This window comes from Trichosurus vulpecula, chromosome 6 (assembly GCF_011100635.1).
Source record: "Trichosurus vulpecula isolate mTriVul1 chromosome 6, mTriVul1.pri, whole genome shotgun sequence".
NCBI lineage: Eukaryota > Metazoa > Chordata > Mammalia > Diprotodontia > Phalangeridae > Trichosurus > Trichosurus vulpecula.
This window is the reverse complement of record NC_050578.1, coordinates 41,734,381-41,799,642: the sequence shown is the minus strand read 5'-3', so window position 1 is coordinate 41,799,642 and position 65,262 is coordinate 41,734,381. Positions and strand designations below refer to the sequence as shown.

General features: G+C 37.3%; 1 pseudogene; it reads left to right on the top strand.

Moving 5' to 3' along the window:
• The first annotated feature begins 23,689 nt into the window (after positions 1–23,689).
• Positions 23,690–38,819, top strand: LOC118854595 (annotated as a pseudogene).
• Positions 38,820–65,262: the final 26,443 nt, after the last annotated feature.

The window sequence follows — 65,262 nt, the reverse complement described above, 5'->3', positions numbered from 1 at the left end:
CCCACCGAAGCTGCTAGCTGGGTTGTTAAAACAATGTGGCCAATAGGAAACACTTTGTTAGAGGCTTAATTATGCTTTAGTTTCCCAGAGGCTATTGATCTTCAAATCTTACCTTTTTTTGAAATTCACTGAGAACCAGAAATTCAGCAAGAAGAGGCATTTTTAGTCAGGCAAAATATACCTCACAAAGTTACTGACTTAAAATTCATTCGTTTTACAAAAAGAAAAACCCCAATGATCCTTGCTCACACTATTAATACATAATGTAAACAATAGGTTTGATTATTTACTTTTCCAGCCAATCACTGAAGTAAAGAGCATACTAGAAAAGTTATAGGGTAAATTAGCACAGCGATGGTATCAACAAATGAAGGCTGATAATCTGACATTATGAGAAGAGAAAGAAAGGTTATAAAAAGCAGTCACAAGCACTGCAAAAACAGCAGTATTTAAAGCATTTTACAATCTTGTCCCTTCCTGTCTTTCTAGTCTTATAAATGACTCCCCTCTATGCACTCTGTGGTTCAGTCATATTGGCCTACTTGCCAGTCTTCAAACACAATGCTCTGTCTCCCATCTGAGTGTCTTTGCATAGGCTGTTCTCTAAGCCTAAAATCCTTTCCCTTCTCCCCTTTGCTTCTGAATTACAGGTTTCCTTCAAGATTCAGCTCAAATAACACCTTTCACAGAAGGCTTTTTTCCCCCAGTCTCTACTCCCACCCCTAGGTGTTAGCACCTTCAGTTATAAGGTTGATTTCTGTGTACTCTGTATGTACCTATTTATGTACATGTTGTCTATAATAGCTGTGCACTACAATGGGTAGAGAACTCACCTCAGAACCAGGAAGATGGCGCAATCCTTTCTGATACATATTGGCTTTTGTGTCTCCAAGCAAGTTACTTATCCTCTCATTGAACTAGACTGGGGAGGTGAGTGGGTGGGTAGTAGGGGGTGGATAAGCTATTGTCTAAGGGCCAATTCCAGGCTGGCCTTTTATGGAGCTCTGGCTAAGAAAGTTTTTTTTTAATATATTTTAAAATAAAGTGCCATCGCATTTAAATATAAAAAGAAAATCTTAACTCTTAGACACTATGGGCCCTAGTTACTGACTCCTATAGTCTAGGCAACTCTCTATGGCTATAAACTGCATAGAATTTGCCAGCTGACATACTTAGTAGAAATTTCCTTTACTGGAGTTCCCCAAAAAACAATGAAATCACAATTCCAATTCATATGCTCCGTTTTCTATGGTCTCCCCTCCCCCCCCCCAGTAAGTTACACGAAGGCAGAGACTACTTTTTCTTTTTCTTCCAATACCCAGTGCTTAGCATAGCACTTGGAGCATAGTAAGCACATAATAAATACTTGCTAATTGATTAGTTTACTGAGGGCGCTACTTTATCATAATACGGAATACTTCTGGATCTATGATTTCACCAACGGATGTGATGGTTTATTACGTGATTCTTGAATGTGCTCTCCCATAAAGCCTCTTAATATGATATACGAAAAATGTTAGAGGCCTTCTAGGTCTTCTTATGCACCAGTACAGAACTCAGGCTATCGTCTCCTGAAACATGACCGGCCTTCCTCCTCCTTCTCCACGCAAACATTTCCTGAACTGTTATTATATAGTAATTATTATATAAGTTAAACCACTTATATAGGATTTCATACACTACAATGCAATAATTGAAATTCATAGATTCATACTTCAGTCATTGATTAAAAAGGTTCAATAAAGTTTTAGAAAATATTGCGGTGCAATGGGAAGAACGCAGACTGTGGCATCAGAGGAGCCGGGTTCAAATCTCTCCTCTATACTTATTGTATCTTTGTGTCCATGAACCTCCCTGCATTTTACCTTTCTTTTCTGTAAAATGAGGAAGGGGAAAACTGCATGGCCTCTGAGGTTCCTTTCTGCTCTAATTTAATGACATATGACAAAACTGTCCAACCTTAGGTTCTTATTGAAATAATAGACAATATATTTTGATTTACCATTTCAGTGAGAGCTCTGCAGTAGCTCGGCTTCCTTCACTAAAGCATTTATGTAAATTTCTATGCTTGTAGGTGGGCCACGTAAATCACACTGGGGGCTGCATGTGGCCCATGGGGTGCATTTTGGACAGCCTTGACATATGATATTGAATATAGAAGATAGGGTAGAGTAGAATCCATTATAGAAATATTGCCATCAAAATGATTTAAAGCATAAATGATGGACCTTAAAAGAGCAAACTACAGTTATCCAGAATATTAGGGGGAATACTTTTCTCTCTATTGAAACAAGATCAATGAGACAGGGCAGTAAAATGGAAAGAAAAGAAGTATCTGGATAAATACAGAGACTCTGTCCTATCTAACCCCCAAAGGCCATCTAGTCTAGGATCCTAGTCATAATGGCTAAGTCCTGAACTTCATCACTCTTCGTGATTATAGTGAGTGTAAGTCTCGCATTCAAATTAGACTATGTTGAGGTCAGCACAGGCTAACCTCAGCATTAGTCTGACTATAATCTGTGACTGTCTTGGTTCTTGTGGAAAAAGCCAACTTAAATTTGAAAAGCTTGGTAAAGCCTTATTGGTGAGTGTGGCTGCCCACTCTTAGTCTGCCTCCTTCAGAGAGGTAGGGTCCCATTGCCAAAGACCTTGGTATCATCAGAGCCTTGTTGTTTCATTGGGAACTTTGCCATCACATGTGCAATGATGCTGTGCTTGGATGGGTGCTGCTATCTCCATTTGGAGAATAGCACATCAAAACGAAACTATGTCTATGTATTTCATACATAAACACTTGACAGAACACATAGAGAGAATGTTTCCTTTTACTATAGAACAAAAACCGCTGGGGAAAAAAATCCATTTCTGTAACGGCAGACATTTATTCTCTTGCTTCCATTACTAATGGTGGTAATGATTTAATTGTGTAGCTCCAGTAAGAACTATAGAAGACTGGCTAGTGTCTGAGTTTGTTCTGAAGTGTAGCCAGGCGGAAAAGTAACTGAGAATGAAATGCCATCTAAAGAGATAGTTCCTGAGCAAGGTGGTCATGGAAACCTGGCAGATTGAAAGCAAGAAAAAACCAAGGTCAGGCAAGGACTTCAATGTAACTAAATCAAGAATATATTTGTTCATTTTCTTTAATTTATTCACATTTTTTATTTCAAAGAAAGAAAAACAATATTCTAGTGTATTTCTATTTTTCCTACTAATATTACTTTTCATTTTGTGACATTTTTTTAATTTCAAAGAATATATTAAGAATTAGATAATTTCACTAATTTTCTTTTTATTTTAAACTGTTTCATTGAAAAGAAAGAAAAATATTAAAGCACATAAGTGAAAAAAACAATATATCTGTACATAAATATATACATACTACCTACAAGTATAGATGCATACATGTTTCTCTATGGCCCCTTACAAATTTGTTTGTGTTTTTAAAGCCATAAGAAAAGTCTATGTACACATATACATACATATATTTATATACACATATTTGTGTACCTCAATAATCTGAGTCTTCATCAGCATGAGTATGCTTTCCAATCACCTCTCCTTTATGGTGGGTGGTATTTCAGAGTTTCTATGATCAAAAACTTTCATCACTTTGTTGTCAACTTCCTGGTGGGTTTCACTGAATTTAGCTTGGCAGGTACTTCAATGACAAGCACATTATTTTCCTTGAAACATTAAAAAATAATTTTATGTATGTATGTATGCATATATGTATGTATATAATATACATATACATATATATATGTATATATACATACATATATATATATATATATAAAATTTTTCCCATCTTGGTAAGATATTCTAGAACGTGTACTCTATTGGCATAGACCCTGAAAACCTAGGGTCATTGATATATTACAAAAAGGCTTTATTGGAGGTATATTTTTGTAGAATTGTAGACAACGTGAATGCTATTTTATCGTTTCACTTAGGTCTTTTAATGTTTCTTTTCATTTTTTATATTTTCTGTGTTTTACTCAATAAATAAGTATTTTTTAAAGTTCCTGCTCTATTCCAGACACTGTGGCAGGTGCTACAGATACAAAGATAAATGTGAGATTATCCTTGCCATCACAGAATTTACTACTGAGCTGAAGGGGACCACAAGTGCATGTAGAGATATGCTGCGTATAAAATAAGTACAGGATAATTTTGGGGGGAAGGTGCAAACATTTGGGAGACTCAGTTGTGTTTGAGGAGAGCCTGGAAAGAATGTCAGGATTTTCAGAGCCAAAGGTGAGAAGTAAGTGCACTTTAGAAAGGGAGATGGCCAATGCAAAGACGTGGAGATTAGAGATTAAAGGCCGTGCAAGCAAGAAGGCCTATTAAGCTGAATTATAGTGTTTGTTGAGGGGAATAATGTTTATGTAATAAGGCTGGTTGGAAAGGTAGGTTGGAGCCAAGCTTTAAATGTAATTTTAGAATGCCATAATGGCCCATTATATTAAAATGCCATAATTTATTTAGCTATTCCCCAATTATTATACTTATAGGCTGCTTCCAGTTTTTCATTATATAAAAAACCTATGGATTTTTTTTGGTCCAGATGGTTCCTTCTAAAATGAAAATAACTGGTATTTATAATTAGTTTAAATTTGCAAGGAACTTAACATACATCATCTCCTCTGAGCCTCACAACCCTGTGAGTTAGGGCACTCCAGTCATCATTATTCCCATTTGACAAATTACAAAAAAATATTCAGAGAAGCCATGTGACTCCAAATAGTCGCAGAGTGGTAGAATATTTGTTTCACTGGAGCACTATCAACACTGATTTTTATCATATTTGTCCATTTTCCCAAATTTGATGGGTGCAAAGGGGCTGCTTCATGATTTGCATTTCTCTACTTATTAGAGAATTGAATAGCTTCTATATGATTAGTAACGTTTTTTTAAATTTCTCCCTTCAAAAAATTATTTGTTTCTAGGTGTGGTGGAGCATTTCTCCATTGGAGAGGTGGAGACTAGTAGATCTCAAGCTCAGAAGTTCTGAGCTAGAGTAGGGTTCAAGTCAATGCACTAAGTCCAGAACTAAAATGCCAGTCTCCAGGAGTGGTTGATATACCAAGCTGCCTCAGGAAAAGTGAATCGACCCAGATCAGAAACAGAGTGGGTCAAAATTTCCATGAAAATAAGGATTTGGATCAGCCTATGAGTAGACACTAGAGTAAACAATGGAGAGGCCCTGTCTATGTCTTTTGACCATTTTTCCATTGGGGAGCACATTATTTGACCATATGCATCAGTTCCTTAGGAAATCTGGATGTCAGACCTTTATTTGGGGAATATATATATATATATATATATATATATATATATATATATATATGCATATATATGCATCTGTATATACCCAATATATGTATATATCTATATGTGTTTTCATATATTTATTTTTGCTGTGAGGAGAAAATTCCTTTTTCATTTTTAATAGTCAGATACATTGCTTTTATCGTAAATGCCTTCCTCTTCTTTCTTAGGCAAGTTCTTTTCTTTCCTCTTTCCTCCATTCTATCTTTAATGATTAAAAAATAGGTCATTGACTCAGTTCCAGGTTATCATAGCATGAGATAGAGTTCTAAAGATATTTTTTTTCACCATGTTGCTATCCAATTTTCCCAGAAGCTTTAAAAACTGAATAATGGTTCCATTCCCAAGTGTTTTTACCCATGAATTTGTGAGGGACTATTTTCTTTTTAAAAAAAAATTTATTTCCAGTTTCCAACATTCACTTCCACAAGATTTTTAATTCCAAATTTTCTCCCCATCTCTTCCCTCCCCCCATCCCAGGACAGCATGCAATCCGATTACCACTTCCTCCAATCTACCCTCCCTTCTACCACCACCCTCCCTTATCCTCTACCCCTTCTATTTTCCTATAGGATAAGATAGATTTCTATACCCCATTGCCTGTATATCTTACTTCCCAGTTGCACGTAAAAACAATTTTTAACATTCATTTGTAAAGCTTTGAGTTCCACATTCTCTCCTTTCCTCCCTCCCACCCACCTTCATTGAGAAGGTAAGCAATTTGAAATATGGTATACATGTGTATTCATGCAAAACACTTCCATAACAATCAATTGTGAAAGAATAACGATATTTCCCTCTATCCTGTCCTGCCCTCCATTTAGTCTACTCTCTTTTGACCAGTCCCTCCTCAGAAGTGTTTGCTTCTGATTACCCCTTCCCCCAATCTACTATTCCTTCTATCATCCCCTCCCTCTTACCCCCTTCCCCCAATCTACTATTCCTTCTATCATCCCCTCCCTCTTACCCCCTTCCCCTCTGCTTTCCTGTAGGGTAAGATAGATTTCCATACCCAATTGAGTGTGTATGTTATTGCCTCCTTAAGCCAAATCCTATGAGAATAAGGTTCACTTATTCCTTCTCACCTCCCGCCTCTTCACCATTGTAAAACCTCTTTTTTGCCACTTTTATGTGAAATGATTTACTACATTCTACCTCTCCCTTTCTCTTTCTCCCAGTACATTCCTCTCAACACTTAATTTTATTTATTTTTAGATGTCATCCTTCATATTCAGCTCAACTTGTGCCCTCTGTCTATATAGGTATATGTGTGTGTTTGTATGTATTCTCTCCAACTACCCTAATACTGAGAAAGGTCTCATGAGTTACAAATATCATCTCTCCATGGAGGAATGTAAACAGTTCAACTTTAATAAGTCCCTTATGGTTTCTCTTTCCTGTTTACCTTTTCATGCTTCTCTTGATTCTTGTATTTAAAAGTCAAATTTTGTACTCAGCTCTGGTCTTTTCACCAAGAATGCTTGTAAGTCCTTTATTTCATTGAAATCCCATTTTTCCCCTTAAGTATTATACTCAATTTTGCTGAGTAGGTGATTCTTGGTTTTAATCCTAGCTTCTTTAACCTTTGGAATATTGTATTCAAGGCCAGAGGGATGAAAATAGTTTTAATAGACTTAAATGATATTACATTCTATTTTTGAGATTTCTATTCTATTTCTATTTCATTGATCTGTTTCTCTTCCTCATCTTGTATCCAGTTGTTCAGTTATATCCAACTCTTCATGAAGCTGTGGGCCATAATATGCCAGACCTTTCTGTTTTCTATTATCTCCCAAAGTCTGTCTGTCCATGGTGTTTTCTTGGCAAAGATCCTAGAGTTGTTCAACAATATCTTCTCCAATCGATCATTTTTCACAAGAGCTCTCCACTATGACCTGTCCATTTTGGGTAACCATGATGGCATAGCTCTTAGTTTCATGGACCTATGCAAACCCCTCTGCCACAATAAGGCAATGATCCAGGAGCGGGGCTTCGTAGGTTATTTGATACTTTTTGGTATTATTTTTAAAATGCTATTTCTATTTTCCATCAATTTCCCTTGATTTTTGTCATGTGAAATATAAATTTTGTGACCTTTATTTATCCCCTATTACTTGGCAAAAGTCTATCATTCCCTCAATTAATGTTGACATTGGATCTCATGGACATTCTAGCTATACAAAATCATTTGCAAATAGAGCTATTTTCACTATATTAATACTGGTAATTGCTATGATTTAGTTTTCATGCTTTATTGTTATAGTTGATATTTCTAAGACTTTATGAGGTAGATAACACTGGACTGCTTAATATCTAGTTTTAGTGGAAATACTGCTAACATGTCAATTAGCTTGTAGTTTCAAAATTGTTTTTTTTTCACTTTAAGTAAAGGCCGTTTATTACCTTTTCTGTACCTTTTAAAGCAAACAAATGTTTTTAACACAATTTTTTCTGTTTCTAGTAGCATAATAATGTATTTTCTCAATTATATTGGTAATTCTATTTTCATGAGGATAATATTTTTTATATTTATATTTTTATTCTATTAAAAATCTTGACCTTCCAGCTATAAATCATACTTTCTGGTAATGTATAAATGTGTATATGTACACACATTCATATACACAACTTATATATTATATGTGTGTACTTGTAAGTTTATGTATATTTGCTTGTACTATTCTAGTTTATTTGCATTTTAAGTACTTTTGCATTGTTAATAATCTGACAGATGATTTTCTTTTTCGTCATTATTTTTCTTCAACTTAGTGATTACAACTATATTTGCCTTATTAAAGGAACTAAGAAGACTTCTGTCTTTCTCTGTGTTTTACAAATCTTTCCCCTTTTAATTTTTTCCTTGTAGGTATACTTGGTGTAATATAATATTCAGCTCTATAATTTTTTCTTATTTTATTAAGCATGTTCTAATTATATGATCTTAATATATTTTAATAATAGTAATAACAACTAACAGTTATATAGTGCTTACTGTGTGCACGGCGTTGGGCCAAGTGCTTTATAATTATTACCTCATTTGGTTTTCCCAATAACTATGGAGGTAGGTGCTATTATTATTCTGGCTTTACAATTAAGGAAATTGAGGCAGACAGAGGTTGCATAGCTTGCCCAGGGTCACACAGTGACCTGGTGAGTGTATAATGTATTTGAATTTATATATTCCTAATTCCAGGTCCAGAGCTCTATCAACTGTGCAATTCAGCTGTCTATTACTATGCATTATTTTCTATTTCTAACTGCCATCTTATGTCACTGAAAATTATTGTGGTGCCAGGGTGTGGCAAAGTCAGAGACAGCCTGTCAAAGAAAACTAAGTTCCCCAAAGCAATGACTTCTCCAATTTACAAAAATAGCCTGTGTGAATAAAATATAAAGGTTTTAGTGGACTACAAGATCAAAATTCAATATGAGTTAATATGTTGTGACAGTAGCCCTCTAAAATTCTCCTGCCATTGAGAAAAGTGGCACATCTACTCCAGAGAGCTTGGGAGGATATTTTCTACTCCAGAAGATTATGTTCAGTCCTTGGTGCCATATTTCTGGAAAGGAGATTGACAAGCTAAAGCAGACCCTGAGGTTGAAGAGTTCCAGATGTTCTTTGAGGATCCTTACCATTAACCTCAATACCAAAACCTCTGAACTGAATTCTGTGATCCTTGTAGGTCATTTCTTAGCATAGGAAGGACTCTGGCTATCTTCGATATGCCAGCTTGGAGGATTAATAGTAAGAAGTATTATTAAACTGTCAAAAATGCCTAAGGGATAAATCATTTTTCTCTCTCAGTCCTTCTCTTGGGCATCAACTTTCTTAAGAAGATGAGTTCAGTAGATTTGAGAGAGATGATTATTTTTGGTCTTTCTCTTTTCTTTCTGATGATCTGTAGTTGTCATCTCTCTGTTCATCATTTGAAAGTCACCTCCTTTAAGAATTTTTTCATTATTTTTACAAAATTCTTTGTTCTATTCAATAACTCTCTGGTAAAGTGGACAGAGGAGAGAAATAAAGAAAGTTAGGTGATACAAAAACTTCTGCTTTTTTACAAGTTAAAATGCCAAAAAAAATATTTTAAAAAAGTTCTCCCCACTCTGTGATTCTATGATTCTGCATAAAATAAACTGGGTGGTAGCATAAAAGAAACTTGACTCCCTTTGCTATATCACTAGGAATTTGCCAAATTTGAGAGAACCCAATAAAGAAACATAAAAAAGGAAGGAAGGAAGAAAAAGAGGGAGGGATGAAAGAAGGAAGGTAGGAAGGAAGGAAAAAAGGAAGGAAGAAAAAGAGGGAGGAAGGAAGGAAGGAAAGAAAGAAGGAAGGAAGGAAAGAAAGAAGGAAGGAAGGAAGAAAAAGAGGGAGGGAGGAAGGAAGGAAGGAAGGAAGGAAAGAAGGAAGGAAGGAAGAAAAAGAGGGAGGGAGGGAGGAAGGAAGGAAGGATGGGAGGGAGGAAAAGAGGGAAGGAGGGAGGTAGGAAAGAGGGAGGGAGGAAGGCAGAAGAAAGGAAGGAAGGAAAGAAGGAAGGAAGGAAGGAAGGAAGAATAAGGAAGGGAGGTAGGGAGGAAGGAAGGAAGAAAAAGAGGAAGGAAGAAAGGAAGGGAAAATAAACAATCACTACAGGCTTATAACATGTTAGACTCTGTACTAAGCACTGAAGATACAAATACAAACAAAAATATAGTTCCTGCCTTCAAGAAGCTTATATTCTAATAAGGAAAATAACACAAAAAAGAGCTGAAAGTTGGGGAAATGAAGGTATCAAATGGAGGGATATAGTTTTAATGTCCAGAGGAAATCACAAACAAGGTAAGGAGGAGAACGAATAAGATGAAGAACTCACACAATAATAAATGACCTATCTGCCCTTTAGATAGTCCAGTCAGTCTGGAAGCACCTCTAGTACTTCTGCTCATGTTGATAGCTAGCCTATCTATATTTTTCCAAAGAAACCTATAACAAGATCATCATCTTTGACAATTAGCTAAGACCACCAGCTTCAAAGGAGCAGCAGAATATCTGTTTTCTTCTTTTGAGAAGCACTCAAATTGGACTCCTTGCCCTTTATCACCATTACTACACTGGATTTGGTTGATGATTAGAAAGGGCCTGGGGGAGGCTGTTCCTATTTCCACTTGATATGCCAGTTTATTTATCATTATCATGTGAATATTTAATTGTAGCCATTTTCCATGTTGTTTGATAAAGTGAGTCATCAGTACCAGCAGGAGAGATTGCTAGCTGGGAAATAGGAACATTGACAACATAGGCAGAAGGAAGATTCCTATGTTCTAGTACTCAAAGAAGAAAAGCATTAAATTTCAAAACTGCCAGTTCTTATTTTTTTCCTTAATGGTTGAATGAGCTGGCAATAACCTTTCTTAAATTGAGTTGTTTCAGGAAGAAAGTAAATGAAGAGCAAAGCAAAAGTCAGATAATTCTTTTTTCTAGGATTGCTTGTGCTTTTCTAGGATTGGGTTTGCCAGTATCATCAAAAGGTGTATAGTCAAGCTATACTGATTATACATATATATGTATACATATATGTATGTGCATATGTGTATATATATTATATATATACATATATAATAGATGCTAGCAATCTCATCATGATAATGCACTTTCTGAAAAATAAAGTATAGCACTGATGGTTACCTTGTATAGAAACTAGTGTACAACCATGAAATTATGGAGTCTTAGTCATTAGCTTTAGATATTGCTATTGCTGTTTTCTGAATGCTTAATTAGTGATGCAATCAACAAACATTTCTTAATCACTTTCTATGTACCAGGGACTGTTATAATCATTGGGAACACACACGTGAGCTCACACGTGCACACACACACACACAGGCAAGCACATGATCTCTGCCCTCAAGTAACTTGTTTTCTAATAGTAGAGACATGTAAAAAAATGGTTTCATAAAAAATATATACAGAGTAGAAAGGAAATTAATACAAGGATTGGCCTCCTCAGAACTAGATGATCATTTTTTTAAATAAAGAATTTAATGAAATGAATAGAATTTTTTAAAAGTCAGATATTGAAAACCTCTGGAGAAAATTGATTGAGCATTGAAAGGGATACACCTTTTTCTCAGTGGTACATGGCACATACACAAACATTGCCCATGTTTTAGGGCATAAAACCCTCACAACAAAATAAAGGCAGAAACATTAAATGCATTCCTCTTAGATCATAATGCAACAAAAGTTACATTCAATAAAGGGTTTGTGAAAAGAGAGGTTAAAAATTATTTGGAAACTAATCTAATCCTAAATAATGAATGGGTCAAAGAAGAAATCATAGAACTGACCAATAATTTCATTGAAGAGAATGACAATAGTGAGATAACATACCAAATTTAGGGGATACAGCCAAAGCACTACTTTGGGGAAAATTTATTGCTCTAAATGTTTATATCAATGAAATGCAAAAAATAATAAATTGGACAATTAAAAAAACTAGAAAAAGAACAAATTAAAAATCCCCAATGAAATACCAAATTAGAAATCTTGAATATCCAATGAGAGATTAATAAAATTGAAAATAAGAAAGTCAATGAACTAATAAATAAAACTAGGAGATGGTCTTATAAAGAAAATAAACAATTGGTGAATTTAGTTTTTACAAACATCAAATTACCAGTATCAAAAACAAAAAGTGTGAATTCACCTCCAATGAAAAGGAAATTAAAGCAATTTTTACAAGCTCTTTTGGCAATAAATTAAAAATCTAAGAGAAACGGATGAACATTTACATGAATGTGAATTACCTAGATTAACAGAAGATGAAATAGAATACTAAATAACCCCATCTTAGTAAAAGAAATTGAACAACCAGCAGTAAACTCCTTAAAAAAATAATAAATACCCAGGGCCAGATGTATTCAAAGTTAATTCTACCAAAAATTTAAAGAAAAACTACTATATAAATTATTTGGAAAAATAGGCAAAGAAGGAGCACTAACAAATTACTTTTGCACCCCAATAAAGGTGTCAAAACTTAAACTAAGAACAGCACAGAGAAGAAAAATTATAGACCAATTTCCCTAATAAGCATTGATGCCAAATTTTTAAATAAAGTATTAACATGGAGATTACAGTAATACATCAAAAGGATCATACACTATGTCAAGGTAGGATTTATTCTAGGAATGCCAGGCTAGTTTGATATTAGGAAAACTATCAACATAATTGGCTATATCAATAATAAAACCAATAGAAATCATATGATTATCTCAACAGATGCAGAAGAAGCTTTATACACAATAGAGCACCCATTCGCATTAAAAACACTAGAGAGCACAGGAATAGCTTGAGCTTTCCTCAAAATGATATGTAGTACCTATCTGTAACAACAATACTGCTTGCAGCTACTGTGGAGGTGTAAGGCCAAAAACACCAGCACACAGGAGGGCTGCTAACACAGGTTCTTTGATCTGCTTTTCTAAGGAAAGAAATTTTAAGGGGTTTACAATTTCACTTTAATTCAACATACATATATCATTTACTTAGTTTAGGGGCAAAAGTCAGCACCCTGAACTTCAGAGAAAACACAAAAAGAAATTACAAGAAGAAATTATATAAACAGAGCAAATAACACAAATCAACAGACAGGACTTCTAATTGTCCGTCCATAGCAATACATACATAGTTACCAGAGAGAGAAGTGCCAACATCTGAGTTTTCAAAGGTGGGGTGGAGGCTCCTTAACAGCCAGCTACCCAGAGTCTCATCTGGCCAAATCACAGAAACACCCTTCCAATGAGTGAGCCCTCAAAGCAAAATGCTAACCTCAGAGTATATATATACTTCCTCAGGGTCAGAGGGCATCACAGCCATGGGACTCAAACTCATGTGACTTAGACTTTCTTGTGACTCAAGCAGGTCATCAAAGACTCTTGATCCAATCAAAGACTTTTGATTGAAACAAAGGCAAGGCTCATTCAAAGGCACTTGATTACCTTAGTGCCAAGAAGAACTGGAACTCCAAAAGAGCAAAACAAAAAGTCCCACTTTGCTTGCCATTACACTATCTAAAACCATCATCAAGCATTATCTGTAATAGGGATAAGCTAGAAGACTCCTCAATAAAACTGAGGTGAAGCAAGGGCACCCATTGTCACCACTTTTATTCAATATTGTACTAGAAATGTTAGCTATAGCAATAAGAGAAGAAAAAGAAATTGAAAGAATTATAATAAGCAAAAAAGAAACAAAACTCCTTACAGATGATATGATGGTTTACTTAAAGAATCCTAGAGAACAAACTAAAAAAACTACTTAGAATAATTAAGAACTTTAGAAAAGTTTAAAGTTATAAAATAAATATACATAATTCATCAGCATTTCTATATATTACCAATAAACTCCAGTTGCAAAAGATAGAAAGAAAAATTCCATTTAAAATAACCATAGACAGTATAAAAACAGACTTGAGAGTCTACCTGTTGAGACAAACCCAGGAACTATATGAACACAACTACGAATCACTTTTTATACAAATAAAGTCAGATCTAAACAATTGGAAAATATCAATTGCTCATGGGTAGGTGAGGCCAATGTAACAAAAATGACAATGCTGCCTAAATTAATTTTCTTATTCAGTACCATGCTAATCAATCTACCAATAAACATTTTTATAGTGCTAGAAAAATAATAATAAAATTCATCTAGAAGAACAAAAAGTTAAGGAAAGGGAATTAATCAAGGGAATTACCAAGGGAATTAATGGGAAAAAATGCAAAGGAATATGGCCTAGCCATACCAGATCTCGAACTGTATTATAAAGCAGCATTCATTAAAACAATGTGGCACTGGCTAAGAAATAGAATAGTAGAACAGTGGAATAGATTATGTAGGTAAGACACAGTAGTAAATGGCCATAGTGATCTAATATTTGATAAACCCAAAGACCCAAGCTTTTGGGACAAGAACTCACTGTTTGACAAACACTGCTAGGAAAACTGGAAAACAATATGGCAGAAACTAGGTATAGGCCAACATTCACACCATATACCAATATAAGGTCGAAAGGAGTACGTGATTTATACATAATGGGTGATATCATAAACAAGTTAGAAGAACAAGGAATAGTTTGCCTGTCAGACCTATGGAGAAGGGAAGAATTTATGACCAAACAAGAGATAGAGAGCATTAAGAGATGCGAAATGGATAATTTTGATTATAGTAAATTAAAAAGATTTTTGTACAAACAAAACCAGTGCAGTGAAGATTAGAAGGCAAGAAGAAAGCTGGGAAATAATTTTTACAGCAAGTATCTCTGATAAAGGTCTCATTTCTCAAATGTATAGAGAATTGAATCAAATTTATCAGATTGCAAGTCATTCTTCAATTGATAAATGGTCAAAGGATATGAACTGCAGTTTTCTAATGGAGAAACCAAAGCTATCTACGATCCTCTGGGGAAAAATGTTCTAAATCATTACTGATAAAAAATGTAAATTAAAAGAACTCTGAGTTAACCCCTTCGTACCTACCAGATTAGCTAACATGACAGAAAAATAAAATGATAAATGTTGGAGGGGATGTGGGAAAATTGGTACACTAATGCATTGGTGATAGAGTTGTGAACTGAACCAACTATTCAGGAGAGCAATTTAGAAGTATGCACAACGGGCTATAAAACCACTCTTTGATCCAGCAATACCACTATTAAGTCTATAACCCAAATAGACTTAAAAATGAAAAAATAACCTATTGTACAAAAATATTTATAGCAGCTCTTTTTGTAGTTGCAAAGAAATGGAAATCAAGGGGACACCCATCAATTGGAGAATGGCCAAATAAGTTGTGGTATATGATTGTAATGGAATACTATTGTGCTACGAGAAATAACAAGCCAGATGATTTGAGGAAAAAAAAACTTAAAATGACTTACCTAGGGGAACATCATGCATAATAACATCAACATTGTGGGATGATCAACAGGAATGACAGCTTTCCTCAGCAAACAGTGATCCAAGACAATTCTGAAGGGCTTGTGATGGAAAATGCTATCCATATCTAGAGAAAGAACTGGTGAAGTCTAAAGACAGATCAGAGCATACTCCATTAGATTGCAAGCTCCTGACCAAACAACAGATAGAGATCATTACAGGATGTAAAATGGATAATTTTGATTACAATAAATTAAGATTTTTCACAAATGAAATCAATGTAGCCAAGTTTAGAAGGAAAGCAATAAACTGGGGAAAAATTACTACAAGTTTCTCTACCAAAGGCCTCATTTCTCAACTACATAAAGAACTGATTCAAATTTATAAGAAAACAAGTCATTCCCCAGTTGACAAATGGTCAAAGGATATGAACAGACAGTTTTAAGACAAAGAAATCAAAGCTATCTATAGTTATATGAAAAAATGCTCAAATTACTATTGATTAAGAAAATGCAAATTAATACATCTCTGAGGTACCACCGCATACCTATCAGATTGGCTAATATGACAGAAAAGGCAAATGACAAATATTGGAGAAGACATGGTAAAATTGGAACCCTAATGAATTGTTGGTAGAGTTGTGAAATGATTCAACCCTTCTGGAAATCAATTTGGAACTGAGCCAAAAAGAAAAATAAAACTGTGTATACCCTTAGACCCAGCAATAATACTATTAAGGTCTATATCCCAAAGAGATAAAAGAGGGGAAAGAACTATATATGCAAAAATATTTATAGCAGCTGTTTTTGTGGTGTCAAAGAATTGGAAATTGAAGAGATGCCCATCAATTGGGGAATGGCTGAACAAGTTGTGATATATGATTGTGATGGAATACTTTTGTGCTATAAGAAATGACAAGCAGGATGATTTCAGAAAAACCAGAAAAGACTTACATGAACTGATGTAAAGTAAAGTGAGCATAACCAGGAGAACAAGAATAGTAACAGAACTAGTATAAGAATAGTAACAACAGTAACAGCAGAACAACAACAAGTAACAATAATATTGTGTGATGATAACTGTGAATGACTGCTCAGCAATACAATGATCTACATACAACAATTATGAATGGCTCATGACGAAAAATCCACGTCCAGAGAAAGAACTATGAAGTCTGAATGCAGATCTAAGCTTACTTTAAAAAATTTTTTGATCTGTACCTTCTTGTAGAACATGATTTATATGGATATATGTGTTGCATGACAGCTTATGTATAATCTATATTAAATTGCTTGCCTTCTCAATGTGGGGAGAGGGAGAGAGATTTTGGACCTCAAATTTTTTTAAAAAATTTTGAAAAAATAAAATTTTTACCGGTAATTGGAAGCAAAATAAAATAAAATTTTTAAAAATTAGGAAAAAAAGATTGTAAGGTCCTTGGGGGAAAGACTGTCTTTTTCTTCTTTTTATATCATTACTGCTTAGCACATAAATTTTTATTAACTTGTTGATTTAGAAAGCTGCCCTACCCACAGCTCAATGGTTGTGAACATACAGAAGGATGTGGATAAGAGTCACCAGAATTGAAAAAAGAAATCACATATGGGATTGGATCTATGTTGTAAGAGGGACTGACTACCCAGATCAATTGGATGATTGAAATATTTAATAATTGTTTCTTGCACAGTCTCATTCTCATAAACATATAGAAAAAACAATGGGTTAGAGAAAAGGTGAAAAAAGAAGAGCAGGAAGAAAGGTTATAAATGATCCAACTTTCCAGTGTGCCTCCCTATTCCTTTCCTCCATACTTTCCCTCCCTAACTTCCCCAAAATTGCAACCACTGCATAGTACAGGAGCCTTAATGAAAACAACCAGGCATGGAGAAGGACAGAACTTGGCTGGCACACACAAAGGCTAATGAATAGATATTCTGTAGGGAAAGCAAGATCTCATTAAAGGTGGCATGCCTGTGGAAGGAAGCTATGCTGAGCAAGCACTTGGACAGCCCCTACAGTTTGTGGCTTTGCCATCAGTTCTAGCCATTCACTGCATCAGTGAAACAACTGGTCACAAGGCTTGGGGAATTAGATTTCCACAGTGTCAATTTTGGAAAATTTACATGAAGGAAAAAAGAAGAAGAAGAAGAAGAAGAAGAAGAAGAAGAAGAAGAAGAAGAAGAAGAAGAAGAAGAAGAAGAAGAAGAAGAAGAAGAAGAAGAAGAAGAAGAAGAAGAAGGAGGAGGAGGAGGAGGAGGAGGAGGAGGAGGAGGAGGAGGAGGAGGAGGAGGAGGAGGAGGAGGAGGAGGAGGAGGAGGAGGAGGAGGAGGAGGAGGAGGGGGAGGGGGAGGAGGGGGAGGGGGAGGAGGGAGAGGGGGAGGAGGAGGAGCAGGAGGAGGAGGAGGAAGGAGGAGGAGGAGGAAGGAGAAGAAGAAGAAGAAGGAGAAGGAGAAGAAGAAGAAGAAGAAGAAGAAGAAGAAGAAGAAGAAGAAGAAGAAGAAGAAGAAGAAGAAGAAGAAGGTGGTGATGGTGATGGTGATGGTGATGGTGATGGTGATGGTGATGGTGATGGTGATGGTGATGGTGATGGTGATGGTGATGATGACAATGTCAATGATAAGAATTTTTGACCATACAGAGGGAAATAAGAATAAGACTTAGTTTTGCCCTGAAGACAGGAGAAATAATTGAATCTACTGGAGTGATGCTATCCCCAAAGCTCATTTTTAAATTTAGAAAAAGGAATGTTAGTTGAAAAAATGAATATTTAATATTGTATACACATATTCTTAAGTAAACCTTCTTAAGTAAGATTTAGAGGTTTTAGCAGTCAGATCGTATGCCCAATTCTAACCAGTCACTTTTCTTTGCCAAAAGGAATTGCTAAGAAAAAATTCTACTAGATCAGCTGTTTCTAGCTAATGAAGACTGCAAAAAAGGTGGGTTTTTTTAAGATGAAGAGATGTACATGCAAATGAGAGTAGGGTGCTGAATCACTTGATCAGCAAAAATGCTTTTATCTGATGCCCATTGTCATCTATAATCTGAGAGAAACAACTACCCTTTCCTTTTACTTTAAAATCCACAAAAAACCAAATATCATTTAAAAACCTTAGTGCATGTCAAACACAGACTGTCTAAAGAGATTAAAGTTTTAGCTAACTCCCATTTGCTAGCTTACTTTCTTTAAATTTCCTTTCTCTCTCCCTCTCTCTTTTTTCCCCTTCTGACACAATAATACTTATTAAAAACTATTAAACAAAAGTCAGGATTCAAATAAGTTATGGCCTGGGACCAAGCCCTATTATAGGATAATAGCACCTGCTACATCTCAGGAACAAAACACAGAAGTAGTGAGTGTTCTGCTTTGAAATTTATTACACTATCCTAGCCTAAATGCAAGTGTTACGTGCCACTAGGTGGCAGAGTGGATAGAGTGCTGTACCTGGAGTCAGGAAGACTCATCTTCCAGAGTTCAAATCTGACCTCAGACACTTACTAGCTATGTGATCCTGAACAAATCACTTAACTCTGTAATTCCTCATCTGTAAAATTAGCTGGAGAAGGAAATGGCAAGCCATTCTAGCATCTTTGTCAAGAAAACCCCAAATGGGCTCACAAAGAGTTGGACACAACTGAAACAAATGAACAACAAAAATTTTACTCAGGAATATTTGAGTAATGCTTCCATTATGTAAAGATCCTATGACATCAATACCTCTGTGTCCCTGGTAGAGCTTTTTAAGGGTCTCTTTAGGCTGCACCCTGGACTTTCTCTACCATGCCCAAGAAACCTCCTTATCCTGAAGCCTTACTCCAGCCCTGGAATTCACACACTGGATATACACTCCAAACTCCCTCTGATTAAATGGCTCCCCCGAACCTCCATGTAAGCAAGATATCTGTTTAAGGAAGATAGTGTCTCATTTTTCTCTGGGCTACACTCAGGACTTTCTCTACTAAATCCTTCACCTGAGTAAATTTGTTCCTTTTCAGCCCCTTTTGGTTTATTGTCTTTCCCCATTGGAATGTAAACTTCTTGAGGGTTAGTCTGTCTTTCTACTTATGTTTATATTAAGGAAGCAATCAGCTCAGTGCTTGGCACATAATAAGCACCTAAATGCTTGTTGTATGACTGACTGGTTTCTTGAGACCTTACTGAGCTGGGAAAGAGAGAGAGAGAGAGAGAGAGAGTGTGCATAAAGAAGGTTTAATTTATCTGTGATTCTGCCAGCCACTTCAGTATCACAATGGCTCCTAATGCTTCTACCCATTGTTCTGACCCAATGTTATCTATGCTATTACAATGTGCAGAAAAAGAGAATGAAGAAAAAATGCCGGTGGGAATGACTCTCTCTTTAATGGGAAGTAGCAAGGGTCAGTTTAAAAAGCTCAGATCCTTATCTTCCACTTTGTTATTAACATGCCTTCTCCCTCATTCAAATTGTACCTTTAAGGGCTATTTTTACCTTTGTTTGTATTTCTAGCACTTAGCTTAATGCCTGGCATACTGTAAATCCTTACAATATTTATCAACTGCTGCCTGATTGGTAGAATAAGTGACCTCAAGTAGCTCAAGTTATCTAGCCTCTATTCCTCTCAGGTTCTAGGTCTGTAAAATCAATGGAGAAGTGAATTGTTTAGGTCACCCTGAAGGTCCCTTTCCACCTTGTGATCTTATGATTCTGCCCCCATCCTTGTTCAAGCTTTTGCATGATATCTTTCCCAGGTCACACAAAACAACTCTGGGCACTTAATTAGGAGTCAGGAGAAGTGAGTTACTCCTCTAGCTCTGATATTAATTGGTTGTGTGACTTTGGGAAAACCATTCAAGCTCTATGGTCCTCAGTTTCCTTATTTGTCAAGTAAAGGAGATAGATCAGATCATCTCTAAAATCCCTTCTCTAATCTTCTATTGTACTATTTATGACAAGAAGGGAAAGAAACAATGGATGAATGGGTATAAATGGAGGTTATTTCAAGCAGGGATCACAGCAGAGCATAGAGTTTTGGGGCAGGCACATAGTCTATGATGACCGACAGCATCATTAAGAAAATTTACTATCAATAAGACCCCAAACAGATGGGTTTATTGGACTTCAAAGCAGCAGTAATTATTGGGACTGCCAAACAAAATTAAATGGCAAAGCCTATATTTGAGATGATGGGCAGAAGAGGAGCAAATGGGGGAAGATGGGGAAACTGAATAGGTGAGAATGGGTTAGGTTCGAGGTATTATCCTTCCTTTCGTTTTAACTTTTTCTTTACTAAGTCCTCTCATATTGAAGAACATGAAGAGAAAAACAAAGAATGTCAGGGGAAAGGGAGGATAACTAATATTGTCCAGTGCCTAGTTGCTAATGAGGATTGGGCAAGAGTGACCGTCAAATTCATCAACCACATCGCCCTCTGATCCTTTATTTTAAAAACTCTTTCTACTAATAGAGTCATATATAAGTCCAAGAAGGATATATGTTCACTTATAACCAAGTGATGAAAAGGCTGGAAATTGTCCTGAGAAAAATTGTCTAAAATTGTCCTGATGAGGTTGTATTAAAAAAAAAAAAAACCTTTGTATGGAGGTATAGAGAGAATGAACAAGACAGTGGACTGATAGAAAGCTATTCCATCCCAAATAGCTTAAAGATTTGTCTACGAGATAGCTTCAGAGAATGTGCAGGGCCCTGAAAATGCACTTTATTATAACCACCCATTGCCTATTGGGAAGTTATTATTACTCTCAGGTGGACAAGAGAACAAGGGCAATAAAAGTCAGCTAAGTGGACACTAAGAAGGTAAGATCACTCATCAGGTAAAGAGGAAAAAGCTGAACAGTAATAGTTCACAAAATGAATCTGTGAGTGTTGGCACCAACCAGATGGCTGAGGAATTCAATGGTGTTTATCCTGGCCCAGAAATAATTCAGTCAGAGGAAAAGGAATGAATCTTAATGGTCTAATAGTCCTAGTGTAGACCTGTAGGAAGGAAGGCACCCACAGATTCTGGAGACAGTCATAGCCATCTTGGGTCATATATGAGCTCAGACCAACACAGGCCATATATGAGCTCAAGACAATGACCAAGATACCTCTTTATGAGGTTTAGGAAAAAATGGAAATAGTTATCCATGTGGCTAAATAATGCCTATTGTTGAAAATTACTTATGACTCATATCTTGTATGAAGTATTTTTTTGCTGCATTATGTCTGTTTGCTATATATGATATCAGACAATCAAATACATATATTGTTGTTATATGTGCCTGTGGCATGTTTCTTCATGTACAGATCACAGCAACTCTAAATATGATACTGTTTGTACAATAGGAAAGATGTATATCTTTGGCCTGATATATGAACTATCATCATATATGCTATCGATTATGTATCATATATAATGTAATTCATGAGTATTATTAGTAAATGCGCTGTATTAGGTCTTTAAATATGCATTATAGCATGCAATTGTGTTGGCTGCTTATACCTATGTTTTATATTAATCTCTGTTGCTTATTTTTTAATTTATTTTCAGTTTACAACACTCAGTTCCACAAATAATCTGTATTGCTTATGAGGTATTCTCACAGATATTTAAGTGACTGGGACTACAAATTCTTTACTGAGAAGAGAAATGTAGGCAGATAGTAAAATGTTTTCATTTGCCAAAATACAGCATCAAGCTAGTTGGGTTTTTTTGTCTTTTTGTTTCTTTGGGGGTTTTGGTGGGAGAGGGTAGTGATGGAGGAATGCTGAAAGATATGAATAATAAAACCATGAATATTGTGTTAAAGAGTAAACTCCTGGTATCCTGGTAGCCTATAGGGAAGTGTACTCTATTTATACATGAGGGAAAACTTGTGACATAATTTGTTTTGCTATTTGATTAAATATCTTCTTTTGGAACTAATGTGTCTTCTGACTAGTGTTAACACTACATGTTAGTGGAGGTACATGTTTTGAGTAAGTGCTGACCCAAAGAGTGCCTTGAATAGGGCAGTTTTTTGGGGTATCCTGTGTATGAAAGAACATCTCCTGTTAATGATAAACATGAATATTTCCTAGGGAAAAGAAAGCTAAAGTCTGAGAATGACAGTTTTTATGGAAATGGAAAATTTGTATAAAGATTAACCATTATTTTCTAGATGCTTAGAAAACCCTCCAAGAGAAGGAGACAAATAAAATTACACAGGTAAAAATTAAAGGAGGAGGGTGATAAGACATTGCAATGGTCTAGAAAGCCATGAAGTCTGCCTCTGGAATATATCAAAAGAGAGATAATAATCTGTCTTGGATGCATGAGAAATCTACCTCCCTTGCGGCAGTAAGTAGGCTTTTAAAGGGTCTTCCAGTTCTGTGATGCTTTGATTCCGCAAAAGAAAGTCTATTATTGTTAGACTAATATTTTTTATTGCCTTTTGGGCAACATCTTTCAACTTCTATTAAATAAGATGATCTGGCCCAAAGTTATTAATTTATTTTCCCTTACTTGGACATGTCCAAACATATTTTATCACTTTATTTTATTTTTAAAATAAGAGAGGAAGGAGATAGCATTCCACTTTTCCCCAAAATCATCTATTAGTAAAGCATGCATGAACTGGACTATGATATGCTAGAGGGAAAAGTCTTAATAGTGTATGAAAAGTTTTCTACTTGATATTTTTAATTATCTTAATTTAAAGGAATTTCTATTTCCTATCTATCATCTAGGTGACTCAGATATATACTCTGATTACCTGTATGAAAATTGCAGGTATCATACAGGAAATCTTATTGGTTCAAGTAAATCCTTTGCAAGGTCGTACACAGATATTTTCCTTCTAATAGAGTCTCTGTACCCTTAGGCATTTCACAGTGTTAATGACATTTTCATAGCTATCAGCAAACATGGATAATCAGACCAACATTCTCTCTAAACCTAGTAAAACCTGCTATTTTGTTGGCCTCACATTTACGCTGATACTATTACAACTTTAAAAATATTATTGTGCAATTGGCAAACAATTACAAACATGATCATTTAGACAAATAAAAAAGCATGGAGAAAGAAGATTGCACATAAAACCACAAATTTCTGTTAAAGAGATTTGTAAAAGTACATAACAAATTAAATGGTAGATACAAAACTTCCCTGCTTGTCTATGTCTCCTTCTGAAATTCCTTCTGCGGGGTGGAGCCAAGATGGTGCTGTGAAAGGAAGGAACTACTGGAGCTCTCTCACAAATTCTGTCAGATACATCTAAAAAAGTGAATCTGAGCAGATTTGAGAAAGTTAGAAGCCTCTAGTATACTGACAGGGGTAGGAGCTCCGGGCAGTTGCACCAGACCAAACCAGCTGTGAACAGCCCAGGATTCCAGGCAGTGTGCTGGTTTGGGAGAATGCTGGGTGAGCCAAATGCCGGAGCAGGAACAGGCCCAGGGCTAGGGTGGAAGGACTGGCTATGGCTGCAATAGAGCCCCAAGCCTCTCTGCCCAGGACAGAAGTCTGTCAGAGCACAGAGCCTGCAGCCATGGGAGCAACCATCCTGGAGACCTCCAACCCACAGTCTAAAGGTTTGAAACTCGCCTTCTTGAGCTTCTGGGAGCCATGATGTGCAGGTAAAACAGCTCTCACCTATCCCTTAAATAAACCAAAAGAATAATACCTCAGGAGAAACAGAGGAACCAGAAGGGGGGCTTCAGTAGCAAGAGAAGTGGGGGACAGGGCCCTTCCTGTGGTGGCGGAAGGAGACTAGTGCAAGAAGAGAGATATCGCAGCTGCCCTCACCTCAGCAGAACAACAAGAGTAACTGAGCCCCAGCAGGTAGAGCTAACTAAAGTCAACAGCAGGACCCCAGACTTGGCTTTGCACAGCTAGGGGAAGTGGCAGACACCAACACAGACAAGAGCTGAGACCACTCATGTTGTAGAACAGTCCTGGGGAAAAGGAGACTCCCAGCAGCCAGATCACCCCTCCCCCATACCTCACTAAACCAGCAGCCATAGTACATAAAGCTAGATCCCAATACAAGAAACTTGGGACAGAGCCGTCTGAGTCCCAGAAGCAGCGATCCACCTCAGAAACCAGGAGAAAAAAAATACCATGAAAAAGAATAGTAAGAAGATTTCATAGATGATTGATTCATATTATGGAGACAGGGAAGATCAAAATACCAATTCAGAAGAGGACAGCATGGACACTATACCCACATCTGAAACCTCAAAAGAGAAAGTGAACTGGTCTCCAGATCAAAAAGCATTCCTGGAAGAACTCAAGGAGGACTTTAAAAACCAAATTAGGGAGGTAAAAGAAAAGATGGAAAAAATGGAAAAAAATTCAATGAGGAAAACCAATCTTTAAAAGGTAAAATCAGGGAATTGGTTAAGGAAAATCATAATATAAATGTCTCACTGAAATGTCTCCTCCTCCTCCTCATGGAAAAGAGAGAGAAGATAAAGGAAGTAAACAAAACATTAAAAATTAGAGTTGGTCAAGTAGAAGCTAATGACTCTATGAGACATCAAGAATCAGTCACACAAAATCTAAAGAATGAAAAAAATAGAAGAAAAAATGAAACATCTGATTAGAAAAACAACTGACCTGGAAAATAGATCCAAGAGAGACAATGTAAGAATTATTGGTCTACCTGAAAGCTATGATGAAAAAAGGAGCCTGGGCAGTATCTTCCATGAAATCCATAAGAAAAATTGCCCAGAAGTCCTAGAACCAGAGGGTAAAATTATCATTGAAAGAATCCATCGACGACCCCCTGAAAAAGATCCCAAATTGAAAACTCCAAGAAATATTATAGCCAAATTCCAGAACTACCAGGTCAAGGAGAAAATACTGCAAGCAACTAGAAAGAAATGATTAAAATATCACGGAACTATGGTCAGGATCACACAGGATCTTTCAGCTTCTAAATTAAGTGACAGGAGAAATTGGAATATGATATTCCAAAAGGCGAAGGAGCTTAGACTACAACCAAAGATCAACTACTCAGCAAAACTGAGCATAATTTTCCAGGCAAGGAGATGGACATTCAATGAAATAAGGGAATTTCAGAACTTCCTGATGAAAAGGCTAGAGCTCAATGGAAAATTTGTTCTCCAAATACAGACCTCAAGAGCAACATAAAAAGGTAAATGGGGGGGGGGGGAATCCTAGTTAATCAAGAAGGCTAATTAGTTACATCCTTATACAGGATGATTTTGTTTTATATGTGTTTTATATATACATATATATGTATATATATAATATATATGTGTATGTATATATGTCAATCTTAAGAATAGTATACTTATTATTACAATTGAAAAGGATATTCATAGACTGTGGATATCAGTATAAAATAACTGATATAGTGATAAAAATATAATTAAGAGATATAAAAGGGATGGTTTGGGGAGAAGAGGTAAGGAGGTAGTAGAAAAGGGTAAATTACATTACATGAAGAGGCACAAAAATATATTGTAGTAGAGGGAAAGAAGGGAGGAAGAAGAGCAGTATTTGAGCTTTACTCTCATTGGATTTGGTTCAAGAAGGGAATAACATACTCGGATAAGTATAGAAATCTAACTTGTCCTACAGGCAGTAGGAGGGGAAAAGGGAAAAAAAAAGGAGGGGGTTGATAAGAAGGGAGGGAAGAAGTAGCAAGGGGAAAATGGGAAGATAAGGGAGGGGAATCAAGAGAGAAGGTAAACTGAGGAAGGCAGCGGTCAAAAGCAAAGCTGTTGAGGAGTGGAAGGGGAAAGGGAGAAACAAAAGCATAAACAAGGGGGAAATAGGATGGAGAAAAAGACACAGATAGTAATCATAACTGTAGATGTGAATGGGATGAACTCTCCCATAAAATGGAAGCTGATAGCAGAATGTATTAAAAAGCATAATCCTACAATATGATGTTTACAAGAAACACATTTGAAACAGAGGGATACACACAGGGTAAAGGTAAAAGGCTGGAGTAGAATATATTGTGCTTCAGCTAAAGTATAAAAAGCAGAGGTAGCAATCCTAATCTCAGACAAAGCAAAATAAAAGATCTAATTAAAAGAGATAAGAAAGGTCACCACATCCTGCTAAAAGGCACCAAAAACAATGAAGCAATATAATTATTTAACATATATGCACCAAGTGGTATAGCATTAAAATTCTTAGAAGACAGGTTAAGGGAGTTACTGGAAGAAATAGACAGCAAAACTATAATAATGGGAGACCTCAATCTCCCCCTCTCTGAACTTGATAAATCTAAACTCAAAATAAACAAGAAAGAAGTTAAAGAGGTGAACAGAATTTTAGAAAAGGCAGATGTGATAGACCTCTGGAGAAAACTGATTGGGGATTAAAAGGAATGTACTTTTTTCTCAGTGGTACATGGTACATACTGAAAAATTGACCATGTACTAGGGCATAAAAACCTCACAATACAGTGCAGAAAAGCAGAAGTAGTCAAAGCATCTTTTTCAGATCATGATGCAATAAAAATTATTTGTAATAAAGAACCATGGGAAAATAAGCTAAAATTAATTGGAAACTAAATAATCTAATTCTAAAGAATGAGCGAGCCAAAGAACAAATCATGGAAACAATTAATAACTTCATTCAAGAGAATGACAATAATGAGACAACATACCAAAACTTATGGGATGCAGCAAAAGTAGTTCTTAGGGGAAGTTTTATATCTCTAAATGCTTACATGAACAAAATAGAGAAAAAGGAGATCAATGAATTGGGAATGCAAGTAAAAAAGTTAGAAAAAGAACAAATTGAAAATCCCCAATTAAATACCAAATTAGAAATACTGAAAATTAAAAGAGAGATTAATAAAATTGAAATCAAGAAAACTATTGAATTAATAAATAAAACCAAGAGCTGGTTTTATGAAAAAAACAATAAAATTGATAAACCTTTGGTCAATTTGATTAAAAAAAGAAAGAAGAAAATCAAATTACCAGTATCAAAAATGAAACAGGTGAATTCACCTCCAATGAAGAGGAAATTAAAACAATAATTAAGAATTATTTTGCCCAATTGTATGCCCATAAATTTGACAGCCTTAGGGATATGGATGAATATCTACAAAAATATAAATTCCCCAGGTTAACAGAAGAGGAAGTAAAATTCCTACATAACCCCATTTCAGAAAAAGAAATTGAGCAAGCCATCAATGAACTCCCTAGGAAAAACTCTCCAGGGCCAGATGGTTTTACAAGTGAATTTTATCAATCATTTAAAGAACAATTAATTCCTGTAATTTATAGACTATTTGGGAAAATACGTGAAGAAGGAGTCCTACCAAATTCTTTTTACGACACAAATATGGTATTATACCCAAAACAGGAAGAGTCAAAACAGAGAATGAAAATTATAGACCAATTTCTCTAATGAATATTGATGCAAAAATTTTAAATAAAATATTAGCAAAAAGATTGCAGCAACTTATCATGAGAATAATACACTATGACCAGGTAGGATTTATTCCAGGAATGCAAGGCTGGTTCAATATTAGGAAAACTATCAGTATAATTGATCATAACAACAACAAAACTAGCAGAAACCATATGATCATCTCAACAGACTCAGAAAAAGCCTTTGACAAAATGCAACAGCCATTCTTATTAAAAACACTAGAAAGCATAAGAATAAATAGAGCCTTCCTTAAAATTATAAATGGCATCTACCTAAAACCATCAACAAGCATTATTTGTAATGGGGATAAGCTAGATGCATTCCCAAGAAGATCAAGGGTGAAACAAGGATGTCCATTATCAATTTGGTACTAGAAATGTTACCTGTAGCAATAAAAGAAGAAAAAGAAATTGAAGGAATTAGAATAGGCAAAGGAGAAACAAAAATAATACAGGTGTATTATGAAGCTCAAATAAGAATATAGATGTAAAGTATTGGTGATGATTTCATTCCCTGAAACTTCTACTGCATAGTTGTTGATCTTAGGCCATGTTTATAGAGCAATACAAGAGTATGTTGATAAATGTTTAACAACCATACTCTCCCCAAATTTTTTTAAAGATGCTGTATTGTTAATGTATTTTTGTTTAATTTGAAGATCTTCCCATACATTAATAGGCCCACATGAGCTGCTTAAGTCACATGGAATCCTAAATTACATTAAGCCTGTGGTGGAAAGAGCTTCTTGAACCAGTGGAACAGGAAGGGAAGAGCAGAATGGAAGAAGTTGGTCAGAGCAATTAGGGAGGGAGAGAGAGGAGGCAGCTAGCTGTGACTTTTTTATTTGTGGAAAGGCCCCAAGCAGGAGGAAGGCTTTAGGATGGCTCTGCCCACTGCATTGTTATTGTGTATGAATTTCTTTGTTGCTGTGATGGATTTGGCTTTCTAGTATTAGAATTTGGTTTTCTGGTGTTTGAATAAATGTTTTGGTTCTGTCTTCCATATAGTGATTCTGTTATATTTTGCAATTCAGAACTATGCCAGCATATTAATAGTTGCTGTTGGCCCTGTGAATATTGCATTAGCAATCCAGATGCATACACAATTTTAAGTTTAATTTGTATTTTAATACTTTTTTAAAGCTAGACAATCAACAAAACAATTTTAAAAGCCCTGATTTGTAGCAGTTGCTGATTTCGGGGGTGTAAGTGCTCACACTGAAAATTTAATAATGGGCTTTCAAATTGATTAGATCTTACTTTAGTATACACTTGTATAGTTACCATATTAAGATTTCCATTTATTCCTATAATGTATGTATACATATTTATAATATTACATCATAGAAATAGGTATTATCTTTCATTAAAAAACTTTTTTGGCCTTTATTGGTAGAATCATTTGATTTTTATTGTTTTTGTTTTTATTATAGTCTATTATTTTTATGGAAAGTGGGGAAAGGATTGGACCAATGATTTCATCAAGATGAGAAGTTCCTGGGTGAGGAAATTCTCTCTACTAATTCAAATCAGCACCTTCTCTGCCACTTATAAAATTAGGAGGTTGCATAAAACACTAGAAGTTATGTGATTTCCAAAGGGTCACACTGCCATCTTGCATCCCCGAACCCACAATCAATAAGTCTAGACAAAGGGTAATTGTATAACCCTGTGTCATCTGTTCAGTAGCATTTAGGGCTCTGTAATAGACACATAGCTGCTTTTCTGAGTAGTAGAGACTGATCTGGAGAGCTTGGAGCTCCAAATCCCTAAGAGTGGCTTATTCTGGTCACCCTTTGGTACTATCCAAAGGCTTCATTCAGCCTGGTCTTTATGGACAGCGGCCTTTAGAAACATGAACCATACAAGGTCATAAGGTCCCTAGGCAGGGAGAATAATAGCCTTCTATACATCTTCCCGATCTGTATTGTGTTCTGGGCCCCAGCTGAAAGATACAGACTTGTGGGTAACATTAATTGGGAGCCAACAGGATATCTGAGTGAAGAAAGCATTGTTTGTTTTTTTTTACCAAAATCTACAGTACAATAAGTTTTGGGGCTTCCTTCTTAGACAGTAGGGAAGCAAGAGTCAGTTACTTATTCCAGACTTTGCTTGGAATCCCTTGGATTTCCACAACCCACTGTATTTCCCAAAACTTGTTTGAACTGACTGGACCCTGGATTTTCATGGGATTGATTTCCCATCCCTCATCCCTTCTGTAGACCACTATCTGATTCTAGAGCTTCTGCCACCATGGCCTCATCTGTCTTGGTAAATATTATATCATCAATTTAGTAGTGTACACCAATGCCCTAAAGAATGGAGACCCCTTTCAGGTCTATATCCACTATAGTGTGTCAGTATGAAGGAAGAGTTCAGGAAGCCCTGGGAAGGGATGATAAAGATATATTGAACTCCATCCTAGGTGAAAGCAAACTGCTGCTGTATAGTCTCACTCAAAGGAATAAAGAAAAAAACATTAGAAAGGTTGATAACTTCATACTACTCCCCCTGGGCCTGGGCCTGGGCTACCTGGTCTACATCATTGAAGAGATCAGGAACAACTATAGAGATAGGCCTGATGACTTAGATCCCTGTAGTCTACTGTAAGCTGCCAGGTACCATCTTAGTGATCATAGGGATGTTGTACAGAGATCTAGTAAAACAAAGTATTCAAACTTTCGTATATCTCTGTCATTAGAGAAGAAATATCTTTCACCATCCATGGAACAAATATGATATGGTGTTAGCTGCTTAGAATGGTTCAAGTAACTGTATGGATTTCTGTTTGCCACGACCCACAGTACTATACCTAGAGTGTACACATGGATGCCATAGCGTAGCATCCCTTTCCTCTGTGGATTGCCCTCTGTCTCCTCTGCATGATCTAAATAGCAGATACCTCAGGTTTGAGTGAGGCTGACAGGCACCTAGTGCCCTGGTTCTTAATTTCCCCACAATTTTGCTAGCACTTCCATGAGCTGGCCATCAACTGCTTTCTCATCAACTTAGGTTTCAAGAGTCACACCAAAAGTCTTCTCTAAGGATGGGATCATTTCTATCTGCTTACCTAGCAAGGCAGCAGTGGTCTCTGTGATTCCTCCCCCTCCATTCCCAGAGTGTCTATTTGCACTGACGGCAGTATTTGTCCAAGCTGCAACTGTTCTAACTTCCTGCTCAAATTTCACCAACTGTTCAACCCACATCTTTATGGCTTTGTGGTCAGGAAAGACTCATAGCTAACATTTGAAGCCATTTGGGTGGGGTTCTACCCAGAAGGCATAATCTAATTGATCCAGAGACTGGCAGGACATAGGCTATAACAGGCCCTCCCCCTCACTCCCAATCATAAATCCAATTTATGTAACCAATTTTCCTTTAGGAAGTTTATTCTTTTTCTTATAGATCCCCATCAGTGAGTCGATTACAAAGGGAATTCATTTTTATGCAAGGCTAGATGAAAATAACTCCCATCTCAGTCACCTATAAAGAAACTGAGAACATTTCTCCTCTGGAGGTTCTAAAATATTTAGTTGGCTGAGTAAAAATTGATCTTCAGAGAGTCCCCCCAGACTATAGAAGTCTAAAGTAGAGAACCCCTAAGCATTGCTCTGTTAGACTACCCCTTCAGGAGCCAGAGCTCCGAGGATGCCTCAGGTTTCTGTTTGAACTTTCCTATGAAACACTCCAGCACCTTGATGGAGGGAGTACACCCAGCCCCTGCTCCCTCAAGGGCAAGGAATCTTCAGCCCTATTTTAATTCAGGAAGTCATATAACCTTAGACTGCCTTGGTTTCCTCAATTATAAAATGAGCCCAATAAGATCACCCATACTGTTAATGAAAATCAAATGTGATAATGTTTGTAAAGTGCACAGCTCAGTGCCTGGCACATAGTAAGTGCTTGATAAATGCTTAATTCTTTTCCCCCTTCTCTGTCTTTTGGGAGGCATTCCTACTTCTGAGTTTCTGTACTCAGGCATGGCTTTCTCCCTAGTCACTCCATCATTTCCACCCTTTCAAGCTAGGCTTGGGAAGACATTAGGAAGGAAAAGTGACTAAGCTCCTCATTGCCTCACCCAAGCAAAACTGCTATATTCCTTGCCTAGGACAATAGAGTGAGAGAGTGCTTTTGCCTTTCTTTGTATCTCCAATCCTCAGCACAGTGTCAGGCACATAGTAGGTGTTTCATAAACGCTTATTGACTTCACTTGAGATAAATGTGCACTGTTCTCCCTTAAAGGTCTAAAAATTCTATAGTTCCATTAGACTTGGAAATGGCAGAAGGAGGGAAGAATAGCGATTTAAATTTTCTCTCTTCTGGGGAGCTTAAAATGTAAATCAATAATTTTCTTTTGTTCAGGTTGATTACCTAGTCAGGAAAATTATTTCTTCAAATATCAAGGAAGTATGGTATCAATAAATATCTGTTGAATAATTGATTTTTCTTTTGCTAGAGAAACATACTGTCAATGTGCCACAAAGGAATAACCACTAAACTGGGAATTTTAGACTTGTTTTCTAGTTCTAGATCTATGTCTCACTGATTGTAACATATCTAGCAAGTGATTTTATCCCATGGGGCCTCAGTTTTCTCACCTGTAAAATTGGGTTATTGAATCTTAGATGATGAGCTCCTTGAGGGTAGAGAATGCTCTTGCCTTTCTTTGTATCTCCAATCCTTAGCATTGTGTAAGGCAATTGGCGGTGTTTCATAAATGCTCATTGACTTGACTTGAATCAAATGTTCACTGTGTTCCTGTAAAGCTCTAAAACTTCAACAATTCCACTAGACTTGGGTATGGCAGAAGGAGGGACGAGAAGAGAGGGTACAGGAAAAGAGTTAAAGAACATTTCATTAAAATGAAAGATCCCACTACTGGGCATATATACTAAAGAGACTGAAGACAGAAAACCAGTTCCCACAAATGCCCAAATGTTCAAAGCAGAGCTGCTTTGTGATAACAAAGAACTGGGAACAAAGTAGGTGTCTGTAGACAGGGGAATGGCTGAACAAATTGTGTTATATGAACATAATAGGATATATTGTGTCATACAGAATAACAAATGTGAGGAATTCAGAGAAATATGGGAAGAGTTGTATGAAATGACACAAAGTAAAACAAAGAGCATCAGAGAACCAGTGCAAACAATAATGTAGATTAAAAGAAAACATTAAAATGATGCTGAAAGCTGCATAGCCCCAGAGAAAAAATAAGGAGGTGCATCTCCTTCCTTTACTTGGAGGGGTAGTGGACAATGGGGATAGAATGCATTTAGATTTTCAGGGAAACTTGCTATGCCTCTTGGTTTTGCTTAACTGTTTCATTCTTTGTTGCAAGGAAAGACTCCCCACATGGGTAGAAGATAATATATCCTGAAATAAAAACAAAGACGTCAATAAAACATTTTTAAAAGGGGAAAAAGAAACTCTAATAAAGAAATCTCTTCCTAAAACAGAACGCTGAGTAAAAACAAAACAAACAAAAGCAAATTGATGTTTCAACACAGCACTAATTCTCTTTAAATTCAAGAGCATAATAGTGATTCCGCTCTTACCAGTGCCCAAACAATGATAATGTGAATACATTAATACATGGGAGTCACAGTAAACTGAGACATAAGCCAAATTCTGTAATTATTCCCCCACGTGAAAGCTTAATGGAACAGTTCACATTCCTAAAGGTCAAAAGAAAGACAGAAACCATAAATTTTGCTTTGTCCAACCTTGAGATCTGGACCCATTTAACTTTTAGTACTTAAGTAATTCACTTAATGTTTATCAAAAGTCTTTTTAAAAGTTTCCCTTGAAGAAATGGCCCCAAATCCTAAAGTTTCTGACCATGGTGATTTTGGGAATTTCAAGAGAAACTAGGAGCTCATTATCTTGAAATCTCAGACATTTAGAAATAATGGTTTTCTTCAGGGTAATAGAAGAATATATATAGGCTCCTCTGCAGAGGATAGATGGACCAGCATGGCAGCCACAGGGAAGCAGCTCTTTAAAGTAAGATCCTTGCTTGCCTTTCAAGGTTACAGAGGATTTCTTTCAGCTCCTTTTACTCCCAGGAGTTCTTCAATAATCAAAAGGCTATTAAAAAAAAGCTCAGGGACAACAAGTGATCCAGAAGGAATTTATAGATGCTGGTCACCTCATCCTGTTGGTGTGAGATCTTGTAATCTCTGTGTGCTCTCCTCATAGGAGGTGTTATGGAGAAAAGAGCTTTGTCCATTTTAAAGCACTAGGTAAATAATTCATTACTGGTGTAATGCACCAGTGTTACCCTGATTGCTTTATTGCTGTTGCTTTTGCTGTTATTAACCATTATAAGTCTATCTTGTCAGGCTCGATTGTGGTCATGCCTGAGAGGCAGATTCTTGCCCGGTGCTCAGCTTTGAAAATAGATTTAGAAGTTATTGAGCTGGCGGGAATGCTCCATAAGCCACAAAATTTACATTGGCCCCTCTCATCTTTATTAGCACTACTCAATCCTCCCTGTGTTTTTATGGCTCCTCATTTCACTAGGTTTGGCTTGCTCTCAGAAAGCAGCATCTGCCAATAGCAAATTTACCTAGAGAAGCTTAACAATCTCAGAGTCCCACCCACCTTTACCCACCCCAATTAAAACAAAGAAGGAAAAAAATAGAATTAAAAAGCACACAGCAGCAGCAGCAGCGTGTTGAGAAGAAATAAGAACAAGATGAGGACTCCAAAGTCTTAGGTTTCAAATCCTACCTTTGATACTTTGATACACCTCTCCAAGTTGTCTTCACCTCTTTTGTAAAAATGAAGGTAATTATACTTACATACCTACTTTTCTCAGGGTAATGAGAAAGAGAATGTGAAGCTTAACTCCGTATATAATTGTGTTATTATGTCACTATGATTGGGGTCCTATATATTTTCTTTCCCTAGAAGAGGTCAAGGACAGATTATTTATTTTCTTTCATTCATTCATGTGACAAATGGATAATGAATAAAAAAAAAACATTTGTTACTGATTTACCATGTACCATTGTGCTAAACTTGGAGATATATATATATATATATATAGAGAGAGAGAGAGAGAGAGAGAGAGAGAGAGAGAGAGAGATAGATATAGATATATAGATATATATATACAAAATTGGGACAGTTCCTGCCCTGAAGGAGATTACATTCCCCAAGTGGGAGACAATATATTTAGGCCAGGGAAGGGTGTTTAGGTTGGGAAGTCATAAGAATGATAAAAGGATAAGCATAGGACAGTCTGTTGATGTGCCATTTCTAGAAGTAATACTAGTACTGATCGGATGACAGTTTCCAGAAGTAGAGGTGGAAAGGGTATGGAGCAGGTCAGAAAAAAATGACTGGGGTAAAGTATGGTTGGTTCTGGAAACATCTAGATAAGGAGTGCAGAACCTGTGGCCCCAAGGACGCATGTGGCCTCCAGGCCATATGTGGCCCTCTAGATCCTCAAGGGCAGCCTTTTGCCTGAATCCAAACTTCACAGAACAAATCCCCTTAATGAAAGGATTTGTTCTGTAAAACTTGGACTCAGTCAGAAGGCTGCACCCACGTGGCCTCAGGGCCCCAGGTTCCCTACCCCAATCTAGATGTTGCCAAATCTTATGTGTGAAATAGTAAGATGGGGATACCCAAAGGTATGCCAAAAAAATGTAAAAGGTCTTGGTCCCTGATTTCTTTTAGACCCTGCACCAGGAAGTCAGGGTTCAGTTTTATGAGAGGCCAATAAGACAGCAAAAGATGTCTCCCACATATTGATCCATTGAAAGCAGTGCTCAGTTGAGAGATTATATTTCCAAAAGATCATCATCTGGAATGCTCTCTCCATCATCTAGTCCTGCTCCCCTCATTTAACCATTTGACCAATTTAGAGAAATTAAGTGAATTAACTAATGGAATAAAGCTAGTCAACAGCATAGCTGAATGTGAACTCAAGTTCTTTGACTCGAAGTATAGCAGCTTTTCTAATACAATTTTGTTGTTCAGTCATTTCAGTCTTGTCTGACTCTCCATGACCCCATTTTGTTTTTTTTTTGGCAAAGAGACTGGAGTGGTTTGCCATTTCCTTCTCCAGATCATTGTACAGATGAGGAAACTGAGGCAAACAGGGTTAAGTGACTTGCTGAGGGTCACACAGCTAATAAGTATCGGAGGCCAGATTTGATGAGTCTTCCTGACTTTAGGCCCTACCCACCTAGCCACCTAGCTGCCCTCTATTACAATGGCTCTACTCTTTATCTCATACTGGGCACATATGTATACATTTCTAAGGGACATATTTTAGCCCACCCACTTGTGCTAATGGATTGCACAAACAGAATGAATGGGCTGTGGTTAGGATACTAACTTTACCAGGAACCTTATAACAAGCTATCCAACATTTTCATATGTAAAGTGACGGGATTGTATGTGATGACCTCTAATGTATCTCCCAGCTCTAAATCCTATGACATTCGTCAATTATTTCTATTCATGCAGCTCATCCTTAGACTTCTCTCAGAACTTTCACTGAGGGCCTTGAGTCACCCCATTAGGAACTCATTAACCACCCTGCTAAAGTACTTTTCCCCCTGAAACCTTTTAAAACTCAACACAGTGTGATAGAGAATCACATCATTAATGATAGGGGTTGGATTCAAATAGAAGAGCCCCAGTATTGCCTTGAGTATTCCAAGTCATCAAGTTACCATTAAATCTAATAATTAACAGAGTGACTGTTCAGAGCATCTCATTTAAAACAAGTAGCCTTTATAAAAATATATTATTATTATAATCAAGTTCTTTTGCCATGATACAGGCTAAATATTTTTTAGCTCTCTGATGGTAAGAAGAACAATTTTTCAATCCTCCTTATCAGAAAGCAATTGCCTTTTCTACACATACAGACAAAAGACTGTGATTAACTATTTATACATACATATATATATATATATTTATATATATATATATATATATACTCTCTCTCTCTCAATCTCTCTCTCTCTCTCTCTCTCTCTCTCTCCCCTAACATTTAAAAAAGGATGGCAGAGGATGAGCTGAATAGACAGAAACAATGAACATGAACTTGGAAAGACTTCGAGATATAGTGTAGGATAGAAGGGCCTGGGATTCTATGGTCCATGGGGTTACAAAAAGTTGGAGTCAAATGAACAACAATAATAAAGAGCTATCTCTATCTCTATGATATACTACACACACACACACACACGCGCATGCACACACACACACACACACACACAAGCTATGTAATATATAAATATCTTGTTTCAGCATCATAACAATGCTGTGACATAGGCACTATTAGTTCCCCCATTTTTCAGACGAGGAAACTGAGTCTTAAGGAGGATAAGTAACTTATAGTAAGCATTTGATGTGGGATTTAACATCATATCTTTCTGATGACAGGTCTGGGGCATTATTCATTGATCTAATTCCCCTCTCTTAAAGGATATTAGTGGCTTAATTTTATATTTCCACTGTGTGGAGAGTAAGACACTTATCTGCCTTGACTTTTCTTTAGCCCTTGATGGGGTTGATACCATCTCTTTCCTGAAATCCTATCTTTTCTTGGTTTTCAGGAAACAATACTTCCCTTTTCCTTCTCTTAACTTTCTGTGTGTTTCTCCTCTATTAAGGATGGCTTATCATCCGCCTTGCACTCCATAACTGTAAACATCAACCAGAATTTTTTTCTTTTGTTCTCTCCAGAAGTATCAAAAATGCAACCTGCCAGTAGCATGCAGCCCACAACACTCCTAAATGCTGCCTTGACTCAATTAAAATGCAATTGGTAAATATTTAACCTAATAAAAATATAATAAAACAAATGTAATGTCAATTTGTGATTTTCTAATTCAATAAGCAGACCAATTGGATAATTTTATACCATTAATCTTCCATTTCTGTTTGAATTCGATGTGAATGCTCTATTGTTCTGAAATGTTATCCATTCCCATCATATCAACTGGCGCCTCTCTGTGAAAAATTCCCCGGGAGAAAGCTCCAGCTCTGATCACTACCTCAAGTTATCACCCTGCTCTTCCAATGGTGAACTAAACTCTTAGAATTGGAAATTTGGAAGGACTTTAGCAGCCATCTAGTTTAAACCCATATCTGAAGCACAAATCTTGTCTTCAGGATCTCTGATAGGAGTGGAACTATTTCAAGGATACTTCTTTCACTTTTAGATAGCACTAGCTATTAGGAAGTTGTTCAATAGGTCAAAACTATGTCTGTCTCTTTGCAACTGCTACACATTTGTTGGCACTGGTTTTGCTTTATAGGGCAAGCAGAAGAAAGTCTAATCCCTTTTCCATGTCACAATCCTTCAAATGACAGTGAAGTCATATAGTGGGTAAGAGCCCTAGACTTGGAGTCAGGAAGCCCACTTTAAATGTTAACTAGCGAGTCATCCTGGTACATATCTGGCCACTGTACCCAGATGGCTCTGGAGGACAAAGTGAGGCTGGTAACTTTGCACACTCCTCCCTCTCTCAAATCGAAGTCAATTGCAAGTCATGTCATCATCTTCCTGATGTCATGGTCCTCTTAGAGAACAAAGGACAGACCACAACCACAACCTGTAAGTCTCATCAGTTTTCTGAAAAAGCCTCCCTCCTTGAGCTTTTGAGGACACATGAAAATGGCTAAGAAAAACAATATGCAGAAATGAAAAAAGAAAGGCATAGAGTTCTCCAAACCTTTGATACTATGAAGAAAAAAAAAGAAGAGGAAGAAAGATTACAGACTTCAATAACAAGTATGGATTACTAAATAAAAGAGAACTTTTGATTAAAGAAAAAGTCAAGATTGAAATATCTGATTTAGAGAAACAAGAAAATATTTTGAAAAGTGAAATAAAGTCAATAGAACATAAGAGCATCCAAATAAATGAACTTCAGCTACAAAAGAATGAATTGATGCAGAAATTATTTATTCTTCAGAGAAAACAAAGTTATTGAAAGTAATGCAAATGAAGCCATATGTACCACCAAATTTTTAAAGGAAGATAAAGTCAGAATCAGCAAAAAACCTCAGAATGATCCTGAATGTATAAGACTTTAAAAAGAATTAGAACTTTATAAGGAAGAAGACATGGAAGGCATTTATGAAGCTCTCCAATCAGAAATAGAATTTTTGGAATTGACGTTGCAGAAAAGTCTTCAAGCAAAACAATAGATTATGGAGGATCGATCAACACATCAATAAGTTAAATACTTTTAACGCTGATATGGATGGTACCCATCATCGCACAGTCTTCTAGAAAAGCTTTGAACCAGGTCACTGGTGATACCAAGAATTGTTTTCTTCACAATTTATTTATAGTCGTTTATAACATTATTGGTTTGTAGTATCCTTAGGCCCTTCCCCCCCAGCTGTCAATCTGTCATTTCTATACTTTCTAGAGTATGTTTAAATCTCTACTTTCCATTCCTTACCACAACTGATGTTGGAGTTTATCTGAAATATACATAGGAATAAATACTTTGGTTACTGACCCACTTTTGCCATTGCAATTTCCATTCAAGTTTCCCACTTTTGTCTTCTTCTGTTTGCAACAATCTGGCTAGCAGCTTCTGTGGGGGTGTAAGATCCACCCACAGCCAGCACCTAGAAAGCTGCCAGAACGCTGGGAGAGCACAGGTTCTTTTGATCTGCTTAACCAAGGAAAGCAAGGTGAAGGGGTTGACAAGTTTACTTTAATCCAGCATACAGACAGCATTCAGTTAGTTCAGGGGGAAAAGCCAGCACCCTGAACTTCAGAACAAATACAAACAAATTACAAACATCAACAGACAGACCAAATACAGATTCATTCACTTACTTCAGGGGAAGAGACCAGCACCCTGAACTTCAGAACATTCATTTAGTTCAGAGGAAAAAGCCAGCACCTTGAACTTCAGAACAAAATACAAACAAATTACAAATATCGACAGACCCAATATAGTTCATAGTTACCAACATCTAGGTTCAGCCCGGGAGCTCAGAACAAGGGCTGGCCCAGAGTCACCACTGCTGCTGCAAAGAGCTCCAACAGAAAAGGGATCTTCAAGCTGTCTTCTCTCCTCTTATAGAGCTTTTGACATCATCAAGCGTCATCTGAATGACCAGAGCCCAGGCTCTGGTGATTGGTTCCTGAGTTGGCCCCTCCCCCCAGGACCCTGGGAGGCTCACATGCACATAGATTAGGTCAACACCCAATAGGGCATGGCTCTGGAGTCAACACCTCCCTTCAGCCAGCCCCATCCTGGGCCCACCCCAGTCACCAATCCGTACCCACATAGGTTCCACACCTAATAGGGCTCTGGACCTGGGGCCCAGGACCCAGAAAGGCTCAATGAAATACACCAAGTCACTCAAAGAAAACAAAGGCCATTTTGCTTACCAACACATCTTCCAATAAAGATGTCTACCGAATGAGTACCTCTGAGGCTGCCGAGCTTCAGAAGCCAAATTCCTCCCCCTTCCTATGACATTGAGTGAAGGTCTCGTACTTACTGCAGTATTCCATCCAACATTTTTTTTGAAAGGCATATTTTTTCCTTTCTAATCCTACTGGCTGGAAAGAGAAACAATTTCCTTGGAGGAAATGTATAAACTCAAGAATTCATATATAGTGGTGACTGAAAACATTTTAAAAGGGGGCAGTTTACTCAATGGATTTTCCTTTAATGGAGTAGGAACAGCATCACCCAGAGGCTTTCAGGTTATGTCTTTTAGCTATCGGTAAAATTTTGGTCTCTGTTTTTTTTTTCGTACTATTATATCTGGATAGACAATACATTTCTATAAAGGAAGGTTATTCAACTGATTTCTGAAAATGGATAGAAATGTCAATTGTCCTGCCAACAAATCAGTTCGGAAGAATAAATAATTTAGTTTTGGAAAGTATCATATTCTGGATTCTATTTTCAAGCTACATTTTGCTTTATTGTTGAAAGAGAGATTTTTTGCTTGTCATTAGACACAACATATTTACAAATCTAAGATCTCATGAATTAATGTAAATGTATAAGTAGTTTAATAGGAAGCTTTAATTTGAAAAAAAAAGCTTTTTTATTAATGATGTTTTTTTCTATATGGATGAGAAAATTAGACTCAGCAATCAAAATAGCTGTTGGATATATAGGAACCAGATATAAATTATATTGTCTATTGTCTATAAATTATATTGTCTATATATTGTATATATATATACATATATATACACATATATATTAGGAATGAGTGACATTATTATTTTATTGTAATCCTTGTAAATTTTTATATTTAAATTAACAGTATACTATTGGACTTGAGTCAAAAATAAACAGTGCCAGGTATTTTTAAAAAATAAATAAAATGTTAACTAGCTGTGTAACTCTGGGCAAGTAACAACTTCACTTGGTCTCAGTTTCTTCATCTGTAAAATGACTTTAATAGCGCCCACCTTGCAGGATATTTGTGAGGAACAAATGAGGTAGTGTATATATGGTTCTTTCTGTTGTTGTTGAGTCATTGCAGTCTTGTCCAATTTCTCACGATCCCATTTGGGGTTTTCTTGGAAGATACTAGAGTGGTTTGCCATTCCCTCCTCCAGCTCATTTTACAGAGGAAGAACTGAGGCAATTAAGGTTAAGTGATTTGCCCAGGGCCACACAGCTAGGAAGTGTCTGAGGCCAGATTTGAACTCATAAGGACAAGTTTTCTTGATTCGGAGCCCAGTATTCTAATTGCTGCACCACCTAATTGCCAATGTATGGCTCTTGGCAAACCTTCAAGTACTATATAGATGCTAGCTACTACTAGCATAGTGCCTAAGTCATAGTAGGTGCTTTAGTAAATGCTTATGAACTTAACTATTATTACATATTTGAAGAAAACTACTGGGCCTCTCGCAAATCTACTGTACTCCAGGTTAAATAAACCCAGTTCTTTAAACTAATCTTTATATGACATAATTTTTCATTCCCCTTTACATCCTAGTCAATTTCGTTTGAATGTGGATAAGCTTGTTAACGTCCTTCCTTAAAATAGGGCACTCGCGATAAATAAAAAACTCTAAATATGCTCTCACCAGAGCTGATTATATTCTCACATAAGGTTAGCAAACTACATAGTAGGAGAATGATGCAAATGTAGTTTACCTAAATTTTAGCAAAGTATTTGATAAAAGTTTTTTAATGCTATTTCATGGAAAAAAAGAAATGTGAGATAGAAAATGGTATGGGATTTAGAGATAGGCTGAATGACTTACCCCACAGTTTGCTTATTAATGGTTCAATGTTAGCTTAGAACTCTTAGAGCTTAGCTAAGGGAGTGCCTCAAGAATTTGTGTTTGGTACTATTTTGCTCAACATTTTTCATGAATGAGTTAAACGAAATGTCACAAATAAAACTCTGAGAGACAAAGTTTCTGGGTATTAAAAATCTTTCTTGGTAACCAAAGACAAAGAGGTAGGGTCTTAGGTCATCTTAAAAGTCCATCTGTTTTCCAGAGAGCACATTATTAGGACCTCCCCTGAAAACAGAATGGCAACCATTATTAGTAGATATTTAATGAAGAGGTGGGTTGAGTCCTCAGCCCCTCCAAATTGAAGGGATGGAGATCAGTTGAAAATGTGATCTGGTCATGAGGTTTGAGCACCTTCTAGTCATTTGAGGTCCCCATCAGGATCTCTCTGTCTTGGTTTTCCTTTCATGAGCCGGCTACCCTGCCCCCCAAACTCTTAACAAAGGGACCAAGGACACACAAATCTCTTGGGGGTAGTGTCAACCATTTCAGTTTGGCTTCTGCTTACCTGGTAAATAAAAGCCAGAGTTCCATTTGGGTGGAACTCAGCCAAAATGAGTTAACTAGTAGATGCCTTTGGGGGCTAGGAATGATCATGGTACTCAGCCAGTGCCTGGAAGCAGTATTTTATTTGTATGTGAGCTAAACTAAAAAGCAAATATTTTAAACAGGAAAGAGGATATTATAATCAATATTAATAATCAAATGACACAGCATTAACATTAATTTTCCTCTGAAGGCATTATTAGCATAGTCATATTTTTGAAAGATATAAAATTATAACAAACAGTCAATTCTCTGGGTGATTTGTTGTTCATTCCTAACTCTTCAAGACCCCAATGAGGTTTTCTTGGCAAAGATACTAGGGTGGTTTATTATTTCCTTCTCCAGTTCATTTTACAGATAAGTAAACTGAGGAAAACAGGGTTAAGTGACTTGCCCAGGGTTACATAGCTAGGAAGTGTCTGAGGCCAGATTTGAACTTGGAAAGATGGATCTTCCTGACCAGAAATCTACCCATGCACCACCTATGATAAAAAAATGTTGATAGACTAAAACGCTGGACCAGACTTTCTTCTGATGCCAGCCCAGCTCTCACAGCCATCATCTGAAGAAGCAACTCTTATGGAAAAGGGGTTGACCATCCTTAACAACTGCTAAACAACCCACAGGGCCCCTGTGCCACCCACAGGGCAGGCAAGCCAATCTACCTGAAGTAGCAAGATACTCCCAAGTAGATACAGATACAGCATGTGCCTGGCAAATCAAGCCACCACCACAATCACTTCAACTCCTAATAGTAACAATAACTAGCATTTGCATAGCACTTTAAGACATTCGAAACACTTCACACATTAGCCTATTGATACTCACTCTACAGTGATATTAGATATTTGTTTTAAAGGTTTCTTTCCTTTTTTTAAAAAAATGCTAGATTAATTCTTTCCACAACTTTCCACTATTTCATCTCTCACTATAGAATCTAGTCCTTCAAATGAAACAGCAAACTGGACTTATGAGATCACAGAGCATCATCACATTTGTTTCTTGAGGATTGTTTTCCTCCCTACTTGACCTATCCTGTAGTCTTCCACCATGGATTGCTAGAATGGAACCATCAGCCCAAGGGCACTCATGGTATTAATCTGCTATGACAATTGTTGCATGGTGGTGGCTTGCACTTTAAGGAGAAGGACAATTGTAGACTTGCTCCCTGGACAGCCTTCTTAGTAGCTTGGGATTGTGGGGTTTTCTAGGCAGGCATCCTGAAAGCTAGTTCCCTTGAGGTTATGGGCAGGGCAGGCATAAAGAAATTCCTTTCGCTTCCATTGTTCCACTCATAGTCATTCAGAACCTTTCAACCAGTGGGTGCTTTTCTTTTTTTCTACCTGACCTTTAATATTTAATTTCTGCTTTGATACATCAGTACTTCTAGATATCTCTAATATCACTGATATGGATCTTCTCAGCAGTCATTTATTCAGTAAATATTTGTTAAGGACCTACTATGTGCTAGGCACTGAACATCCTTTCTTTTAAGGCATTCACTCCCTAATGGAGGAGACAACATATGTACAAACAATGTACAAACAAGCTCTGTATAGGGTACATTGGAAGTAAGGCATTAGAATTAAGAGTAATCAGGGACCATGCATACCCTTTAACCTAGCAATACCACTAATAGATCTGTATTCCAAAAGAGATAAATAACAAAAAGGAAAAGGACCTATATGTACAAAAATATTTATAGCAGCTCATTTCTAAGGGCAAAGAATCAGAAATTGAGGGGATGCTCATCCATTGAGGAATGACTGAACAAGTTGTGGTTATGATGGAATACTATTGTTCTATGAGAAATGATGAGCAGGATGCTCTCAGAAAAACCTGGAAAGACTTACATGGGCTGATGCAAAGTGAAATGTACTTTGTACAAAGTAACAGCAATATTGTAAGATGATCCGCTGTGCATGACTTAGCTGTTCTCAGCAGTACAATGATCCCAGACAAGGCTGAAGGACATATGATGAAAAGTGCTATTCATCCCCCAAGAAAGAACTGATGGTGTCTGAATGTAGACTGAAGCATACTTTTAAAACTTTTTTTAGATTTTGACTATTATGGATGTATTTTGAATAACTACATATGACTACAACCTATATCAAACTGCATGCCTTCTCAATGGGAAAGATGGGGAGGGAGGAAGGGAGAGAAATTGGAACTCAGAGTTTTAGAGATATTATAAAACTGTTTTTACATGTAACTAGGGAAAAGTAAAATAAAATATAAGTTCAAAAAAACAGTTATCAGGAAAAGTTTCACGTAGAAGGTAGAATTGTAGCTGTGATTTGAAGGAAGCCAAAGAAGTCAAGAAGTAGAAATGAGAAGGGAGATTATTCCAGTCATGGGAGACAGTCAGAGAAAATGTCCAGAATCAGGAGATGGAGTATCTCTTGAGAGGAAAAGAAAGAAGAATAGGGTCATTGAATTGCAGACTATGTGGATGAATGTAAGGCATAAGGGGACTAGTGTAGCCATAATGGCTTTTGTTTTCTTTGAATGGCTCAAAAAAATAAACAAAAAACAAAAACAAAAAAACAAAAGCCATTATGGCTACAACTAGACAGGTGGAGGACAGGTTAGATAGAGGGCTTAGATAGCAATATATTTACAATATAGTTACACATTCCTAGGTGACTCTCAGCCATATTCTCCCATAAATCCTGAAGGAAATCTATATAGTCTACTGTAAGGAAGCCTTCTAGTTCCCCTTTCAATATTCCTTGACTCTAGGGCAGCTTTTGGTCATCTATGGTCCATCTGTGGTCATCTATTAGTCCTCATTCTTGCTACATGACCAGCACAGTTCTTTTACTCATCATTCATTTGCTAGATAATATCTCCTCTATTGCCACTTCCGTTATATGTGATATTATTGGTATTAAATTGTTATACTGATTGCAATTTTCAGTATTATTAGTTATTAATGTTATTGGTATAATTACTGTTATTGCTACATCTTTATTGCCCCTTTGGGTCACCCAGACCCTTGACAGCCCCTCTCTCTTGCCTTGTGCCTGGACTATTTTTTTTTTGTTTCTGTCTTACATTCTTTGCTGATTAACTTTGCTTTGCTTCTCTGGGGTAATTCCTTGTTTAGAATGAATTATAGCCTACTCCCACCAAGCATGTGCTTCTCTCCTGCTCTCTGGGTTATCCTCAACTTCAATTCTGAGACAGAAAAAAATTCATCAAAAAAGGATAAAAATAAATGAATTTTAAAAATCAGTTGTAAAGTATTAACTATACGCAAAGCACTGGGGACAAAAATTAAAAAGTAAGACAGTCCCCTTTCTCAAGGAGCTGATTTACACAGTAGGGGATTCAACATATAGAAGCTTCAGCTGCAGCTCAAATGAGAGTCAATTGTTAAATTTTCAGTATGAGCATTTAACCCTAAGATATCTGCAAACACTTGAGTATCAAACACTTGATTTATTGTGGGTTTTTTTTGATTGTCAAAACTGAATAAAGTGATGAAGAAGATGTTAATGTTGCAGATTAAACTTAAAAGTTTAAAAGAGCCAGTTGTTAAACAAATGTTAAACATTTACCAACACATCTCTGGACCCAGAGGTCTTCCAGGTACAGCAGCAAAGCAGTACTTTTGTGTCTGCATTAATGCTGCATCTACTGTTAATATTTATTTTTATGTTGTTAAACCATTTGACTGTGCTAAGGACTTAGGTGTGTACAATTTTATTTTCCATGTTTTCAGTAGCTAGGGCTACAGCACCCACAGAAGTAACTGACAGGGTACATCTCCATAAAGCTTATAGCCCAAAGGTAATGGCTGCATGGGGCTTGGTTGGAAGGATTATTGATCTGGAGGCTGCTGCTATTTCCAGGGCCCTTGGACTTACCTGCTCATTGGTGGCAATTGGTCAATGGTTGGTGTTGGTGGCAAAAGGCCTCTTCTCCACAGCAATTACTCTTCTTGAGGATGTCTACCCAGAACAGGCCAAAAGCAGGACTTGGAGTCTCTGGGTGCATGGCTTTTTCCAGGTCTCTTGGGCTCCAAGTTCTATTTTGTTGTTGTTATTGAGCCATTTCAGTCATATCTGACCCTACATGACCCCATCTGGGGTTTTCTCGGCAAAAATATTGGAGTAGTTTTCCATTTCCTTTTCCAGATCATTTTACAGATGAGGAAAATGAGGCAAATAGATTAAGTGACTTGCCCAGGGTCACACAGCTAGGAAGTGTCTGAGGCTGGATTGGAACTCAGGAAGATAAGTCTTCCTGACTCCAGACCTGGCCTTCTTATCTACTGCACCACCTAGGCTAACTCCTTAAGCATATAAGGAGAGATTGTGGTGTTGCTCTGAATCTCCTGCTCCATAATACCTCCTATCTCTTCCTTAAAGTACTGCAGCTATACTGGCCATGCATAATAACTAAAGGTGAATCCTTTGTCAGAAAACTTCCAGTTTAATGGTGTTATTGCCTTTATTTGCTTGATAAGAAAATCTGCTTTTGACATGAATTGTCATCTGCAAAACTGAGCATCTGTGATTTGAAATTTCTGTGTTTCAATTCAAGAAGCAAATACTTTGACAGAGCTGCCAAATTTCCTGGAAGAAAAAAAAGTCTTCAACAAACAATTCCACTTCCATTTTACAGTTCCTTGTAAAGAAGAGCAGGAGAGAGCTTTTCTCAAAATCCATTGGCTAGGACTAAATAAAATCAGATTTCAGAAAGCTGAACTCCATCCTGGACATTTTTGTTATCAGACAAGACCTGGAAAGCAAGGTCTTGCAGGGGATTTTTCTTCTTTTCACTTTAAATGCTTCCCAAATCATCTTTAGAACAGACCTAGAAACATGACTTCTTTTGTTATAATGTAAATTTTTTGCAATATGTTTTGTTTTTAATTTGGAGGCAAGAAAATGAAAACTCTCAAAAACGACAAAGGTCATCATTTTGTGCAAAGGTAGTTTCAGATCACGGTTCCAAGGCATTCAGAAGGAACACTAATTCAGAAAGAAACAAAAAAAAATTAGTCCAAGCACAAGGCAAGAGGGAAGTCAGTCAAGGGTGTGGATCATCCAAAGGGGCAATAAAGAGGTAGCAAAAAGACCATTGATTTAGGGATGGAGGATGATGTTGATTTCATCCTGCCCATTTTCCCTTAGTTTATTGTTGAAGGAACAAGGGGCAAGAGAGGTAAGGCAACTTTCCTAACATCACACAGTAAGTAGAAACACCGGGGTTTGAAAATCAGTTATTCTTTCCACTACACAAGGCTGCTTTCATCTCTCACTGACATCATTGTGTACTTACAGTACCCAGAATGAATATCTACTGCTCACCTTCAGGAAGAGTTTTTCCTTTGACTTTTGGGTATCAGTGATTGACTTTCAATTTATTTGTGAATACTTTTAATGAATTAGGAAATTCAAATTTGAATGAGTCCAATGAATTTGTTTTCTCTCTTTGGTAAAGTATTTAAGTCATTCATTTCTCTGTCATATCCTGGCAGTTTTAGGCTTCTAGTAATGACCAATAGTGACCTACTTTAACAGGGGTTTTGGCATTCCTGCAGTAGACATTTGGAAGCTTGGACATGTTTTCTGGATTGATTTTCTGTGACTGAGATTCGAGGTTGGTACAGGAATTTCTGTATTGTGTGTGTGTGGGGGGAAGGGGACAGTGTGGGTAGTGAACAGAACAAAAGCTTTGTCATTTTTCATTATTTTCTCTCTTGCCTCCAAATCCACTGCTTTGCACAGCTGAGGAAAGAGCTCTAGATTTGCAGTCATGGGACTTGGATTTGAATTCTGCCTCTGCTACTAATGTACTATGTGCCCTTATATAAGCAACTGTACCTCCACGAGACTCATTTTCTGCATCTGCAAAATGAAGTGGCTGGATTGGATGCCCCCAAAGGCTTCTGAGGGATCTAAAGATCCCTGTATAATCTTTTAAAAATCCTTTATTTATGTTTTTGCTTTTTGATATCAATGTGACTTACCAACAATAGCACCCAAAGCACTACCCTTCCAACTAAACAAACAGTTAAGTTATACCTCCCCCCCAAAAAGATGTGTCAACCATATCAGATAACATGCAACATTCTGCACCATAGGGGATAGAGTGCTGGGCCTATAGGCAGAAAGACTTATCTTCCTGAGTTCAAATCTGGCCTCAGACATTGACTAGCTATATGACCCTGGGCAAGTCACTTAATCTTGTTTGCCCCAGTTTTCTCATATGTAAAATGAGCCAGAGAAGGAAATGGAAAACCCCTCTAGCATCTGTGCCAAGAAAACCCTAAACTGAGAGACAAAAAGTCACACACGACTGAAAAACAACTAAACAACCCATTTGTCACCTCTTCTCAACTGAAAGGATCCTATGAGTTTCTGAAGAAATTGCTTTGGGGGAAGTAAAGCATTATATTAATTAAATTAAAAGCATATATTAATTAAAAGCATATATTAATATCACAGCAACCCTGGGAAGAAGGTGTTGTTATTGCTTGTTTTACAGTTGAAGAAACTGAAGAAGACAAAGGTTAAGTGACTTGTATAGGGTCACATAGCCTGTAAGTGTCTAAGGCCAGATTTGAATTTAGGTCCTGACTCTAGGGCCAGGCCTCTATCCACTGTGCCATGTAACTGGGGAAAAGGAGATTCCTTGCAATTGTGCTTACTTGAGCTCTGGGTCAGGAGGTCTAAAGGTATATATAGAACAGGACTTTCCACAGAAGGTTTTAGAGCTAAAAATGATAGAAACTATACACTGGGCAGCTCAGTGGCTCAGGAAGACTCACTTTCCTGAGTCCAAATCTGGCCTCAGGCACTTTCTAGCTGTGTGACATTGGGCAAGTCACTTAACAGTGTTTGCCTCAGTTCCTGGTCTGTAAAATTAGCTAGAGAAAGGAAATGGAAAACCATTCTTTCCCAGGAAAATCCCAAATGGGGTCACCAAGGGTTGGATACAACTGAAAACAAACAACTGAAAAAAAGTATAAATTAGAGAGAAGGTGTAAATATCTCCTATAGGAATGTATGTTGATTACTCTTTGTGATCATGCTACAAATGTCTGGGAACCATCCTTGACCTAGTTGGATGGAAAAGGCACCAATATGACATCTTCCATGCTATGTCACCACTTATTAGGATAAATGTTATGCTACATTTGTGAAACCAGGGCAAAAATATGCTACATTTTGAATGGTCAAACTAAGACTCTCACCAATACTAAGATGGTGATGTTTCTACTTAACCAATAAAACTTTAAAATGTTTCGTCAAAATTCTTTACAGGGACAAGTTGTTGGATATGGATTTGTGTCTTTGAACAGGGTAGATGTCAATGACACAGAGTCCAAATGTGAATCAAGAGTGCTTGAAGGAACAGGAATTGTACCAGTGTTGATAGAAAGAGAACAAAAGGGCTCAAGCCCCATCTTTTATACCATTTTTTGAGAGCTGGAAGGGGCTCTAGAGTTCATCCAATCCAGCCCCTGGATTTCATACGTGAATACACTGAGATTGACCTGGCTCGCTTATAGTTCCAGATAATTCAAGGTGGACCTCGGGCTCAAACTAGAGCCTTCTCAATTCTATTTCAGTGACCACTGCTCCAAAGCATCTGAAAGGATGCCCTGAATAGCATGTCCAGCAATAGAACGACAACATGCTTCAAGGTTCGCAAAGTGCTTTACGCATGTTACCTCATTTGATCCTCACAATGACTATGAACTTGGGGTGTCACCACCTTACCATTGAGGAAAGTGAAGCAACCAGAAGGTGAAAGACTTGCCCAGGGCCATAAGTTTGTAAATTGTCAGAGACCAGTTTGAACTCTGGTCTTCCTCACTCTTTGTCCAGTATTCTATGTCCACTATACCACCGAGCTGCCTGATAGACTGCCAATTAATGTTGTTGAATGAATAAATGAATGAACTAAAGGTAAAAAAATTGTGTATGGTTAATAGTATTTCTCTGAAGGATATGTGCAAGTGTGTGTATACACACACAAATATATACATATATACACACATATATAGGCACAAGCATATGTAAAAACATATATATACTATATGTATGTGTGTATATACATATATACATACACACATATACACATGTGTGTATATGTGTGTATACATATATGTGTGTGTGTGTGTATAAAACAGATTAGGAGATTGCAGACTGAATTCATTAAAATGTGATTAAAATATCTGTAGCCCAGACAGGATACAGGTGGTATACAGGTGGATAGAGTACTGATCTAGAGTCAAGGAAGACTCCTTCCAGAAATAAAACCTGGCCTCAAATACTTCTTGCCTGTGTGGCCCTGGGCATATAATTTAAACCTGTTTGCCTCAGTTTCCGTGACTGTAAAACAAGCTAGAGAAGGCAATGGCAAACCACTCCAGCATCTTTGCCAAGAAAACCCAAGATGGGGTCACAAAGAGTCAGACACAATTGAAAAATTACTAAACAACAACAAAAAAGCCCAGTGATCCTCTGCTGAGAAACATCTCATGTACATCAAAATATTTTTATAATAGTACTTTTTCTAACAGCAGAAAGAACTGGAAATGAAGTAAATATTCATTTATTGGACAATGACTAAGCAATAATGTCATGTGGCTGTAATGGAATATAATTGTGCCTAAAGAAATGATGACTATGAAGAATTTAGAGAAGCATAGAAAGACTTATATGATCAGATTCAAAGTGAAGGAAATATAACCAGTGACAAAATGACTATAAGAAAGAAAAAGAAAAGTTAAAAAAAACAACCTGAAAGTCAACATTATAATTTTGATGAACATGCACGACCCAGGAGAAGAGTTAAGAAAATGTATATCCCTCTTCTCTCTGCAGAAGTGGAGGACTATGGGTGTGGAATATTATTTTTATTCTCAAACACAAATAATATACTGCTTGTTTTACTGAACTTCTTTTTAATTCTTTTTTTTAAATCATCATTATAAGTGATGTCACCATGAGTTAGAGGAGGAAGGAGAAATGTATTAATAAATACATTTTAATAAATATAATAATAAATATACATCAATAAATGCATACTCATAAGTATGATAATAAATATAAAAATACATACTATAATATGAAATAATGCATGTAATAATAAATACATATTAATGAAATAAAAAAGTAATACAAAAACAATATCAACAAAAGTAAAATTTTTAAAATGCTAATACAACTCAAAAGTAGCATATATCAGTCTATAAAGATTTTTCAAAGGATGTGCCTGAGTCTTTATTGACCATCTTGCCTGATTGATAAGATATAGTTTACATGTGTACATGTGGTTATTGAGTATATGTTGCATGTTTTAATATTTCTGCATATTTAAACATTACATACAACAAGGAAAAGGAAAGGAATAAGCACCTCCATAGCACCTACTACGTGCCAAGCAACAACCCTTTGAGGTATGTGCTGTTTATCATTACCATTTTAGATGAGGGAACTGAGGAAGGCAGAGATTAAGTAACTCGCTCAGAGTTATTCAACTAGTAAGTATCTAAGGCCATTTTGAATTTATGTCTTCTTGACTCCAGGCCCAGTGGTCTAACTGCCTCAGTACTTAGCAGTCCTACCATAGGTCAGGCACAAATAATCCATGGGAACATTTGGAGTGGATTCTCTAAATTTGAGCATCTTGTGTTTTCTTTGAGCTGTTTCAATTCTGCTTTGCTCATAGAGCACCTTCTCTGATGTGGGCATGCCATGCTGAGCGGTCCTGTGCCAGTGTCCCCCACGTCACACAATCAATTCCAAAGTTCTTCAGAGAGACCTTCAGAGTGTCCTTGTATCGCTTCTTCTGACCTCAATGTGAGTTCCTGCCTTGTGTATTTCTCTGTAAAATAGTCTTTTAGGCAAGCAAACGTTTGGCATTCAAACAATGTGGCCACCTCATTAGAATTGAGCTCTCTGCAGTGGAGTTTGAATGCTTGGCAGTCCAGCTCAAGAAAGGATCTCCGTATCCAGTACCTTATCCTGCCAGGTGATCTTCAGAATCTTCCTAAGACAATTCAAATGGAAGCAATCCATTTTCCTGGCATGGTGCTGGTATACTGTGCAGTTATATTAGACACCCATATGTATATGTATATATATACATATACATATACATATATATACATGCATACATATATATGCATGCATATATACATATATGTGTATGTTATCACATGTCTATGCAGTACGTGTGTATATGTGTATACATGTGTGTTTAGAAATACATGTATATTACTTAACCTTAGTCTCCAGACTAAAAAGAAAATCTCCATTCTTGGAAAAAAAAAAATAGGTAAGTTAAATTAGGCACTAGGAGAATTAGAGATCAGGAACAGGAGGGTCCTTGGGTACCTCTATAGCTCCCTACTGACCTGTTCATTTCCTAGCATCAGTTTGGCATCATCATTCTTTCAAAACCATGTTTCTTGAGCCACATGTTCTCACTGTATCTCCTCAACCCAGACAGAATTAAAGACATGACATAATAATAAGGTCAAAAGGCATTTGCATAGAAGTGAATGGAAGGGTACTTACTTGAAAGTAGGAATTAAAATAAGCCCTCCATCACTGCTTGATGTACACTACTTTCTCCCAATATCTCTAGTCCCAGAGGCATGTTAATTTCTGGTTTTCATGCTGCCACATCAGCATAAATAACCCTGAATACCAGAGAACAGAAGAGATGCTAATGACTTCCCTAGAAATTAGTGCTTAAGTCATGATGCCTGGGACAGCCTTGTCTCTCAATATGGCTACTGTGAAACCTCAGTATCCTGCTATCTTGCTTTCCGGCACCAAATCTGTCAGTATGGGCACAGTGACCCCTGGATTCCTGCAGCCATAATTTCTCTAACAGAAGGGATCTGAAGTCTCAGCATCCAAAGGTATTGCCACTTCATTATTTGAGAGCACTTAGCACCAAACAAGGTTGAAGAAGCCAAGTACTAATCCCAGACAGAGTGAGACTTTACCCAGTACAAGTTCCATGTCTCTGATTCTCCTTTTTCCACTCTGTTTTCATTCCTTTTTATTTCTTCTCCTTCCTGAGTTTCATCACTGCTACCTTGACCTTTATAATGTCTCACTTCCTCTGCTGACCTCCCTTCAGCCTCTCCAGTACTGAAAATTTCCACTCCCACTTCTGCCTTCCTAGCCCAAGCCCCCCATCTAACCAGAGGCCTCCCGCAGCAGACACTATCCTCTTGTTCAGGTACTACATATCCCAGGACATGGAAAAATCAAAGCTATGCAGAAAGGATTAATTATGGGCAGGGGTGATCTCTGCAGTGATTCAATTACATCTGTAGGGTGTACCCTTTACTCCCCACTTCCCATGGCCATTTTCCATTCCCCCTTGGCAATTTAATAGATAAATGTCCATGGATAATCTGTCATAAGTTGTTCACAAATGAGTTGGTGAGGATCATGGAGTAAGAGGATGTAAAAGGAGAAAGAAAAGAAGAATTAAAAATAAATTATTTTAAGTACTTGGATTACTCTTGACTCAAAATGGGTGAAAGAAAGAGGAATTTTCAGCTAGGAGAAGGACATACGGAGGTAATAGTATTTTTTAAAATGTCAATTTAAGATTTTTTTTATTGAATTGTTCATCAAAAGGGAGGCTTCGGGATGAGAATACTTGGAGGCTGATAAAAGAGACAACATAGATTTTCTTATTTAACCCTTTCCTTTGGATCTCCCTGATGACACACAGGCCCCAGTTCTACCTTGAGAATTTCTTTTTTACTCTCTTCTCTTAAAGCCCCCACCTCGGTGACCTGAGACAGCATATGTATGGAGCTACCTATTTACATATTGCAACCGTTCTTGAAAGCATTAAGTTCAGAGTATTACAGAAGAACATTTTTTTAAATTAAAATCAGGAGAAAAACAGAACAGAAATCATTGAATGATCAATTGTCAATCTTTGGTGTTGCTTATAGCCCCCTTACAGATGATTATTTTATGGGGTTACTATTGCACTTCTTGGCCTTGGTTCCTTGGAAGGCCAATGTGGGGGAGGATGAATGAGGACACTTTTCCAAAGAAGCAGTGAGGAACAAAGCATTTGGGAGTTCCTGTGAAAAGTCAGGCATGCCTGTGGTGTGTGTTTCGATAGATCTCTAACTGGAGGAAGTATAAGGATGAGAAAGGATATAAGGATTGGAAGAGAGTTAAGCAGCTGGCTGTAGAGCTCATAGCTGGAATTAAAAAAAAAAAAAAACTCCTGGGAGTTCCTGGGAGAAACTTGGAGCTATTATGCTAAGTCCCACATTTTGTGTTCATTTCACCCACGCCTGTGCTCTCTCTCTATCTCTCTGCCTCTCTGTCTCTCTTTCTATCTGTCTGTCTCTCTTCTCTCTCTCTCCCTTCCTCACTCCTTTCTTCCTTCCTCTCTTTCTCTTTCTCTTTGTCTCTGTCTCTCTCTCTCTGCCTCTGTCTCTCTCTCTCTCTATCTCTCTCTCTCTCTCTCACTCTCTCTCTATCTCTCTCTCTCTCTCTCAACTACTTCTCCTTGCCTGCCACTTTGCCTTGAGTAGGTACCATTTCCCTATCCTTTCCTTCTTTCTATTTCCTACTTCCCTTTATGTGCTGTATTCCCCTAATTAGAATGTAATGTCAGGAGCTCCTACCTACAGCATGTGGCGCGTGACTCTGGGCCAGACCTTGTTTTGAGCTCCCGGGCTGAACCTAGATGTTGTTGTGGAAGAAGAAACAGACCAAAATGGGGGGAAACAAGAAAGAAAAAGAATGTAAGCTCCAGAAAATGGCAGCTGGAAAGCAGGGACTAGTGTGAGCTCCCTACCGAGTCTCTCCAAAAACCTATAAAAAATGGCTCTGAACCAATTCTGGAACTGCAGAACCCACAAAATAGCAGAAGGAAGCAGGGCTCCAGCCCAGGACAGCCTGGATGGTCTCTCGGTAAGGTCTATCTTACACGGAGCTAGGAGCAGAGGGGAGTGCAGCAGAGCCCAGCGTGAGCGGCGTGGACCAACCAGACCAGGAGCTGGGTGGAGTGTGCCCTAGTGCCCTGAATCAGTGAGCTGCAGCAGTTACCAGACTTCTCAACCCACAAACACCAAAGACAACAGAGAACACTAGTGGGAAAAGCTGCAGGAGTGGAAGGAGTTCACCGCCCCGGGGGCAGCAGAGGTGGGGCAGCTACAGGACTACAGCTGCAGTTGCTTCTGGCCCCAGGCCCACCTTGTGGGAGGAATTAAGTGATGGATCAGAGCAGGAGTGAAGAGCCTGCTGAAGATCTAAGTCTAGTCCGGGTTGGGGGTTCTTGGGGAAGGAGGAGTGCTGGTGTGGCAGAGCTGGCACATCCCCACAAGCTTGGAACATAGTACTCTTTACTCTACAAGCAGTCATAACCCCACTGAAAAACTCAAGGGTCAAGTAAGTTGCCTGGGAACATGGCCAGGCAGCGAAAACACACCCAGATTCAGTCTCAGATTTTGGAATCTTTCTTTGGTGACAAAGAAGACCAAAACATACAGCCAGAAGAAGTCAACAAAGTCAAAGAGCCTACAACAAAAGCCTCCAAAAAAAACATGAACTGTTCTCAGGCCATGCAAGAGCTCAAAAAGGATTTGGAAAATCAAGTTAGAGAAGTAGAGGAAAAATTGGGAGGAGAAATGAGAAGGATGCAAGAAAACCATGAAAAACAAGTCAATGACTTGCTAAAGGAGACCCAAAAAAATACTGAAAATTATACTGAAGAAAACAACACCTTAAAAAATAGACTAACTCAAATGGCAAAAGAGCTCCAAAAAGCCAATGAGGAGAAGAATGCCTTGAAAGGCAGAATTAGCCAAATGGAAAAGGAGGTCCAAAAGACCACTGAAGAAAATACTACCTTAAAAAATAGATTGGAGCAAGTGGAAGCTAGTGACTTGATGAGAAATCAAGATATTATAAAACAAAACCAAAGGAATGAAAAAATGGAAGACAACGTGAAATATCTCATTGGAAAAACCACTGACCTGGAAAATAGATCCAGGAGAGATAATTTAAAAATTATTGGACTACCTGAAAGCCATGTTCAAAAAAAGAGCCTAGATATCATCTTTCCAGAAATTATCGAGGAGAATTGTACTTATATTCTAGAGCCACAGGGCAAAATAGAAACTGAAAGAATCCACCGATCGCCTCCTCAAATAGATCCCAAAAAGAAATCTCCTAGGAATATTGGCACCAAATTCCAGAGCTCCCATATCAAGTAGAAAATACTGCAAGCAGCCATAAAAAAACAATTTGAGTATTGTGGAAACACCATCAGAATAATCCAAGATCTAGCAGTTTCTACATTAAGAGATCGAAGGGCTTGGAATACGATATTCCGGAGGTCAATGGAGCTAGGATTAAAACCAAGAATCACCTACCCAGCAAAACTGAGTATAATGCTCCAAGGCAAAATATGGATTTTCAATAAAATAGAGGTCTTTCAAGCTTTCTCAGTGAAAAGGCCAGAGCTGAATAGAAAATTTGACTTTCAAACACAAGAATCAAGAGAAGCATGAAAAGGTAATCAAGAAAAAGAACAAGAAAAAGAAATCGCAAGGGACTTACTAAAGTTGAACTGTTTTGTTTACATTCCTACATGGAAAGATGACGTGTATGATTCATGAGACCTCAGTCTTAGGGTAGCTGAAGGGAATACGCATATATATATATATATATATGTGTGTGTGTGTGTGTGTGTGTGTGTGTGTGTGTGTGTGCGTGTGTGTATATGTATATGTGTGTGTATGTATGTATGTATATATATATATATATATATATATACACACACATACTTAAAGGAGCTTAAAAATCATACAAGAGAAATAGAAGAAAAATTGGGAAAAGAAATGAGAATGAGGCAAGAGAAATGTGAAAAAAGAGTCAACAGCTTGGAAAACTGCTTAGAAAGAATTGGCCGAATGGAAAAGGAGATACAAAAATCCACTGGGGGAAAAAACCAAGCCCTTAGAGAGTACAATTGGACAAATAGAAAAGAAAGTACAAAAGTTAATTGAGGAAACCTCTCCCTCAAAAGTGAGAAGTGGACAAGTGGAAGCTAATGACTATATGAGACATCACGAATTAATCAAACAAATTCCAAAGAATTAAAAAAATGAAACAATATGTAAAAAATATTTCATGGGATAAAACAACAGACTTGGAGAATAGATCCTGGAGAAACAATATTGGAATTGCTAGACTACTTGAAAGTCAAAATCAAAAGGAGACCCTGGACAGCATCTTTCAAGATATTATTAAGGAAAACTGCCCTGAAGTCCTGGACCCAGAGGCCAGAGTGGGCATTAAAAAAATCCACTGATCACCTCAGGAAAGAGATCCCCAAACAAAAACTCCAAAGAACATTATAGCCAAACTTCAGAACTATAAGGTCAAGGAAAAAATACTACAAGTGACCAGAAAGAAACAATTCAAATATTGGGCAGTCACAATCAGGATGACACAGGAGTCACAATCACATTGTCAGCTGCAACATTAAAGGATTGGAGGTTATGTAACATGATATTCCAGCGGTCAAAAGAGCTAGAACTACAGCTAAGAATCACTTATGGAGCAAAATTATGCATAATATGTCAAGGTAAAAAGTGGTCATTCAATGAAATCGAATAATTTCAAGCCTTCATAAAGAGAAGATCAGAAGTAAACCACAAATCTGACCTCCAATATCAAGACCCAATAAAAGCATAAACAGTGAAAAGAAAAGAAAAGGGGAAGGAAAACATAAGGATTCAAAAAGTGCTAAACTGTTTACATCCCTACACAGGAAGATATTAAAAATCATATCACTAACAGTGCAGATAGAAGGAATATACATAGATAGAGGGTATGGGTATAAAGTGAATTTTAGGGAATGGCATACAAATTAAGGGATGAGAAAGAGGAGTACAGTGGGTGCAAAAGGAAAGGAGACATAGAATGGCTTAAGTTATCTCATATGAAAAGGAGAGAAGGGAAAATGGGAGGGTGGGCGATGGGCAGCATTTGAACTTTATTCTCATCTGTATTGGCTCAAAGATGGAATAATATACACAATCAATTGAATATAGAAATCTATCTAGTGAAATAAGAGTGGGGGTTAAGAAAATGGAGGGGGGGACTGACAGAAGGGAAGGCAGATCAGAGAAGGTGGTAGACAGAAACAAAACACTGGTGAGAAGGGAAAGGGTGAAAGGAAAGGACAAACAAGAGGAAGAATAGAATGGAGGGAAATACAGGTAGAAATCACAACTGTGAATAAGAATGGGATTGACTCTCCCATATAATGGAATTGTATAGCAGAGTAGATCCTACAATATATTGCTTACAAGAAACACACTTGAAGCAGAGAGACACACACAAAGCAATGGTAAGGGGTGGAAGTAAGTCTATCATGTTTTAACCAAAATTTTTAAAAAATTCCAGGGTAATAATCCTGACCCTAGACAAAGTAAAAGCAAAAACAGACCTAATTAAAAGAATAAAGGAAGGAAATTAAATCTTGCTAAAAGGAACGTGGAATAGTCTACCTGTCAGACCTATAGGGAGGGGAAGAATTCATGACTTAACAAGAGATAGAGAGCATTATAAAATGTAGAAGAGATAATTTTGATCACAAAAAATTAAAAAAAAGTTTTTGTACAAGCAAAACCAATGCAGCCAAGATTAGGAGGAAAGCAAAAAGGTGGGAAGCAATTTTACAGCAAGTGTCTCTAATAAAGGCTTCATTTCTCAAATATTAATAGAACAGAGTCAAATTTATGAGAATACAAGCCATTCCTCCATTGATAAACAGTCAAAGGATATGAACAGGCAATTTTCAGAGGAAGAAATCAAAGACATCTATAGGCATATGAAGAAGTGCTCCAAATCGTTTTTTGTTAGAGAAATGAGAATTAAAACAACTGACATGCCATCTCTGACCAACCAGATTGGCTACTGTGACAGAAAAGGAAAATGATAAATGCTGAAACAGATATGGGAAAATTGGGACTCTAATGCACTGTTGGAGGAGTTGTGAACTGATCCAACCATTCTGGAGAGTAATTTGGAACTATGCACAAAGGATTATAAAACTGTGCATACCCTTTGATCCAGTAATAACACTAGTAGGTCTGTATCCCAAAGAGATCATAAAAAGGGAAAAAGGACCCACACGTACATTTATAGCAGCCCTATTTGTGATGGCAAAATATTAGAAATTGAGGGGATGCCCATCAGTTGGGGGGATGGCTTACCAAGCTCTGGTATATGAATATAGTGGAATACTATTGTGGAATCAAAATAATGAACAGGCTGATTTCAGAAAAACCTAGAAAGATTTGTATGAACTGATACAAAATGAAATAAGCAGAACTAGGACAACATTGTACACAGTATTAGTAGACAGTATCCCACAGATGATCAGCTATGAATGATTCAGTTTTCTCAGCTACGTAATGATCCAAGACAAGTACAAAGGACTCGTGAAGAAAAATGCTATTCACATCCAGATAAAGAATTAATGAATTCTGAACACAGCTCAAAGCACATTTTTTCACTTACTTTATTCTTTCTTATGCTTTTTTTCTTTTGATCTGTTTCTTCTTGCACAACTGTGACAAATTTGCAAATGTGTTTTGCATGATAGCACATGTATATCAAAGTGCCATTTTAGGAAGAGGGGAGGGTAGGGAGGGAGAAAAATTTGGTATTCAAAATCTTGTAAAAATGAATGCTAAAATTTTTATTAATATGTAATTGGAGGGAAAATAAAATACTATTTTAAAAAAGATAGGAAGTTGAGGAACAGAGACCTGTCCAAGATCACACTGGCAGAAAATAACAGAACTAGGACTTGAACCTAGATCCTCCAACTCTTTTGCTCTACTAACTCTTTCCACCTTTACATTATGGACATGTTTTCATAGCAGCTGTCAGGGTTAGGGTAATTACTGCTTGGCTTCTTCCAATATTGGCTGGATTGGTCGGATTATTATACCAACTTGTATTTAGAGGTAGGAGAGACAAATGGGGTTTTAAGAGAAAGAAAAAAAAAGACATATCATTTAGTCTTGCTTAGTACTTGTGTGACCTTATACAAGTCAGTAGATCTTTGTATGCCTCAGTTTCTACAATTATAGAATGAAGGATCCAGACTGAATCAACTTTATGCTGTCTTGAGGTTCTAAATCTACAATGCTATGATGGTCACAGAAGCCAGGACTCTTTCTTATGCTTTCTCCTCACCAAAACAGGCATAGAACTTTTAAGGTTTTCCCTTTCTCCTTCTTTTGCTATGGTTACTTTGTACCTTCCTCGACCACCCAGAGTGATATACTGGAGCTTCACTGGGGACCATGGTTCTGACCTTTCATCATACATGAGTGTGGCAACAACCTCAGTCATAAGAGAAGCCTAGTGCCCAGTCCAGTGCTTGCCCCATGTTGGAGCTACTGGGAACACTGCTTCAATGCACAGTCACTCCTCTTACCTAGCAAGTATGGTGCTGAAAGCTCTCACCTTCCCCTTCCCCACTCAACTCTCTCCTAGTGACTGAAGAAGAATGTCAAGTAGGGGAACTTCCAATTTTCTCTCTCTTGCCTTTCAGGAGACTGATGAGACTAAGGAATAAGAAAAAAGGAAAAGAATCTCTATGCTCTAAAATATTTATAGTTGTTCTCTTTGTGGTGGCAAAGAACTGGAAAATGTGGGGATGCCAGTCAGTTAGGGAATGGCTGAACAAGTTGTGGTGGGATGAAACACTATTGTTCTGTAAGAAATAATGAGCTGGATGATTTTAGAAAAACATGGAAAAACTTGCACAAAATAATGAAGAGCAAAATGAGCAGAACCAGAAGAACATTGTATTTAGCAACAGCAATATTGTTTTAAGAATGACTTTAAGCAAATAAGTTATTTTGTTTTTTTCATAAATACCTAAATTACCTATAAAGGACATACGAACAAATACACTATCTGCATCCAAAGAAAGGCTTGATAAATTGAAGTAAGTATAGAATAATTCTATATATCTACATCTATCTATTTTATATACCTATTTGTGTCATCTCTAGGGCAGGTTTAGGGGGGAGGGAAGAAAAATTTATATGATAATTTTGTTGTATATTTGAAAGCAATAGCAAGTTGTGCATAGTAGATTTGCAGTTTCATGTACTATCATCTTTTTAATTGTACTGTTATGGAAATGTTTGTTCTATTCCATAAATTGAAAATAAAAACTCAAGTTAAAAAAAAGATTCTAACTTCTTTTGTTATTGTTTTTGGTAGTGATTTTTATTTATTTATGCATCCACCCCACCCTTGGAGTGTTAGAAATCAGAAGTAAAATGTTGTACTGTGTCATAAACATGTCTCTCGCTTTAGAATTTTACTTTGTTTTTCATCCCAACCTAACTAAACTGGTTAATTATGATCATCCAGGCAATGAGCAACACTAAATATAGAAGAGACAGGTGTGGCCAGGGAGTAGGGCCTAGGATATAAGTGACAGACACATTATGATAGACATATATTCCTAATCTATAGAAGTGTTTATTAAAATCGTACTGTGTGTCATGGACTGTGCTAGGTGCTTATATATAAAAACAAAAATGAAACAGACCCTGTCCTTAAAGCAACATATCCTATCTGAGGAGCCAACATATGTACTCATAAGTACATCTTAAATACTGAAGAGAGATAAGGACTAGGCCTGTGATTTCCTTTTTATGTGGAAATCTGAGGTGAGAAGGCTCCTTCGACCAATGCACCTCAAGCCTTCTTGGCAATGTATAGCCTCCAGTGGGAACTTCAAGGTCAACTGATTTGTCCAGGGTCACACAGCCATTAAGTGTCAGAAGCTAGACTTGAAACCAAGTCCTTCCGGCTCAGAGGTCAGCTCTGAGCTCTTAAACTACTCTTCCTGGCTGATTCTCAGAAATTGGAGAGGTTCCATGAACAGCTGGAGCAAACAGGATAAGCCTCACATGGGAGGTCATGTTTGAGCTAAGCTTTGAAGGAAAGTAGGAATTCCAGCACATGGAAGTGGAGAGGCATTTCAAGCATGGGGGACATCTCCCCAGCAGGGTCAAAATACCCCCTTCTTTTTGCCTTCAGGTATGGCAGCAGGAATTTAACTTGAGATGACAACTGGCTTTGGAAAATTTCTCTTTTGGGGATGATGATTCTATGGGGAATAGTCAGACTGTGTCTCTTCCTTGTCATCATGTGGCATGAAAAATTGCTGTTAAGTCTTGCATAGGCTAAATTGCCCTCTCTTCGGCAACAGGGCTATAACAGTATTCATTGTGGTTCCCTCTACCTTTGACATTCTCCTAATTATCACAGCTGTAGCAGGAAACAAGGACCGTTAAACATTGTCCTCATTTCTTATTAAGAATGTCTTTGGGGGACATTTTTATTTGTTTTAAATCTTGGCTGTAACATCCCCAGTTACGGTTCTGTGCATAATAGATGTGGGACTTTTTTGGAACACAGAAATTCCCATACTGACTATTTGTATGGGGAAAGAAAAAGAAATCATCCCTGTGTCCTGGGTCAACGTGTGTCTTTTAGAAAGCCCTAAAGAATATTTTGGCTAAATAATATCTTAGAAAAGCTGATAATGTGAATAAATGGCTAGGATGACTCAAATGCAGCTGTAAAACCCCTACTCTCTATCTAGCTTTTCCAAAGTTTTTTTTTTTTCCTGCTTTATAAAGTCTCACATCATTTGCCTTGGAACTTAAATAAAAAAAAAAAAGATAAACAAAAGGGGAATTTGCATGCTAAGGTCAGGGTGAAGGCCCACTACTTCTATCTTTAAAGTCTGGCTTCTTAAATTTCTCAGAACTTTAAATCATGAATTGGTATCATAACAACATTTACTTGTGGACTAGCCTCCCTTCTACTTCTGCCGATTTACCTGATGACTCTCTCATCACCTTGGAGAAGGTGAAAATAGTATTGATTATGTTGCAGCCCCAAGTGTGGTATATGTCACCTGGAGTCATATCACAAATATGAAGGAGCAGGTGGAAGAAGGAATGGTAGACGAAAGAAGACGAAGAGGAAAAGGAGAAAGGGAAGAAAGATGAAGAAGAAAATGGTAAAATGATGAAGATGAAGAGGAGGAGAAAGTCAGAAGGGAAAAAGAAGAAGAGGAAAAAGATGAAGGGAAGAGGGAGGAGGAGGGAGACAGGGAAGAAGAGGAGGAGGATAAAGAGAAGAGAAGAATGAAGACAGTGGTGAGGAGGAAGGATGAAAAGAAGAGAGACTGAAAAAAAGAAGATGAAGAAGGCAGGCAATAAGCATTTATGAAGTGCTTAGTGAGTACCAGTCACTGAACTGATGGTGCAAAAATGGGCAGAAAGTAAGTCTCTGCCCTCAAGGAGGTTGCATTTCAATAGGGGGAGACAACACATAAAAGGGGGTGGAAAAGAGGGGAAAGAGTGGGAGGAAAGTACCTGCATACGGGCATGGTGGTAAAGTCTGGAAAGACAGAAATAGAGCTAGGAAGAGAATGAAATAAGCCTGACCTGGGCCCTTCTCCCAAACGATCATCCAGATGGACCACACTAGTGGGAGCAGGGGTCCAGAATTAAGTTATGTTCTGGTGTAAGAAGGCCTCAAGCTCTAAGGAAAGTTTCAGGGTGATTAGAAAGCTGAGGAATGGTAGTAAAGTGTATAGACTCAGAAGGAGGAGGAGAGAAGAGGAGGAGAAAAAGAGGGAGCCTGACATGGGAGATAGGAAGGCCTGGGTTCAAGAGTAATCACTTAATCCCTCTGTACTCTAGGAAACTCTCTAAGAGTCTGCAAATAAAGTTAAGGAGCAGTTGCAGATATGCATTATTGGTTTAAGTTTAGTTTCCTGCACAGATAGCATCCCATTACGTCTAGTTCCATCAGTAATAGGAGCTGATATTAATAGTGCCTTAGTGATTGATTAGAAAGTATTTTCCTCATAGCAGCCTTGTGGGAAAAGTGCAAGAGTGTAAGTATCAAGACTATCTTTTCAGAACAGGAAATTGAGGCATAAAGGACTTAAAGTGATCTGTACAACTGGTATGCAACTGGTAACTGGCAGAGCTAGAATCTGAGACCAGGTATTCTGAGTTCAAATCCAAAACTCTTCCCATTATAATGCAACTGCCTCTCATTATTGCCATTAATACATAGCTATTAGGCACAAAGCCTCTTGCTAGGCAAATGGCATATGCCCTCCCTCAAGAACTTGACGGACAGTTAGGTGGTGCAGAGAGCAGAGGATTTGGCTTGGAGTAAGGAAGACCTAAGTTCAAATCTGGCCTCAAATACTGACTAGCTGTGTGACCCTGGGCAAGTCACTTAACCCTATTTGCCCCAGTTTCCTCACCTGTAAAAAGAACTGGAGAAGGAAATGGCAAATGACTCCAGTCTCTTTGCCAAGAAAACCCCAAACGGGGTCATGAAGGGTCTGACATGACGGACTGAACAACAACCAGAAGCTTATAATAAGAGGGGTTAAGGCACCCACATATCTACACAAAGTTCAATGTGATAAAAGCAAAGGAGAAGTACGAATCACTTTAATAATATTTGAGGAGGGAGAGACCAATTCAAGACAAGGTATCAGGGAAGGTTTCATGGAGGAGGTGATACCCGTCAGGCCTCAGATAAAGAGATAGATTTCAACAGGCAAAAACGTAAGTAAGGGCTCGTTTGTTACTTCTCTATAAAGCCTTCCTTGAGCATCCCTTCACCCTTGTACCTTTCCTCCTCAATTTTCCTTGCATCATATGTATTTGTATGTTAAGTTTTCCAGTAG